General features: G+C 32.8%; 1 protein-coding gene, 1 long non-coding RNA gene and 1 pseudogene across 7 annotated transcripts; 1 reads left to right on the plus strand and 2 right to left on the minus strand.

Moving 5' to 3' along the window:
- Positions 1-5,191: 5,191 nt before the first annotated feature.
- LOC129289985 (PI-PLC X domain-containing protein At5g67130-like) lies at positions 5,192-15,115 on the minus strand (annotated as a pseudogene).
- Positions 15,116-34,759: 19,644 nt separating this feature from the next.
- Positions 34,760-41,512, plus strand: LOC129291048 (aminoaldehyde dehydrogenase 2, peroxisomal-like). Of its 6 annotated transcripts, XM_054928157.1 has the most exons (5): positions 34,823-35,077; positions 35,992-36,052; positions 36,175-36,278; positions 36,422-36,566; positions 40,059-40,357. In XM_054928157.1, the coding sequence occupies exons 1-4, from the start codon at positions 35,070-35,072 to the stop codon at positions 36,549-36,551; spliced, it is 303 nt and encodes a 100-aa protein (XP_054784132.1). In that variant the 5' UTR covers positions 34,823-35,069; the 3' UTR covers positions 36,552-36,566; positions 40,059-40,357. The 6 variants fall into 6 exon arrangements, 2 of the variants coding, with proteins under 2 accessions (XP_054784132.1, XP_054784131.1); XR_008588615.1 differs by having other exon boundaries at positions 34,760-34,854; positions 34,952-35,077; positions 36,175-40,357; XR_008588618.1 differs by lacking the exons at positions 36,422-36,566; positions 40,059-40,357 and adding an exon at positions 41,126-41,512 and having other exon boundaries at positions 36,175-36,306.
- Positions 41,513-42,628: 1,116 nt separating this feature from the next.
- LOC129290624 (uncharacterized) lies at positions 42,629-44,374 on the minus strand. The gene is made up of 3 exons (XR_008588465.1): positions 44,267-44,374; positions 43,307-43,442; positions 42,629-42,851 (listed from the first exon to the last, which is right to left on the minus strand). It is a non-coding gene; the product is annotated as an uncharacterized LOC129290624 (long non-coding RNA).
- Between the last annotated feature and the right edge of the window lie 27,715 nt (positions 44,375-72,089).

The following is a 72,089-nucleotide window of genomic DNA, read 5'->3' on the forward strand; positions in this document are numbered from 1 at the left end:
CGTCCGAATGATGTGATCTAGGTATCTACGAAAAGCTCTTTTCCTGTACTAACTAATGGCATAGGTTTTACTTTCAAAAAAAATCACACTAGGAATTTGAACACCCAAACACATTTTGACCACTTTTTAACACTTTTACACAAAATGTGTGTCCAAAACCCGCAACAAGTGCCAAAAGATTCTCCTAATACCTGGACCATGTTCAATAGAACTAGGACTATCAGTACAACACGACACAAGCCTCAAAATATCATTATAACTAAAATTCACTCCTCAACCCCAATTTACCAAAAATAAAGGGGGAGGCAAATTAGCATTGTATTAAACTCAAATCATTTAAAACATGCTTAAAACTTCTTTTCTACACTTGCACTAGTATTTTGGCCCTATAAACATATATGTAACAACATACGCAAAGGCTAAGAGTCTAAAATACAATTCTAACATTTTCAACAACCAAAATAGTGCAAGTGAGGTAATATACATCCTAGAATTGGCAAGCCATAAACTATTACATAATTAAAGCTAAACTAGAGGCATACAGTAGGAATATGCTAATTCCCCACCTCTTTAGTCTTCTCCCTTTCAACACCAGAGCTAAAGCCTAAAAAGTATTAAGTAAGAGGGGTGAGTCTAGCCACTCAGTAACTAAGGTTAAACCTATCCTATGCAGTTATATATCAATTATAAAGTAAAAACATGCACAAGGAGATCAAATTTATAAAACATATCCCTATATATCACATTTTATCATTTATCACTCTATAACTTCATTACTCACATAGCTAGGTGCATTGTCTCCATATTCTTAAATATGAGACAAGACCCATACTCTTGCGGCTTGCCACCACTTAGCACGTGTGACACGTCATATATTTACTTAGGCAATGATTAACTAACCTTATATCCTCCTTATTTCCTCAGACTGAAACCGTAGGCTATAACACTGATTAGGGCTCCGTCCGTGTGACTGGACTACCCAAGCTCACCAAGCGCGAGGTGTGACCCGGCTAAAGATCACAGGACTCACTCTCAAACCATGGCTTCCCCCATTCTCGAATACCTGGGGCGTCTCATACCCTCGGCTTTTCTCCTCATTGAACCGATGGAGATAACTAGGTTCTAGTCCCTCGACAAACTATAGGACAGTCCCTCGACAAATAGTGGGACAAGGCTATAGCCCCCGTGCACTAGAGGGCAGCCTAGTTACCATATGGATTTTCTCTACTCCCAAATCCCTAGGCAAACTCCCGCCATTGATCATGCCATAATCATTACTCACTTGAGTTTACTTTTTCGATTTCATTTACTCATTATTATCACAACCACGTTGGGCTCACGACCTTGTGCTACCCAAGTGTGTATCCTCATCATTTTCTCAAATTCATTTTATGACTAATACACAAATATCTCTACTCATCATTACATTCATTTTTAAAACATAAGCATTTTCATACTAAAATCCTTTTAACTTTGCATTTTGCATTTCAAGCCAAAATAGCATTATGCTCAATCAAATTTTTATACACTCAATGAAAACAAATGTATAGTGTTACATAAAAATCAATCTCATGCATGTAATATTCACCATTAGCATTCAAACAATTAATTAACATACAACTATCCAAAGTAGAGTTTTCCCCTGGTTACCTCAAACCTTTGAGAGGTCAAAGGTTTACCCCTTAATCAATTAGCTTCCAAGTTTGGATTTCCACTCTAATAGGTGACCAAGAGCCAAAGCTACAATCAACCAATTTGAATTCCATCAACATAACAAACTCAACCATTTGAAACCCTCAATCTTTACTTCTAAATTGTCCAACCTTCACTTTACAAGAGGTGGAGCCTGACCACTGGGTTTAATAATTACCTTTAGCTCCCAATAGCATTAATGAGCTATTAAATCCCCATTAATGGCATTACAAACTTCCAACCACCCATAATAAATGGGATTTTTGGACCTTTATGGTGCCCAACAACCCAAAACACCAAAACTCATCATACCTAAGTTTAAATACTCTAATCTACCCCCATTAACTCCATTTGAGTCAACAAATTTAGACCCATAACCTATATGGATCAAAATCCCACTTCCACTATCAAACCCTAACTATAAACTCATAAATGTGGGAGAAAAGGGGAGATTAATGAGTATAATACTTACCTTGGGTGTTTATAGCCTTCAAAATACTCTCAAAGTAGTCCCTAAGCCAACCCTAGCAGATCTTTGGCGCGCCTCTTCTTTCTCTCCTTTCTTTTCTTTCTTGTTCTGTCTCATTTCGCTTCTGATAAAGTGCAGAAAATGGCCACGCGCTGCGGCACATGGCACAGAGAGGTCTTCCCTCACTTAGAGATGGATATACACCGTGGCAGACGATCTACACACTGCGGCATGTGGCACAACAACTTCAACTCTTCTTTTTCTGCTCCTTTCGATGCCCGAGTGGTCCGCCTCGATACCAGACCCACAACTAAGGCTGAAATGAAAGAAATCAAACATGATTATTAGACTTCTATGGCTACACACTACTTCAATTTACTTAATTACTCTAATTAAATTTAATTAATCAGGGAATTAAAACTCGGGATGTTACAGTTGGCCATAACTTCACTAAGGTGGGAGAGGTTAGGGGCTCGATCTCTGAGAAGGTTTCAAAAGACCTCTTTGGTATGGTGAGGAATAACCCAAGTACCACATTGGGGAAAGCTAGCTTCCACTGTAGTGATATGAGTTGGCTCAATCTAAAAGACCGTCGGTTGAGTAGGGTGAGGGTTGTTACAGAGATAATGTCAAAAAATTTTATTGCCATAATTAAAAAGTTGGATGGGTCATGGATAGAGAGTGCTTACCAAGAAGACATTCTTTCCTTAGCATGACAACACTTCAATGGCATCTTATCTCCTCTAATGGTACTCCAAATGCTCTTTTATATATATAGGGAGCACTCAAGTCATTAATTTCTTTTAAATTGTACGTTGTTTATGTGGATTAGATTTTGAATTCTATTAATATAATATTTTTTATTTTATATTAATTTCTTTCTATAATTTAGTGATTATAGTGTACGTGTCCTAATAAATATTAAAAATAAATAAATTAATAGATACAATTAATAAAAATAACCACATATTCAGTTAAAACAATAATAACCTACTTGACAATTGTTTATACAAGCATCAAATAAAGCCATTTTATTTTACAGTTGTTTTAAAAAAGTGTTAAATAATAAAGTCACTTTATTTGGCAGTTTTTAAAAAACAACTGTCAAATACTACTATTTTATTTGACTTTTTTTTGAAATAAACCATCCAAATAAAGATTGAGACTATAAATGATGCCTAAATATTAAATAAGGTTTACAATAAATGTAAAAGAAGCCTATTTTATAGTATTGGATTATTAGTGTGAATTAGCATTTATTAATTAATGGATCAATTATAATTTGAAGCAATTAGATATTGAGTTGAGAGCAGATTAAGTCCTACTTAATTAGGGCAGTGTTTGGAAGTTCTAAGGTCTCAGGCAGAATTATTATAGAAGCATAGTATCAAATAATGTAACTCATAAATTTTCATATTATTTTTTATGTCTGCGAGTTGCAAAATTATTTATCAATATTTTATAATAAAATCATTCTACTCTTTTATTTTTAATAAGCTTAATTTATTCAATTTATACATTTTAATATAGTGTATCTTACAATATAATTTAGACAATTTTAAATTTGAAAACTTATTTTAAAGACAGCGATTATTATTCTACCATCACTAATATTCAATACATTAAAAAAACTCGAAAAAATGTATTTTCATTAAAATATCTTTCCATAATTATGATTCACTTTCATTAAATTTATACTCTGTATATAGTTTAATAGCTTTTTTGTGAATAAATAAAGTCATTTTTATAATTCATTTTATTTTATGCTTTACCAAATGAACTTTTTTTTATAAATAATCAAATATTATAATCAAAACATAAAAGGAAATTGTAAATAAAACACTTAACCAAATGAAATTCAATACAATAACTTAAGGTAGTGTTTAGATTAGTAAATTTGGATTTGAATTTTGGATTTAAATTCTTAGATTTCAAATATCAAATTTGGAATTCATGTATTTCAAATTCATTGTCACGCCCTAAAAATTTAAATGTGACTGGCATGGGATATATGCATAAACATACATCCCTTAAGCTTTGATCAAGAAAACTCTAATATGATATTTTAATTCATTTTAAATAAGATTGAAATTCATTGTAACATTTTTATATAAATAAAAGATTTTAGACTTTTTATAAAAAATTTTGGTAAAGCCTCCCCTCTCAATAAAGCTTCCCAAAAACAAATCTACAATCATTTTACAAAACAACAGCAAAAGCAAGGAACAGAACTCTATTCCCATCAGCAAATAACCAAAATATAAATAATAAGGACGAGGACTCTAACTATATCTTATGTGGAGCCCTTGATATAAAAATTAACAAAATATAATACATGGGTTTAAGGTTGTGTTTGGATAGGTGGATTTAAGTTGGGAATTTGGATTTAAAATCTCATATTTAAAATCTCACATTTGAAATTCATAGTTTATTCTTTGTTTGATGATATAAAAAATTTTAAATTACAATATTAAAATCCTTTGTTTAAATCTAAAGTAAAATTTTAATTTTTAAATTCTATATTTCAATTTAAAAGAAACTTAAAAAATTAGTCAAACTCAACAATACGAATGGCCAATTTTCAATAGGATCAGACAGTCAAAACTGACTAGGACTATGGTATCGGTGATGACCGAGACGGGACACCTGACTTCCATAAGGACTGGACCATTGTGATGACATGGACTAGATGGCTGACTTCTACCAGGATTGAATCGATGGGGACTGGACTACCGACTTCCACCAAGACCGAACTAACGGCAACGACAGGAATCGGATGACTGACATCCACTAGGATCAAAAGGCCAACTTCTACCAAAACTGAACCGATGACAACCATCGAGGCCAAACCCACTGTGACGATCAGGATAAGACGGCTAACTTCCATCGAGACGAGACCCAGTGGAAGTCGACTATCAGGTCCCCATCATTGCCATTGCTCCAATCCTGTCAAAGTTGATCGTTCAGTCCCTGTTGTCATTGTCAGTCCAGTTTTGTGGAAGTTAGCCTTTCGGTGCCAGTAGTCGCCATCTATCTGATCCCGGTGGAAGTTGGTGGTCCCCTCTTGATAATCACCATTAGTATAGTCCAATCGTCAACATCGATTCGGTCCCTAGCTGTCCTAGTGGAAGTCGGTCGTCCCATCCCTATTGTCACCATCCGTCCAATCCTAATCATCCCCGTCGGTCCGGTCTCAATGGAAGTCGGCCATTTAGTTCTAGTTGTCCCCGTTGGTTCAATCCCAGTGGAAGCCAGTCGTCCAGTCTCGGTCAACGATGGCAATTTGTTTCCGTTAACTTCAGCGAACCGGTCCAATTACTGTTAGCAAGTCAATCAAGCCTTCATGGATTTAGGTCAAATTACAAAAGAGATTAAGTTAAGATTTGAAATAATAGGGGTTTAGAAAGGATTTCAAATTACAAAGAGATTGAGGTAGAACTTGGATTTGAATTTGGGTCAAATCCAAATCCATACATTTTTAATTACCCAAACAATGAATTTGGCTCAAATTCAAATCCAAATCTAAATCCATGTGCATCCAAACATAGCATAAGTTTACATTAAAAGAAGCTTGATGTACAATTCCTCACTTCAACTGAATATTACGGCCTCTCAATGGTTAGCGGAAGGTACAATATCAACTAATGTATCTGAGATCAAAATAATAATTTTTAGTGAATAACATCCCAATAATAAATAACTAAACATGAATAAAAGAAAAGTTTGAAACAATTGTGTAAGTTAAAGAGACAATGATCTTCATGAAAAATTTAATAAACTTCAAAATAAAAGGATTATATGTAATTAAACCATTAAATTATTACATCAAATATTGTTATCGTTTAATTTCAAAGATGCAAATAAACAAAATAAATAATTATAAATATATTACTAATTAAAACAAATGAGATATAAAATCACCAAATAATCAAATTTATATTTATAGGGACTTATAATAACAATTAACAAACGTGGACACACAGTCCATGAGGGTAAATAACCAAACACAGTTTATGCCATGAAGACAAATATGGACACATAGTCCATGAAGGTAACTAGCCAAATGCAACTTATGCCACGAAGACAAATGTGGACATATAATCCACGAAGGTAACTAATATGTGCCTACGAGGGTAACTAACCAAACGCAACTTATGCCACGAAGACAAACATGAATACACAGTTCACGACGGTAACTAATCAGATGTGGTTAAAACCACTAAACAGATATGAAAATATAGTCCACGAGGGTAAATAGATGCGGCCAAAGCCATGAAACAGACGTAGGTACAAGACCCACGAATAACAAACATGAGAATAAAGCTCATGCAGATCAAGCTAGCTAATCATGAATCAAGGGCACCATGGGCTAACGGGACTACCATTAGCAACCAGTATTCTGTATAAAGTCCCCTCAAAATTCATTTTCAAACATGCAAGAAAATCATCACTATTAAAATACAGTTTTTATTCTCAAAATCAAACTCGCATGTATAGTTTTAAGCATCAAAACTTGCCAGAATAAAATTTTATAACTAATGTCCATGCTTGCGTTTATTAAGTAACCAAAATTACCATAAGTGATAAAAATAATTTCATTAATCTTGAAAGTATACTTCATAAGAAAAATACATGCACATACCATAATTTAATTATTCTTCTCAATCACTTCATAATTTCACAAGATAAAGAAATTTAACTAACAAAATATCCCATACTTAACATATTTGTTATTAAAAATAGTCTACATAAAAATGTAATATTTTAGATAAATAATTTTATTAGTAAATAAGTTGAGACGTTATTCACTTATCTGATGGGTACTCAAATAAATAATTTACTCCTAACTTGTCCTCTTGTAACAATGCTTGGTCTTTAAATCCTAGTGCCCAAGTAATTCAATTGTTATTTTCTACTCAACATACCATTTGAAAAAAATCTAACTCCAATCCCAACTTTCATTAAAGACAATATGTGATTGTTTTCTAATAATTATTTAACTAACGGCAATATAATCATCACATTTATTTTGCCACAATATCTATTAAAATTTTTTCCCTCTCACACACATTTTATCAAACACCTCACAAGCATAACTCTCCAAATTAAAATTCTAAGCTATTTTTTTTCTTCAAACCTCATGCAAAACTTCGAATGTCAATATTTAAGTTTATCTACCTCCTCAATTCCGGTCTTAATATAATAATCAATCTAAATATGTATTGAATATCATTTAAACACATCTTTCTTTTTTACAACAATCAAAATGTTTAAGGCATAATTACCTATCTAAACTTCTTGGCCCCTAATGTAAGCTTGCTTAAACATCATCTTCTCCCTTACCCATGCACGGCAGCTGACACAAATGGAGAAGAACAAAATTTTAGCCACCGAATCATACCCATGCTCAAACTGGACGAGGAGGAGAAGAGAAGTGGGAATTCCTTCACCTGAGTAGCAAATGAGAGATGGGATGAGAGGAATGAAGCTTTCCCAAACACATGAAAATTCCACACTAAGTCAGTGGCATCAGAGCAGGAAGAAAAAGGACGCTGCCACATGACAATAGAGAGGGAGGAAGATATCAACGATGAAACAGGGGAGGAGGAAATTTTGTGAATCAAGCTTCCAACAGTGTCAGAAAATCTCTCTTTCACTCGCTGATAAAACCAACTCACACACATCGGCCACCGAAAGGAAGAAGACGGAGGAAGAAGCAAGAACCAAGAAGATGACGCAAAGCAGAGAAGAAGAACAAAAGGAAGAAAATTTGGTGCACCTTCGATCTCCAGAGGCGGCAGCGAGAGGAGTACCCACGGTCACCGGCCAACGGACACACAGGAAAAAGGAACGATAAAACTCTCTCGGAGCTTCTGGAGGAATCAAAAACAATGGTGGAGGAGGAGAATATTATATTCGCGAACTCAATTTTTCTGACTCCTCTTCTCTGTTTCTCTTTACAGGGCAGAAGCGTAGTTTCATATAGGTTAAGCAAAATTAAAATCTCCCTTTATGCACCATAAGGTTTCGAACATGTGACCTAACAAGTAAAGACTAAGAGAAAATCCAGTGGACCCCAACACTTCTTGTTAATGTCCCTCCAACAATTGATAAAATACATAAATTTGCGTAATTATTTATTCTAATTTTATAATTGTATTATGGGCTATTACATTCATACACACACAAGTAAATCTAAATCCATAAATTTTAAAGTGCCCAAATAAAAATAAAAAATTTAACCTAAATCTAAATTTAAATTCAAATTCATATATATCTAAACACAGTATAAAGGTGACTTATAATTCATGTGAGGCCCTATTGCTTTAATGGCTTAAAGGTAGCCAGGCCTTGTTCATATGTATTCCATAAGTTAGATTACATAAAATCCTATTGAATAGAAGCCCTAACCTAAATAATTCTTTGAATCGCCAATTTTTCCACATCAATTAAGCTTAATTATTTCTTGTATCTCATGCAAAGGTAAACTGCCAGCAATAATCCACAAATATTATGGAAAACCACACAAACAGGTACTCTTTGATTAGTTGGGTTTATCTAAGCCCAACGAATTTTTCAAATGGGATTTGCAGAAACTTTCTTCGTCTACATGATGATCCATGCTGCATAAAAAACAGACATGAAAGTATTAGCGCTTGATATATCCTATAGAATATTTAGAATAATATCTCTATTATAAAATTTTAAATAACAAAACACATTTTTCCTATAATAATTGTACGTGAAAAAATAAAATTATATTTAGCATTTATACTCCAAAATAGAGCATAAATAAATAATTCTATGTTATATATTCTAAAATTACCAAACAGGCATGGAGATCATGACATCCACATAAGAGCCTCCCATTCAACATATCCACAGCTTGAAATGATCCTCCTCCTTCACTTCTCTGTTAGTGGTGAAATGAAATTGTGAACATGGATATATACAAATAACATAAATACGGGATATGCCATAATTGTGAATATAAAATTAGGCTTCATAAAATAGGAACATAATTGAACATAAAACCGTCCAATATGGCCTTAACAATCCCAGCCTCCTCTCTGGTAGCAATATGGACAGGTTCTTATGTGTTGTTAAATATTGGACGGTTCCTTTAATTGTCCAATACAGATTTCGTGAATGTGCGACCGCATCATATTGGCCGGTTCTTAATCATCTAATACAGACTTGAATAACCTTGTAATATGGCTTTTTTTTTTCTCCTAATAGTGATGGCACAGTGATATGATTTAAAAAAAAATTAGTTATTACTAAAATTTTTGAAAATAGAGACAGATTAGAGACTGAAAAATTTCTTTTCAAATAGGATTAGCAATACTAAAATTAGCGGTGACTTAATTTTTTTTTTTTTTGGGTTAGAGATGGATTCTGACTCTACTATAAGTACGCCTCTAATTTCACTTTTTTTTTTTTTTTGGTGGTAGAGAAAGTATCAAAATTCTCACGTATGAGTATTTGAATTGTTAAAATGTTGTGTATGGTAAAAACTGTTACCTTGTAAAAGTCAACAGCAACAAAATTGGCCCAGCGATTACCAGCTTCAACATAACAAGAAGGAAGCATGTGGATGAGGTCTTGTAAATTATCTTTACAAGCAGTTAGTTTGATTGGAATGGTTCTGAAGTGATTCACCAAAACCAATGATTTGCTTTTGTCATTCAGTTCTGCTGACTCTTCCCGTTTTGGACATTTCCCTTTAACCATCCCCCTGCGTCCATCTGCAATAATATTCTCAAAATGCCTTATCTTCACATAACAAAACTATCGAGTTTATATAAAAACTGAATTCTATGATTTCTTGTTATTAGATTTGAATTGTTTATTGTTGTTTTCTTTGTTTTATTGCTTAAAACTTAAAAGAGAATGTGTGCTAGTCTTTTTAAAGAGAGTTACAAAACAATTGATTAACTTGCAAACAATAAAGTTAAATTATTTTTTCTAGTTAAATTATACGTAATATTTTGTAAACGTTGGGGCTAAATGTAAATAACATCCTTAACCTTTATAAACTTTATAACGAACTTCTTAAACTTTTAAATTTCTGCATTTTACCCCCCAAATAATTTTCCATTGATTCACTGATGAAATATAATATGACAAAAAATTTATATACGCATGACTAAACAGCTATATGAGAGTTATTATTTGTAGATAATTCACAGTCTAAAGATGTTATTTGCATTAAAAAAACAAACTTTAAGAGGGTATATAAGCAATGACATTATGAGCCTGTTGGTGAAATAACATGATGATAATTAAGGACATGAAATCTATACAAATTAATTTGGAAGTTTATGCATATGTTTTTTTGTCAAGTTTTAAATATCAGAGATGTGATTTCGAGAGAGTTATAATTTGATGCCACTCACACTGATTTTCAACCATGAAGTTCCATTGGTAAGCTATGCCTTCACTTTCTTGCTTGGGTTTCTGAGAAGTGAAGACAATGAGCCTATGGTTTTTAGCAAGCATGTGCTTGACTAAAGGCCAATCTTGGCCATCTTGAGGCATGCTTGCGAGAGGAAACCAGTACTTCATCAAACCTGAAGCCTTGAATACTTTGGTTAACCCACATGGTAACTCCACATGATCTTCCAATATTATTGTCAAAATTTCCGATGGATTCCCTGCAAGAAACACTTCTACTTCCTTTAAAGCATTTATCAAAGGTTCCTGTCAGCAAAATCACACACACACACACACACACACACACACACACACACACACACACACAAATAAACAGAAATATTCATCAATTAACTATGTGCAGTTGATAGATATATCAACAAAATTAAAAAAAATCAATATTAATTCTTGTGAAAATACTTTTAAATCCTATTATAAAATTAATTTTTTACATGATAACATAAAATGGGGGTAAATGGAAAATTAGCTCCTAAACTATAAGTCTAAACGTATGCGGGTGCCCAAACTCATTTTTTGTGCAATATTTTCTTTCAACATATCAAAACATTACAATATGGCATTTAGCATTAATAAATGTTAACTTTGATTGTTAGTTGATAAAAAAATTATAGAAAAGACCTCAAAAAATATAGAAATTGACCAATAAAATTTTCTTAGTCCTTTTCTATAATTTTTGGGTTCTTGTTTATAATTTTTTGTTCCTTTTCTATAATATTTTGGTTCTTTTTTTTATCATTTTTAAGTTAAGTAACGATCAAAATTAACTTTTGTTAACAGTAAAGATAACATTATAACATTTTCAAAAGCTGAAGGTGAACAATGTACCAAAACTAAGTTCAGGGTCATAGACTCTTGGACTTATATATAGTTTATGGGCCAATTGGCTATTTAACTATAAAAATTATTATCTAAAGAGGATTGGGTTGGTCAAGTTCTAAATTTATGACTCAGCCCAACTCAATCCAATTTTTTGATTAAAAGAAAATAATAGGGTCAGTAACATTATCCATTATTGACTTGGTTACTTCTCACAAGGTTACATTTGGTCCTGTCATCTACAAATCAATCTCTCATCCTAAGACAAAATTCTGACTCTAGTCTAACTATTTAACCTATAGTTATACTTGAATATTAGAAAAAGATATATTATATTAAAGGGAAAATTAATCTTTTAGTCCTCTAACTTTTAAGTCACTTATAACTCAGTCCCTCAATTATGACTCGCTGTGATTAAGTCCCTCAACTATAACTCGCGTATGACTCAGTCCCTCAACTTTTGAATCACTTACAAATTAGTCCCTTAACCTTTGTTAATTTTTTTTTCATATTAACTTATATCTCACATTAATAAATAAGAAGAGGGTATTTTAAAATAATATATGAGCAATTTTTTATCCCTCTTATTCAATAAAAAAAATTAAAAAAAATAAAAAATAAAGACCAAGTTATAGGTAAATCAAAAGTTGAGGGACTGAGTTGCAGCGAGTTATAGTTAAGGGGCTGAGTCGCAGCAAGTTATAGTTGAGGGACTGAGTTACAAGTGAGTTAAAAGTTGAAAGACTAAAAGATTAATTTTCCTTATATTAAAAAATAAATATAATGTAGTAACATATATTAAGTTGGTAGTAAGTAATGTGGCACATACAAATGCAGTAAACGGATTACATTTTCCCAAGAAGGAATGGCACAACCAAACGTCTCCTTTGTAGTCATAAGTGTCCAACATAAGAGCTCGAACTCAATTCTTCAAAATTAATTAAATTGATGTGAATTAAGTACAAGATGATAATACGTCATTAAAAAAAAACATCAATATACTCCCTCCGTTGTGTTTAATAAAGTGTTCGTAACTAAATTGCAAGGACAAACGAAGGTAGTTAAAGTTAAATAATAATTAGAAACCGTAACTTTGTTAAAAAAGAGTAGCAGTACAACTTTCCAAAAGTGCCTTCTATCATTTTAATACTAAACCTGAACTCACATTAAATTATGAAGGGTATTTTGGGTAATGATTCATCCATTAATGTATCATTGTTTTTCGAAAAAAGGAAACAACCCAAAAACAATCTTGTAAAACCTATCAGAGTAATGATTAAGCAAGTAAATAGAGTGACGATCTTAATATTGTTTTGCTTACATGTAATTGCTGTGTTATACTATCTTCTTGATTTGAGAAGGTAACTCTTGGAAGCTCTGTAGTGTTTAGGATTTGGTTTGCTTTTGGCCCTTCTTTTTGAATTGCAAATGAGTTGTGTGTTGTCAAATATGCATATCTGTTGAATGGAAGAGAATCATTCTGCCCAAATCAACCTTGTTAATTAGTATAGTATATATTATTCCAACCAAAGAAAATACATCATTACTAAATGATTAAAAAAATTCATTATTAAGATGTTCATTCAGGAATTTATTATAGAATAAATTACAATCCAAACCTCTTCATTATACAAACGTTATCATTTTAAAGAATAATAATAAAATTAATATCTTAGAAAATTACTTCAATATAATATCTCCTAAAAGCTTTTAGAACTTCAAAATTATCTTCCAAATCATATGTTGACCTTCTCTATGCAATACAAGAGGATATATAAAATTTTGAAAGCACAAAGTGAAATAAGAAAAATAATGTTACTACAAGTTGATGATCGAGATGTTAATAATGGCAATAAACAGTAAAAATATATACTTTTCATGTGTATATAGAATATAATAGATAGATTGTTAATAATAGAGCTTTTACCCATGTAAAATTTCTCATCACACAATATTATCCATGTAGTTCCCAAAAAGATGGACAAATTAAAGAAGGTAATGAGCCAATTAATATTGTGATTTCGGATTATATCTCTCTCACTCTGTGTCACGCACTCACAGAGACACAAAGTACAAAAAGTAGAGATCACTCTATGGAGTAGAGAAGGGAAATTAATAGAGATGGAGATATATATACCAAAAGATTAAATGGGTTTGAAGTTGTTGATCTCACACATCTTAATCCCTCAAACTTTATAGGACAAGAACTGCAGAACTGCCCGACTCCAGTGTCTTCTGCTTGAGCATTTTTCAAGAACCTGAAACTACAAAACAACGAATTCACTATCTACCAAATAATTAATGAAACTCCTGCTTCGCCACTTTTGTGCGTCTCATATCTGATATATGATTCACACACACACACACACACACACACACACACTCACACACACATTGATAAACGATGGACAAAAAGAAGAACCTTATAGAGATTCTTATTATGATCAGGAACAGAAGAAGCAGAACATGAAGAGATGAGGAAGATTGAAGCAATGACAAAAGGTAGCAGTAAAGCCATTGAAGAGAGCAGAAAAGGACAATGATCGACAAGGAGGTTTCCGGTGTGTTAATTTGGAATTTGAATATGAAAGGTTGTAGATTCGTTTATTTAAACAAAGGAAACTTCCACTTCTGTGCAGTTATCAATTTTTTTAAAAAATCATTTATATTTGATTTAAGAAAAAACTAGAAATTTTATTATCATTATCAATATTTTTTAAAATTATTAGATCAATCATTGAATTAGTTAAATTATTTCAATATTAAATTACTATAATTGTAATTGAACCGTTGTCCAATTGAACATAATGAACTAACATATTTTTAAAATAAAATTTATCTTTATTGATTTTGGCAAGTTCTTAATTAGTTTTTGATTGATTTTCAATCAAATTTAATGTTTTTAAACGATACTTTCAAAAAATTATAAATTTAATTTTAATTAAAATAAAAGAAAAAATTGGTAAAATCATTTAAATTGGGACTGAACAATTTAGATTTTGTGTGTGTGTGTGTGTTATATATATTTCACATATTTAAAACATGCAATGGATCTAAGCAAGTGCTTAGGTTGTTTTAAATGACAATGAAGTTAAGAATGTAACATCTGATAATGTAAACGGAAATGATACTTATAAAAACCATCTGTCCAGTGTCCCTTGAATTTTTGGAAATTCAAGTCACAATTGGTCTGTAAGGGGAAATATGTTTTATATGAACATGTCAAAGTTTGTTATGTTCATAATAAATTAAAATAAAGATAATTTAGTGCCCATCGTGTCTCAAATAGAATTTGGATCATTTAGATTAAATCTAGATTTTCAAATTAGTAATAAGCATTTATTATTTTTATAAATTTTTTAATAAATATAAAAAATATAAATTACAAGATTTAAATTTGCACCGTTAAAAGCTCATTAGGGGTGATAAGCACCCAAGATGATTCCCGTGCAGCCATGGCCACCCTAAATGGCACATAAGCGAAATAACACAATCATGAAAACACACGCAAATTCAAGAGTAGTGACCCCAAAGCTAAACGTAAGAACAAAGGTAGATAGATCACCATCCTCGGTCATCGTATACTGAAATGAAATCTGGTTGAACTTCTTCAATCCCACCAAAACTCATCTTAGCTAAGATAGTTTTGAAATCCATAAGTTGATGCCCTTGAATGTCCATATTTCTACGTGCTCTTAACACCAAGTTTGACCTTATAGAAGTCTCATTATTCACTCCCTTCAATCCTCCTTCGTAATTTATCTTAGAAACTCTTATTTTCCTAGTGTGAAAGTCAACCCCATATTGGAAGGGAGTTAAATCTCTCTTTGCTTGCCAATAACTATTGTTGGAGTCTCATATATGCTAAAGATGCAGAGATGTAAAAGAAAAAAACCCTATAGGAATGATCAACCCTTGTGGCAAATATTTTTTCTTTTTTTGAAAAAAAAATTGAGTTAGATCCCATGAGCTTAGTAAAGCCAAGATATGCCTACCAACAAAGTCCTTATATCAACAATGAGATTCGATCTTACGACCTTGTAGGTTATGGATTAAATTCTTATCAAATTCCTAGATTAAGAACTTCCTTATTTTTTGTTTTAAGAGCTGTCTTATTTGCTTGCATTGATGCTTTATATATATAAGATAAGGTGAGCTAGGTTCTAGGAGCTTATTAAGAACATTGCATGCTTTCAAATTCAAATAATACTTATAAAGATATTTATAAATTATCCACTAATAAAATCCTCATACAAGTGATTGAATTTGATTCTACAACCTATTATGGATTATGTGTTAAATTTTTATTAATTGGATGAACTTTTATGGTTGTGTAATGTTGGATTTCGAAGAAGGTATTTCATGAAATCAAAGTCCAACGGCCCATTTCGCACCAAAGCCCAAAGTAATAAATGGACAAGTTCAACGTTGCATGGGTCCCACTAATCTAATCCTCCAAATAATCCAATGCTGACATCATGTGTATTTCCCGACATGGAATGATTATACTTCAATTTATGTTTCAAAAGGAAATGTTTGCAAATGTTTGTCATGGGATAGGATGAATGTAAAGTAGATATCCAAAATCAAATCTTGCTTGAGCTCGAATGAACAAATTGTCCTTGGGGGAAAAAAACATTGGGAAAAATATCAATAAAGAACCTCTAAAATAATTTAATATCTGACAATGATTTAAATAGATTGTATATTTATTAAAACTTGAACTTCACTTATTAATTGGTAATGTTTATTTATTAAAAATCATTACCATGTATTAAATCATTTCAAAGGTCTTTCAATAATATGTTCCCAAGGCATATTATTATTTATCCAAGACGACTAGATGAGTCCCTTAAACACCAATCCTAGACATGGACAAGGCAATGACAATTGAAACAAAATAAAAAAGGTTCTATGATACGGAACATCATCCATATTTGACAGCCCCATTATTTAAGGTAACTTGACATCGGTGAACTAGAGGCATGTGAATGGATCAACTTGACCCTGGATGTGTAAAATCTAAAAACTCACCTGAGGTTTTTGACATTTGAGGACCTAAAGGGTGAGCCGGTGAGCTATTAAGGGTTTTGAAGGACCAAGTTTGTTGGGCATGGAAAATGATAATGGTATGGGTGATATAGTGAACCTACGTAGTTTCAAAAATTTTAGTAATTTGGCATTGAATAAGAGCGAACAGTATAGTCAAGTACACAGACTAATTAACTTGACTAGAATAGTATTTCAAAGTGCACGTTGAAAAACTTAATGAATTAGGAATTTAACAAAATAAAAGACACGTCAGTCAATATAATTTATGTTTGTTATCTAGAATATTTTCTAAATATTTTATCATTATTGTATATATATCTCAGTCATTATTAGAAGATATTATTTGATATTATTATATAATTATTAATCATTATTAGGTTGTCTTTTTCTTAATGTATATATTGTACCCTTCAGCTCAATAATAGATAAGATATTTCTCCATATTTCTCTTGCTTCTTTCATGGTACCAGAGCCATTTTTTTTCTGCTCCTTCTTCCAGTACTGCATCTCCATCATCTGCTTGTTTCATCCTTGACACTATCCTTAGCTGCTCTTTTTTTTCATTTTTTTTTCATCTACTCATTCCATCTATTTTGTCTTCTTCCTCATTGAATTTTTGAAACTTCTCTCTCTGATTAAGCTAATCCGTGTGGACTCTTTCTTATTTATTTATTTATTTATTTATTTATTTATTTATTTTACCCCTTTTTCTTCAATGGAAAAATCTGAGGTTGCTCAACCTATTTCTGTTTTGTTGACTGGTTTTAACTATCGCTTATGGATGGAAAGTATGTGTAGTTTTTTGAAAGGCAGGAAACTTTAGTGATATATTACTGGAGATGTCTCATTTCCTGTTAGATCCTCTTTTGAAGATGACCAAAAATTTACTGATCGGTTGGATGATTGGGATAGTAAAAATAATCAAATCATAATATGGTTTCAGAATACTTCTACAGCTAGTATTCATCAACAGTTCGGGCGCTTCAAAACTGCTAAGGAGGTATGGGATCATCTTGCTAGCCGGTATACCTCTTCTGATTTGTCCAATCAATACCAACTACAGAAGGACTTAGCTATTCTCAAAATGGAGAAAGGTCAACCGTTGCTTGAGTTTCTTTCTAAGATGGAGGCTATTTGAGACCAACTAGCCTATTCTGAGCCTTCTTTTAAAAATGATGAGGATGTTAAAGTTTTCTTCAAGTAGCGAGATCAGCTTTGTCTTATACAATTCTTGATGGCTCTACTGATGATTTTGAGCCTGTTCGTGCCTCTTTGCTCCACCAAAGCCTACTTCCGACTCTTGAGGATGCTCTTCCTCGTCTCCGTTCTGAGGAAACTCGTTTGGGTCTTCTCCAACAATCCCCTGACATGGCTTTCACTGCTCTTGGAAGGAATTCTAAGCTTTGTCGTCGCTGCCCTCAATCTACTCACACCTTTGATCAGTGTCCATATATTGAATGCAGAACTTGCCAGAAGAAGGGACATATTGCTGCGAATTGTCCTTCTTTGACTTGTCGTTATTGTAAGAAGCCTGGGCATCTTATTGATCAGTGCCCCACTCGACCACCCAAACCTGATTAAGGGAGGTCATTCAAGTCTAGTTCCTCATCATCCAAGCCTGCTCTATCTGTTACTGATGAGCCACCTATGCTGCTGCTGCTTCTACTTTGGGATCCTCTATTGTTGAACTTGAGTCTTTACTTCGCAAGCTTATCTCCAGCTCTTCTAGTCCACCTGCTACCTTAGCCACACCTTCAGGTACACCTTCTTGGTATTTTGATTGGTCGAATGTTTGAGCTCAATTACTTGCATCTTCCTAAAGTTACTTCTTCTAGATTGTATGCTCCCTCCACTTCTGCTTCCTTTGAATTATGGCATCATCGTCTGGCTCATCCGTCTTTGACTGCTTTGCGTCCTTTACTTTCTACTGGTCTTTTAGGACATGTTGATGTTGAGACTTTACATTGTATCTCTTGTCAAATTGCTAAATAGCCTGCTTTATCATTTAATAAAAATGACTTTATTGCTAATGAGTCTTTTGATTTAGTTCATTCTGATGTTTGGGGCCCAGCACTCACTCCCTCTATGGGAGGCTCACGATATTTTGTGATTTTTTGTTGATGATTTCTCCCATTATACTTGGATTTACATGATGAAAAGTCGATCTGAGTTGCCTGATATCTATATTAAATTTGCTACTATGGTTCGCACTCAATTCTCTAAAGTTATAAAAATTCTTCGCCGTGATAATGTCTTGGAATACCATGATTCTAAATTGCTCAAATTTCTTGATGCTCAGGGTACAATCTCCCAATACTCATGTCCTTACACCTCTTAGCAAAATGGCCGAGCTGAACGAAAACACCGTTATATTCTTGACTTAGTTCGAGCCCTCCTCATTTCTTCTTCCTGTCCTAAACGCTACTAGGGGAAGCTACTTTAACTGCTGTCTATTGCATAAATAGAGTTCCTATCCCAGTTCTTGGTAATATTTCTCCTTTTGAGTGCCTTCATGGTATTCCTCCTGATTATAGTCTTTTGAAAGTGTTTGCCTGTGTCTGTTTTGTTCTCCTCCTTCCATATGAAACTACCAAATTGCAAGCCCGTGCCCGTGTTTGTTGTTTTCTTGGTTATGACCCTGAGCATAAGGGTTATCGTTGCTGGGATCTTATATCTCTTCGCGCGTCATGTTGTTTTTTGGGACCATATGATGTTCTCATCCTTAATTGATTTCTCCTCCGTTTCTCCTCCTTCACCTTTTATTTTCACATATCCTTCGCTTGATCTTTTTCCAAGTGACTTTGATACAAATTCCCCTATAGAGCTCACTACCAATGCTACGCCTGCTCCTGATATGCCTACTGTCAAGCCTCAAGATGGTTCTATGCAAGCCAGGTCTCCTGAGCCCGTATTGTCCGATGATACTCCGCCCCACTGTATAAGTAACCTGTCCTCTTACCTTAGTGATTACCATTATTTTTCCACTGTTCTCCAGTTACAGAAACCCAAATCCTTTAAGCAAGCCTCTTGTGATCCCTTATGGCAGCAAGCTATGAATGAAGAATTGCAGGCTTTAGAGAAAATGCACACTTGGGATCTTGTTGATCTTCCTTCTGGTAAAACTCTTGTTGGTTGTCGATGGGTGTACAAAAACAAGACTCATTCTGATGGCTCTTTAAAGCAACGTAAGCCCACTTGGTGGCCCAAGGGTTTACACAGGAATATGGTGTTGATTATGAGGAGACTTTTGCACCTGTTGCACGCATGACTTCTGTTCATAGTCTTCTGGCCATTGCTACTGTTAAGCACGGGTCTCTTCATCAGATGGATGTTAAAAATGCTTTTTTGAATAGAGATCTAGAGGAAGAAGTGTATATGAAGCCTCTACCCAGGTATCAACATCCAAAAGATAATGTTTGTCATCTTCGTCGAGCTTTATATGGGCTTAAGCAGGCTCCTCATGCATAGTTTGCTAAGTTTAGTAACACTATGAGTTAGCTAGGCTTTACTTGTAGTCCTCACGACTCAGATCTTTTTGTTCGATCTACTACTCGTGGTATTATTTTGTTGTTGTTGTATGTTGATGACATGATTATCACAGGCAGTGATGATATAGGAGTCCACGAGCTCAAGATATACTTGGGGCAGCAATTTGAAATGAAGGATCTTGGTAACTTGAACTATTTTCTTAAGCTTGAGGTCCATCATAAAAGAGATGGTATCTCTCTCTCTCAGGTCAAGTATGCTATTGATTTGATATCTCGAGCTCATCTTTTTGATGAGGAGGTTGAAAATACTCCTATCGAGCCAAACGTTCACTATACTTCTACTGATGGCACCTTGTTGGATAATCCCACCCGTTACCGCCAGTTGGTTGGGGACCTCATCTATCTTACTATGACTCGCCTTGACATTGCTTATGCAGTCCACATTGTTAACCAGTTTATGTCAGAGCCTCGAACTACTCATTATGCAGCAATTCTTCAGATCCTTTGGTACATCAGAGGCACTCTATATCATAAGCTTCACTTCTCTGCTAACTCCTCTCTTACACTGTGAGCTTACTCCGACGTCAATTGGGGTGGTGATCGTGATGATCGACGATCTACGATTGGTTTCTATATCTTCCTCAACCATTCCCTCATCTCTTGGAAAAGTAAGAAGCAGACGTTAGCCTCTCGCTCCAGTGCTGAATCAGAATACCAAGCATTAGCAGATACTACCGCTGAAGTACTTTGGCTTTGTTGGTTACTTGACGAGCTAGGAGCATCTCAAAGCTCCTCCACAAACATCTATTGTGACAGTCAAGCTGTAATCAAGATTGCTCATAATGATGTGTTTCATGAATGAACTAAACATATTGAGATTGACTGCCACTTCACTCGGCAACATGTTGTTAAGGGCACCATCTAACTTATTCCAATTCGAACCAAGCATCAACCGACAAACTTTTTTACAAAGTCTTTTAATCCAGGCTGCTTTTGTTTCTTGGTAGACAAACTCAAGTTACTCTCGATCAAACCATCTTGAGTTTGAGGGGGATGTTATCTATAATATTCTCCAAATATTTTATCATTATTGTATATATATCTCAGTCATTATTAGAAGATATTATTTAATATTATTATGTAATTATTAATCATTATTAGGTTATCTTTTTCTTGATGTATATATTGTACCCTTCAGCTCAATAATAGATAAAATATTTCTCCATATTTCTCTTGCTTCTTTCAATGTTTATTTTTCTTTAAATTTCATTAATTTAACACGATACTTTCAAATTATTATTTTATGTCAATATAAATTTTATATATAAATATTTCCGTACTTAATTATTTAAAGTTCTTTAAATTGTGGGGAGAGAGTAGATAATTACATTATGGACAAATTATTAATTTTAAAAATTTTAATATAATTATAAATAAAAAATTAAGCATTTTGGAATCTTTAATAGAGAACGTTGTTAAAAATTTGGAGTAAAATATACATTTTGAAAATAGATGTGAGCTCTCTATAATTTTAGCAAAATGGAAGGGGGTTACTGTATTTTACTCATAACTATATTATTAAACTTATCCATAATTTTTGTTAAACTTCTATAATAATTTATGAAATGAAGAAAAAAAATAAACCAGAAAATCTTATAATTTTGTTAATTTTAATTACTCTACCATGGTGTGGCAAATTAAATTTTGAATTCTCCCTAGAAAAAGTGCTAGATTTAGCATTTGACCATGGCTTGATTAAGATTATCTTCAATAGACATTTGTTTTTGAAAATAAAAATTGAAGAAAATTGCAAGGACTTCTATTTTTTTAAATGAAAGAAAACATTTTCTAAAAAATAAATTATATTTTGAAACGAAAAGAGAATCTTTCCACAATATTTTCTAAGGCTAAATTTATATTCATTTCAAATACTTCACCATTTTATAAAAAATATCACAGGTATTTTTCATTTAGATTTTCCTTAAGAAAAATAGCAACCAAGAGCCATTGAATAAAATTAATATTAGTCAAAGGTCAATAGACATTAAAATTGTATTGCAATCCATTGATCTTTAACTGATATTAACTTTTTAAGTCAAAAGATCAAATTCACTATTAAAAATTAAAATTAGTGATGAATCTCTAGTTTGTCACTAATTATAGGCATTTGTGATGGACTGAAACCTATCACTAATTACATAAATTAGTAATGGGTTAGTGATAGATATAGAATCTTATTACATTTCGATCAAATTTTATAAATTTAGTAACTGAATTAAATCTATCACTAATTTCTATCACTAAATCTTTATATTAGTAACAAATATTTTTAATATAATTAAAAAATTAGTAAAATGAGTTTAAATATTTATAAAAATAAAAAAAATTATAATATACATAAAGAGGTTCACATGAAAAAAATCTTCAAAATTATCAAATGAAATAATTACACAAATAATTTTTCTCTTATTATAAGTAAGATATATAAATAAAATATATAACATAAAATGATAGAAAAATTATTTTATTATGTTAATTTAAATATAAAATAAATTTTTTTCATATGAAAATATTTTAATTATAACATAGTTAATATAAAAATGATATACACAATTATTTATTTTCGTAAACATATATTAATTGATATTAATAATAATAAATATTGAAATATATTTATATGTGTTAATGTGTGTGTATGATAAATATATTATCAACATATTGAAATAATAATATATTAACTATATAAAAAATACATTTAAGTTAAATATATATGTTCAATTAAGTAATATATATTAAATTTTGCATATTGAGAATAAAAGTCATCACAGTTCAACTGGCAAGAGGCACATACGAAAAGAGAGAGGTCTTGAGGTTGAGATGAGGCAATGTCACATTTAAAGAGAATTAAAATAAAGGAAAAATTACGCATAGGTCCCATGAAAGCAACTTATTTAAACATAAGGCTCGCAAAATTTAGAAATTATAGCTAAATTTTTTGGAACTTGAGTGTAATTTGCAATTGGAATAGAAAGACAAAATTGCTCTTGTTAAAATAATCAAATTGTTTCAGAAAAAAATCAATCTTTCCCTCTCTTGCAATTACTTTGCCCTAGCTGTCGCCCCTTGCTCACTCATTACCAAAGGTGAGTCACGGACCTTGACCAAGAGGAAGACAAATGATGCATGAGCCTTGCGAGTGATAGAGTCGAAGGCGGTGAAGGTGAAGGCGAGCGAGGAATCTTGCAGAACCCAGAGGAATATTGCAATATCTTGAGTTAGTAATATGTTTCCCTCTTTTTTAGATTATTTTGTGTTGAATAATTTTGACCAAGCCAAATGATAAAATAGCATGTTTAAAGGCCTGATGTTAGATGTATTGTGCAGGTCACTTGTTCCCCATTATTATCTTTCAAGCCTACTATTCTATTTGTGTTGATACTTTAGGATTCTATATTTCAATATTTCTTCTATATGAATATGATATTGATTGTGATTCGTTCAATTGTTTAGAGAGAGATTACCACTTTATTGAGTTTAGGTTATAGTCCCATTGAAAGAATATGACTAGATTTTTTAGATTGTTTAGCAAAGAGAATGTTTTGTAAGCCTTATAGGACTTAATTTGTGAATGCCTGGGCTATTTACAAGGACCCATAATTGTACAAGTATGGGAAAGGCCTAAAGAGTTCATTTCAGAGAGATTTAAAAAGAAGGAGATTGATTTCAAAGGATAAGACTTAATTTGAATATATCCCATTTTGTTCAGGAAGAAGGATATGTCCTGTGTGTATCCTTTGTTTAATTTGTTCTTGTGATGTGATGTTGAAAAATGCTGAATAAAATGTGATGCTATTATGAAGTTGAATATGAGGTTTGGGTAAATGAAAGTGGAAATGTCATGTTCTATATATATTGTAATTAGTCTTTCGAACAAATGAATGTCGTATCAAGCACGTGGAGATGTTAATTGGATGGCACTTTTATTTGTTTTTATTTTTGGCCTCTTGGAAGGTAAATTCCATGCGCATAAGTTGTTTTTTAGCCCTTGAACTATTGCTTCTGATGGAGATGCTGGATGCATCATCTCTAGCGCTACTGTTCATCCATTCTCTAAAGATTTTCCTTACTCTTTCCTTTTCAAGATCTCCAAGATCAAAAGAGTTTTCCCAACTAGAATTGTTTAACTCGTCTTGCTTATCATGAGATCCATTTTGACCTTGTGATTGTGGCCAAGTCTCATTCTTGCCCAAGACGAGAATATGCCTCTATTCAGTAATGAAACTATCAGTGCTTGGTTGAGCTTGATGACTCACCACATGCTCATCCTTAATCTCTTGCCATATCTGCAAAAGTGAAGATGACCTCCCTCCATCTGCACGCCTACTCGATAATTAAGAATGGGAGTCCCTAAGGAAAGAAGAATCAAGCACTAACACATTTTGCACACCAACAATAGCCATAATTTATTTTTCCTAACAACAAAACAAATCTTTACAACCCATCTGCTCGATGCACTAAAATTCGCATTAGGTAATAGGGGGTGGAAAATCAAAGCACTCCTTTCACAAACAGGTCATTTTATTTGGCTTTATAACTATTAGCCCTATCAGGAAAAGAAATTTCTAACTCAGTAGAGTAATACTATAACTATACCTTAGCCTACAAAAGAAAAGAAACAATCAGTCACATCAATTTTGTATCTAATCCCTTCCTTTCAAGCCACATATATAAACTTGAAAATTGATAAAGTTACTGACTTGGGTTTCAATTCTGTATCTAATCCCAACACATTGAATCTCATGATTCCAGTGTGAACCTCAAATTGACCAAGCTCAGGGAAACTGAAATAACATGATTCCAATTTTGTATCTGTCATTGCAATGCAGGCTCAAGCGTAAGACATGATATTGCAATGTGAATCTCATGATTCCACTGTTATTTTTGGCCTTTTAGGAGGTAAATTCCATGCATATAGTGTCATAAATAGTGAATAATTGGGATTCCTTTTAATTTTGAACATATAAAAAGAAGAGAGTTAGAGAGGGGCCACTATATATATGCAATTATATATTGTGTCAGCTATCATCACAAAAACAAACTTAGATTGCATAAAAATGACCTCCTGTGCTTAAATTTTGACATAGTTTTGCTTGAATATATGATTTGTATAGGTCAAATCATGGATAAAGGAAAAGGAAAAGTGGTCGGATCTAAGAAACCTAATTATACCAGTTACCATCTATTTAGACAAAGATTTTTTAACCATCCGAAAGCGAAAAAAGAAGGCAAAAGATTGGCTAACAAGGAAGTGGTAGCTACTTGGAAAACTTTGTCCATGGAAGAAAGAAAACATTATAACGACCTAGCTGCTAAAGAAAGAGCAAGAAAAAGCACCAATGTGCCCAAAAAAAGTGTGGTATGTATAGGATCAAAGACATGTTTTTTTTAGTTTTTTTTTATTTTGGAGTATAGGTGAGTGACATATTTATGTAATTAAAAGTATCCATTTGAAACTTGTTATTCTCCTAACTAATTTGCTAAGGTTAGGGAGTTTGTAAAGAAGCATCAATGGATGAAGAATAAGGTTGAAAGGATGGGGTTCTCATAGTTATTAAACATACAATGCGCCAAGATACATCGAGAATTGTGCTTCAAACTAATGATGGCATATGACCAACTTGTGTTTGTGTTTCACAATTGTTCACCATTCGCTTACAACTGGAACTTCCTATTTTACAAGTAAAACTTCTTAATTCATGAATCATATTTCTTATTCTATAACTAATACACTAAAGAACTTGTGTTTATGCTTCACAATTGTTTGTCATTCGCTTATAATTGGAACTTCCAATTTTACATGTAAAACTTCTTAATTCACGAATCATATTTCTTGTTCTATAACTAATATATTAAAACACTTGTGTTTATGCTTCACAATTGTTCACCATTCGCTTGCAACTGGAACTTCCTATTTTAAAAGTAAAACTTCTTAATTCACGAATCATATTTCTTGTTTTATAACTAATATACTAAAGCACGTGTGTTTATGCTTCACAATTGTTCACCATTCGCTTACAACTAGAACTTCATATTTTACATGTAAAACTTCTTAATTCACGAATCAAATTTCTTGTTTTATGAACTCAAGAACTTCACAATTAAAATATAGAAATTGATAAAAACATAAATCTAAGTTAATCTTTCACCAACACCATCATATAAGACTGTCATAAATTCAAAGAAAAGACATTTTAAAAATGAAAATGAACTAGTTAAGTTCTAGCTTGTTAGGTCATGTAGGGTTAGGATTTCGACATGTCCTATGCATGTGGCCACTCTATCCACATCTTGTACAATGATAAATCTTCTTGCCTTGTGATTGAGACTCTCTTCTCATTGATTAGGGTCGACTAGGAGGACAAGAGTTAGTAGGGGGCCTTAGGAAGGTTTATGTCATCATTTCAGTAATTGTTAATATATTCACTGGTGGCATGTCATTTGTCTCAATGGGAATTATTGTGTCCTTATATATTTTCTCCTGAGATCTCAAATGATAACACTCTTCCACATATGAGTACACATTACCATGGACCTTTTTTATAGCTACACATGCATGGGCATAAGGGATCCCAGACATCTGCTAAGCTTGACATGTACATTCTTTAAGAGATAGGTCAACCCACAAATGAATGTCTCCTATCTTCACACTCAGTAAGTTACCTAAATGATGGTTAGCTAACATTACTTCCGTCCGTGCAATATTAGCCTTCAACTTTCCCTCAATGTTTGGCCTAACACCATTCGGCCACTTGCTCATAGCAACTTTGCTTGCATACATCTTACTCGCAAGCTTTTCTTGATGTTCAAGAAGTAGTGTGATCGTACTATGTTTCCTTTCTTTAACTAGCCAAACATTGAAAGATTCGAATAAATTATTAGTTATGTTGTCCCACCTATGAAAAGGGAATTTTGATAAGGCCCATCTATCAATGTCACCATTAGTTTCCAACCATTGAGCCAACTCTAGATAGAAAGCTTTCAAGTTTCCCATTGCACTATTAAATTCAAGATCAATTCTAGCATATGCTATAGCATCCAACAACTTCAATGCATCCTCCTTGCTTGTTATGGTAGCCCTACTTCCATGTCTTCCAATCTTTACAAACTTTAAACTAAAATTTTCTTTGATATGCCAATAGCAAAATGCATGCCTATCCCCTCTAAAAATAGCTCCCACAACACCAATAATTGCATTGTGTCTATCAGATACAATAGTCACTTTCAAAGACCCCATAATATCTTTCAAGTTATGTATGAACCAAGTCTATTCTTGTAACTTCTCCCTACTAACGATTGCATAAGCAACCAAAAATAAATCATTATCTGTATCATGAGCAGAAGCTGATAATAATGTTCCTTTATACAGCCCGCTCAAGTAATATCCATCAACATACAAAATAGGTCTACAATCATTTAAAAAGCCATCTATGCAACAACCGTAAGTAATAAACAACCTTTCCAACCTATTATCTCTGCAAGCCGTCTATTTTGCTGTTGTCTTTAGATCTTTCTTAGTCAATCTTTGACAAATCCATGGAATCAACTTGTATGAATCTTCAGGAGCACCATGAAACTCCTCCATTTCTCTCTCTTTTCCCCTATATGCCTAGCTATAAGTAAAGGTAAGCCCAAAATTCTTGGCACAAGTCCTGTCTAATCTCATTAGGAGTTTTGTCAACATTTGACTTTAGTTTATCAATTATTATGGATGAAGTTAGATTTACGTTAGCCTTCTGCTAAACAACTAATGTATATTGTGCTGAGTGTGCATGCTCATTATATAATAATGTTACTCTCAATACAGGACTTGTTTAAGAAATGGCATATGCACTTACTCTCTATTTGCACTCATCTACCTTACACTTTGTAATAACTTTTGTGTTATTTTTCACAAAACTATAACTAAACTTATTTCCAAAGCTAAACTTATAAAGTACTTGTCTGAATTCTACAGAATTGTGGAATATTTGCCCAGCTTCATAGAGCAAATCTTTCCATTTCAAAGCATTAAACTCGAGCAATGATGCTGGTGCAGTACTTATTGAAAGGGGTATCGATTCAGGGTTCATGGTTGAGTTCATTCAAGCTAATTGAATACCCACTAATTTGTGACAATTTGCAATAACAAACAAATATCCACTAATTAAACCAGAATAATTCTCAAATGATGTTAAGTAAATATTACAACTTACCTCTTATGTGACTCGATTACCATATCTATATTACTAACATCATTGCCAACAATATAAACATGGGCAGTATCATCATTAAACTCTATCAAATTAGCAACTCCTTCATTATCTTCAAGGTCAACTAATGTGTTTATTTCAGGTTTTATGGTATACTTCATCTCCAATATATTTGTTTCCAACCTAATACATGATCTCATAATTCTTTTCAACTCTTCAAGTGTTGTGCCTTCATTAATTGCTCTTTCTTTTGCCCTCCCACCTTCATAACATATACTCCCATCCTGATTCTTCACCATTTGCCCTCCAATATGAAAATAACAATATACTCATTTGGATGAGGAACTTGCCATTATACACGTATACTTGTTGAATATTAACATCACCATTATCTTCTTAAATCAGCAAAGTTTAAAATTAATTATTTACAACTACCTTATTGATAATTTACAACTAAAACATCAACTTCTTACAACTCTAACTTTACATATCTAATGGTTACATTGATCATACCTTACTAACAAGTTTAACACTAGTTGGTTTACAACTACTTTATTAGTAATTTACAACTAGTATTTCAACTTTTCACAACCTTAACTTTACATGTTCAATAGTTCAACCAATCATGTGTTTTCAATAATTATGGGATCACTCACAGAAATTTTGTTCTCTATAACTTTTTTCACTATAATTGAACTCTATTTATCTATTTTTTAAAAAACAAATTGATCCAACAGAGCAAATGTTCAAATCTTTTTATATCTAGCAAATTTGATGAAAAGTTTGAATATTGAACAATGAAAACTAAAACTTAAAGTAATGAAAACTTAAATTAAATAATGAAATCTTACCAACTAATTCAGGTAAAGCCTTTAGTGTGCAAAGCAATTATAGTACCAAGGAGACAGAATGAAGATTACAATTGACTGTGATGATGAATGATGATGGATTCTGCCTTAGCAATTCCTAAAGAAGAGAGCGAGTGATGGACAGAGTAGAACATGAATGAAGTAGAACAGACAAAATGAATGAAGCAGAATAGACGGACTGATAAAGGAGAAGAACAATAGCGTCAGTGTAAGCAATCATAGACGTGAGAGACTGAATATAATGGTTAATTTAGGTACAGGGATATTTTTGTCATTGTAACCTATTAAGTAGGGATAGTATTGTATTTACACACATATTATAAATTACACTCCAGTCCTAGAAAACTTAGCTGTAATTTCTCAATTTTGTGGAACTTATTTTTAAATAAGTTGCTTCCATAGGACCTATTCATAATTTTCCTTAAAATAAATTATTGACATGGTGGTGATGTGGCAGTGAGGTCCAAGTGGCTACGACGTGGTAGGTGGTGGTTGATATGTACTTGTGAGGTGACATGGGAGGTAACATGGTAGTTGTAACATCCCAATATTTAATCCCCTGATTAACTAAATCTAATTAGGGTAATTAAGTAAGTTGAGGTTATGTATGGCCAGGGAGTCTAATAATCATATTTGATTGTATTTCAACCTAAATTGTGATCCAGTATCAAGGCAGGCCACTTGGGTATCAAAGGGGAATGAAAAGGAAGAGTTAATATTGTTGTGCCACACGTCGTGACATGGAGATCACCCGCTGCAATGCACAGATGCTTCTGATGCAAGTGAGGACCCTTTGTGCCATGTGCCATGGCGCATGGTCATTTTTTACAAATATCAGTCATGAAAATGAGATAGAAAAAGAGAAAAGAGAAAAGAAAAGAAAGAACGAAGAGACGCACCAAGCTCTACTAGGGTTTACTTGTGGATGACTTTGGGAGTATTTTGGAGGCTACAAACACCCAAGAACACTCATTAATCTCCCCATTTCTTCTACATTTATGAATTTATAGTTAGGGTTTGATTGTGGAAGATGATTTTTAGTCCATATAAGTTATGGGTTCAAATTTATTGACTCAAATGGAGTTAATAGGAGTAGATTAGAGTATCTAAACCTAGATATAATAAATTTTGGTGTCTTGGGTTATTGGGCACCATTAATATCCAAAATTTTATTTAATATGGGTGGTTGGAAGAATATGATGCCATTAATGGGAGTTCAATAGCTCATTAATGTTATTAGGGATTAAAGATAGATAATAAATCTAATAAATAGGCTCAAACTCTTGTAGAGTAGATATTGGGCAACTTAGAAGTAGAAAAATGAGGGTTTAATGCTTGAGTTGGTAAGGTTGATGAAATTCAATTAATTGATTGTATTTTTCGCTCTTGATTACTTATTTGGCTTGGAATTCAAGCTTGAAAGCTTTTACATTGAGGGATAAACCTTTGGCTTCTCAAAGGTTTGAGGTAATCAGGGGAACCCTACCTTAGTTAGTTATATGTTAATTAATTTTTATTGATTGTTAATTGTGAATTGTGAATGTTGCATGCATGGATTGATTTTTGATGTGAAAGCATGCATTAGTTTCAATAAGTGCATGAAAATTGAATGTGCATAATGTTATTTTTGGTTTGAAATGCAAATGCAAAATGAAGATGTTTTTGAACTATGAACATGCATAAGTTTTTAGAAAAATGAATGTGATGTTATGTTGAGATAAATGTGTTTGATGAGAAATGGATTTTTGAGATAAGTGAGAATAATGTTGAGAAAATGATGAGAATATATACTTAGGTAGCACACGATTGTGAGCCCAACATGATTATTGTAATAATGAGTAAATGAAAATGAAAATGTGAAAGTGATTGAGTATCATATATGGCATTATCAGTGGGTAAGAGTTCACCTACAAATTGAGAGTAGAGAAAAAATTCATATGGTATTTAGACTGCCCTCCGGTGTACGAGGATATAGCCTTGCCCTATAGTTTGTTGAGAGACTGTCCCATATTTTGTCGAAGGACTAAAACTTAGCTATCTCCGTCAGTTTAATGAGGAGAATAACCTAGGGTATGAGACACCTTAGAGATTTGAGAATGGGAGAAGTTGTAGTCCAAGAGTGAGTCATGTGATCTTTGATTGGGTTACACCTCACGATTAGTAAGCCTGGATAGTCCAATCACACGAACGGAACCTTAATCAATGTTATAGCCCATGGTTTTAGTATGAGAAAATAAGGAGGGTATAAGGTTGGTTGATCATTGCCTATATAAGTATATGACGTGTCACACGTGTTGAGTTGTGGCAAGTTGTGTGAATAAAGAGTCATGATTACATATCTGGGAATATGGTGACAATGTGCCAAGTATATGTGAGACAAAAATGTTATTAATGAAAAAGGATGAGTTATGATATGTGTGTGAACATGTTTTAAGTATTTGGTTTCATATACATGTGCTTAGTTTATAATTGATATATAATTGCATAGGGTAGGTTTTACCTTGGTTACTGAGTGGCTAGACTCACCCGTTCCATTTAATACTTTTCAGACTCTAGCTCTGGTGCAAAGAAGGAGAAGACTCAAGAGGCTAGAAATTAACACATTCCTATAATATGTCTCTAGTTTAGATTTATTTTGTGTAATAGCTTATGTTTGCCAATTTTATGTTGCATATTATCACACTTGCACTATTTTTGTTGCTGCAAATGTTTGATTTGTATTTTAGGCTTGAGTAATTGTGTATGATGAGATACATATGTTTATAGGGTTAAAATATTAGTGCAAGTGTAGAAATGATGTTTCGAACATGTTTTATTCGATTTGGATACAATGCAATGACAAATTGCTTTTCCCTTTGTTTTTGGTAAAAAGGGGTTCAGTTGTGACCAATCAAGCGCGGCAGAAGCCATGAAACAAGCGTGAGTACATGCTCATGAATATCTATCCTCTCGTTCCATATGTGTTGGCCTGTGCATGGGGCTAGCACCTTCTATAAAACACCATGCTAATTAGGTGTACCATCGTGCATCAAGGGCTAACGGAACTGTCATTAGTAACTAGCGTTCTAATTCGGTCCCATGCCTTAAATCAAGCATACATGAGTCATAATAATAAATGATTCCTCAAATCGTAAAATCAAACATTCTCAATATATTAAATAATAGAAGACACCCAATCTTAAAATAATTCTGACTTTTTATAAAACTTTATACAGTAGAAACATTTTTATTTATGATAATTGATAATGAAATTTAAAATATAACAATATAAATAGTCATGAATATACTTAAACATTATTGTGAAGAGAATAAATTTATTAACAAGCATTTGGGATGGTATTCACTTACCTAAAATATTTTTTAATTCATAGTTCACTTATTATCACTTCACTCGAATTTCTCCTCTTCCGAACACCTTATAAAATATAAAAAGTTTTGATAAATTTTTAATCAGGTCAACAGTTCCCTTTCAACATTAATATAAAGGATTGAAACTTTTAGAACTAGGACTTTTCACATAAAAGTCCCTCACTAGCGATTGTTGATTTCTCCATTTAAATACTATCTTGTCTTAATCTTCTTGTCAAAACACCTGCTATACTTGATTTCAATTCCACTTATAAAAGCTTTTAGCATTCAAATCTTTTATCACATAGTTCCTTTACAGCCATCTATTTTCAATAATTCAAATAATCACATATTATTAAATTTATAATCAAATCTGCTTTGCAAATTTCAAGTTATGTTCATAGATCAATAATAACAATCATACTAAACATATTTCTCATAACAGTCAATAAAATTTTAAAAAAATATCATAATTAAACAAAACTCTTTATCAAACACTTTAAGGACATCAATCCTTAAACAATTACCAACCTCTTCCTCTTTAATTTCACTTTTAAAAATTTCATAATATCAATATTGTAACCAATAATCACATCAAATTCAATTAAAACTCAACCCACACCGTCATCATCTTCTTTCCATTACTGTAAGTTTCAGCTTAATTAATTCAAGGTTCCCTTTCATATACACACACAGCCACGAACAGCAGTAACAGAGAAGAGAAAAATTTTCCAGCTTCAATTGTTAACTCACATACACGCCCGGGAACATCAAGAAGGAAGGTTCACAGCCTCTCACCACTACAGCAACAATTTCTTCAACCCATACACACGCACAGAACCGAGGAGGGAGGAAGAGATTTCAAGATCCTTACCTCTAATCAACAATGGTGAAAGCTAAGAGGAGATGCTGCTACTTAAACAAGGAAGAAAAGGTGAACACAGACCAGCGATGTGCGAAGCAGAGGTAAAGGGAGGAGACTATGGCTGCAACCCGCACAGCAGCGCGCCACATGGGAGAAACAGGGAAGAAGAATGACGGAGGAAAGGATTCTGACCACCACAGTCTATAATGACAGCAGCGAGAAGGAGAAGAGAAGTTCAGAGGGTAAGGTTCAAGTGCTCTCTGAACAAAGAAAAAATCTTTTCCCTCTATCGATTCATCTGACCAATACCCAACTCCTCCCCCGTTCTTGAATGCTTCAACCGCAGAGAAGTGAAGGAAGAGACGAAGATGATCCTACTCAGTACTCACCACATACGACACCGAATGACAAAGAAGGAAGAAAAGAGGTGGGGTCCAGCACAGTGAATGAGAGAAGATGAACGTGAATTGAGGAAAGAGGAAGGAGAAATTTCTAGATCCAACGAGGACGATGGCCGTCGGTGACTTCTTCCCATTTTCTGATCTTTTATCGACAAATAAGGAGGGAAAGAGACTATATTTTATTTTATTTTTTGCCAAAATTACAAATAAGACCCAACAAGAGAAAAAAGAGATATGTCGGTGAATTCATAAATGTTAGGAATAATAAAAATATATATCTAAATGTCAAGCTAAATTTTAAACCTAAATTCATAAAAGATGTAATATGATTTTTTTTTAATTTTCACATTTCTACAATTTAAATCTATTTCTTTTAACATTTACTCAAATAAAATTTTATTTTATTATAATACTTAAATTGTAATGACCCATCATTCTTTTGTTGCCAATTTAACATTTTAAATACAGATATAAAATATGAAAATTTAATTATATTTTTTTCCACTATACACAATATTGTTTTTCTTTTAAATCTCCTCATATTCTTATTATATGTATATATATATATATATATTATTGGTCAATTAACTTTCTCTATTTTTTTTATTTTTTTAATTATCCTGAAATTCTTAGGTCATTATTTATGGAATCAAAGCACAATATCGAAGTGTTTTTAAGTAAGAACGTTCTCAAATAATGAGGCAGAGGATATTAGAAGTTTTTGGATTCAAACACTCCGATACGTGAACCATATAGGAGCATTTTAAAAATAAAAACATTCTCATAAATGCTTAAAAAATTAAATTAAAAAAAACTTATGAAAGCTTTTTTAATTAAAAAAATTTCAGGAGATAACATAATAAAAAAATTTAATTTATACTTACAGGAGCTTTTCTCATCAGAAAAGCTCCCACAGGTATAAATTAAAAAAAAATTAAAAAGTAGCTGCAAAACTTTTCTAATAAAGAAATAATACTTTCAATTTTTTTTTTTAATTTATACCTATTAGAAAAGCTACCATAGGATCTTAGATAGGACATAAAACGCTCTAGTATGATATTTATTTTTTTTTAATTTTTAATTTACTCCTTTTAATTCTTTCTTTCTAGATCGTCATTCCCATTGCTCACCCTCTTCTCCCGAACAAGGTCTGTTGTCTGAGTCCCCAATCTACTGTAGATCGTGAGTTTCTTCGGTCATCTTCTATTCGAGCTTGTAACCCTCGTCCTCAATCACGTGTTCCAGATTTGGTATTATCGTCATCTTCTTTCGTCCATATCTACCGTGGCATCCTTGCATTCAGATCTTTTGAAGGTCAGACGTCATCATCGTGTTCCAGTTCATTGAAGCTACCGATGACGTAATGTCAAGGTTTGTTGAAGCTCTCAGACGTTCGTGTGTTAAGCCTACTGTGATTTGCTCTCTTTTTTTTAGCCAGATTCTCGCATTTTCCAGATCATCTTTGCTCTTCTTTTAGCCTTCATTCTTGCGTCCTTTGGTCCCTGCTTCTATTCAGCTTCTAGGTTTTTTAATAAATTATATAGCTATTTATTTGTTTACGAATATGACAAATTACTGATCTTAGTTAATCCTCACATTTATTTGTTTAAGAAAATTATTTGTTTAAGAATATTCTACCTCTCAGATTTATTCTTCTCGGTAGATCATGTTACTTTGCAACACCTTAAATTAATGGGAAAGAGCTTATTTCATCCTATCTTGAATTAAACCTTGCTGATATTGAGCCCTGCATCTCGGGACTAAAGAGGTAAGTTATGTGTCCGTTTGCAATTTTCCTTTCATGGGTTCTATGTTATTGATGTTCCAGGTTGGTGTTACGTCTTCAGCAGCAAGTAGGCCCACATAAAACAAGTTTCTATTTGTTTGTTTTTCTCACATTAATTCATGGCCTGCTATATATCAAATCATAGGAATAGCTTCCGTTTGCTTCATTTGTTCTAAAATAGAAGGGAATAAGCTTTTAGCATGCTTCAGAGTTTGAAGCACTATTTGGTTGATCTGATTTCTGCTATATTATTTTCATTGTGGATTCATTTTACACAGCAACAACTACAATCTTTGCTTGAAACTCTGAATGCTACTGAGCCACATTACATTCATTGCATCAAGCCAAATAATCTTCTCAAGCCAAGGATATTTGAGAACACTAATGTGTTACAGCAACTTCAATTTCAAAAATTCAAAAAGCTATTAAACTAAATGATACCCAGTGAGTTTATTTGCAAATCAACATCAAAGTTAACATATATTTTGATTTTTCATAGATATGGCTTAGCTGCTACTGTGATATCGAATGATCTGAAAAGATGTGAACATTTAACTAAGGTGAGACTGATTTAAGATTGTGATAAAAACAACAAAATGATTTGGTTGCTTTTGGACATTTTTTTTTTTTTTGGGGATTAGGTTGCTTTTGGATTAAAATAGTCTATTTTGCTTCTCTTTAGGTTTGTCAGGCGGGAATTGTATGGATCAATTGCTCTCAACCGTGCTTCACTCAAGTCCTATGGGGAGGCATTAAACGTAGTGGTCTTGGTCATGAACTAGGAGGGTATGCTCTTATTTCCTAAATAATAAATGTAAGTCACTGTGAATGCCTTTTATAATTTCTGCAAGTGATTGTGACAACGCTATCTTGTTATGATGAAGAAAATCCTCATTACTCTGCACATGTTTTGTTAATGCTTTTAACAGACATACTACAAAACTGACAAGACAAACAAGTGAAAAATATATACTTGGATGCAAACAGAAAGCAAGCATACTTATTTTCTCAAATCTGTTACTTGTTGAGGACGAATCTGAGTCTTCAAATGCAAGTTAGGAAAGCATATTATAAGTAAGGAGAACTGGTTTGTGGTCAACTTGGTGCTTTGTTGTGCTTTTTAAGTTGGTCATGACATCTTATTTTATCTGCTCTTCCTTGTGTGATCTCATTAGAGCATATATGAGTTTAAGGAGATTAGTGTCACTAATTTGAGACAAATGACAATAAACTAGCACAATATCTATCAATTTACAGGTCAGGCATATTCCCTCTTGTGCTTCATATGCCAAGTTGCTCCTTTTTTTCTCCCTTGCAAACATTAGATTCTAGAGAAAGCACCTGGTTATTGTACTGTAGAATTCTAACTACATAGGAGTAGTTGTGCATGTTGTTGGAAAAGCACCGACTAATTTAGGAAAATCTAGAATTAGAATAAATCAAGAAAAATCTAGAAATTTTCTCAGCTGAAGCAATATCACAAAGGCGGTGAAAGGATGATTCTAGAATTAATTATTTTAATCCTATAAAGGCGGTGAAAGAGGAAAATTGAGAATGCTGTGGAGAAGCTCTCACGGACATGGTTAATGTATAAATATGCGAGTGTGTGTAGCAGAGAGAATGGAGAAAGAAGAAAGAAGAGTGTGTGAGAGTGAGGAAAGAAAGAGAAAATAAGAAGTACGTGTGGGTATAGCCTTGTAGAATATGAATAGGTGGTGAGAAAAGTGAGAAAGAGTGTCAGCAAGAAAGAGAAAAAGAAAAAGAGTGAGGGAAAATTACGAAAAAGATATAAGTATGCGTAAATTATAGTTGAGTGAGTAATAAAAATTTATTTTTAGTTTAGTCCCTATCTTCCTCCATCATCAAATCCCAACATTTGATATTAAAATTAGAGCTATTGAGACGTAGTTGGGCTGCTCAATAGTAGTTGGTAGAGTTTGAATATTTAGGCGGAAGACTTTGGGAGTCTAGATTCGCTCGAGGATCTGCTAGTACACAGTCTGGGACTATAGAGTAGATTGGTTAGGGACCAGATCTGCTTGGTGTAAGTACAAGGCACTACTGAGGTCATCATGGCAAACATAACGTCGAATTCTTGTTTAATGGAGAAGCTAAACCATGAGAGTTATCAAGTATGGAGTACAATCGTTGAGCTCTACCTCGCAGGTCAGAATCTTTGGGATCTCATTGATGGAGATGACGCTACATGCCCAACAAATCCAAGTGAATTGAAGAAGTGGCAGGTAAGGGCTAAGAAAGCTCTTTACATAGTGGTTGTTACTGTTGAGCTATAATTCATTAGATATGTCAAATATGATGCGAAGTTGCAGTGGTTGGAGAATGAGCTTGCCTCAATTCGACAAAATGATATGCGTATAAGTGAGTATTTTTCAAAAGTTAAAATTATTTGTAATGAGATTTCAAAGTTAGATCCAAGGAACCCTATCACTGACACAAGGATGAGGAGAATTATTATTATGGGGTTAAACCTAAAATATCATGGTCTAGTTACGGCAACAAGAGGTTGGTTGAAGGAACCAACTTTAGCTGAGTTGAAAAGTATCCTAGCTAATCAAGAAGCATTGGAAACTGAAATGTCCAAAGTTTTTTTGAAAGATGATGAAAAAGCTCTCTTTTGTAAAAAGAGACATCAATGAGAGGATTCCAACTCAAAGAAGGAGGGAGATGATAAAAGGTGACAAAATGACTGGCACAGAGGATGTCGCAATAGAAGCTCACATCAAGGGGATCTTGTGAAGATTGAAACAAGCCCGAAGAGAGGAAAAACTATCAAAAAAGAGGTCAATGCTATAATTGAGGGAATGTCGGCCACTTTGCTCGAGATTGTTGGTGTAGAATGGCCAAAGGAAATGTTGTCACCTCCAACAATAAGACAGCGAGGAAGAATGGGATTTTCAAGCTTCAAGTACCGTTGAAGAAGAGACAGCAATAGAAGATTTTAGTGAAGAAGAAATAGAAATGTCCTGCATTGTGGACCAAGCAAATGAAGACAAGGAAGAGAGCATTAAGGTAAACAAGAATGAAGATGCAAATAAGGACGCAGAAGATATAGAGAAACTCCATTTGGAGAAAGTAATTGAATCATGTTTTGGTGTTCAGAGATCAATCAAGAAAAAATATGAAGACAAAATGAAGAACATAGATAGGAAGACCAATCACCACCATTTATGGAGATACAGAAGTCAAGTATCAAGAATGTTTCAAGGCACAAAATGAAGACCAGTTCTTACGAGTCTCCTCAACAAGACAGAGTAGACTGCAACAAGTTCAAGAAACCGTTTAGGAGACTGAGAAAAACAAGAAGCAATTTGGCTTGGCAAAGATGTGCCAAAATTAGTCGGCGAGGGGGAGTGTTGGAAAATCACTGACTAATTTAGAAAAAATTTGGAGTTAGAATAGATCAAGAAAAATCTAGAAATTTTCTCAGCTGAAGCAATATCACAAAGGCGGTGGAAAGATGATTCTAAAAATAATTATTTGAATCCTCTAAAGGTGGTGAAAGAGGAAAATCGAGAATGCTATGCAGAAGCTCTCACGGACATGATTAACGTATAAGTATGTGAGAGTGTGTGTCATTGTGTATAGCAGGGAGAAAGAAGAAAGAAGAGAGAAGAAAGAAGAGTGAGAGTGAGAAAAGAAAGAGAAAATAAGAAGTGCGTGTGGGTGTAGCCTTGTAAAATATGAATAGGTGGTGAGAAAAGTGAGATAGAGTGTCAGCAAGAAAGAGAAAAAGAACCAAAGGGTTCCTGGCTCAGTGGTGATTGGGGCTGAGCTTGGTAGGGCGGACTACGGTTCGATCCCCCGCGGGGCCAATTGGGAGGGGGCTGGAACCTAACCACCCAAAACTGTTCCCCCGAATCTGGATTAGTCGGCCCGAAGGGTCGGATACCGGGTGAGTAATTCAAAAAAAAAAAAGAAAGAGAAAAAGAGAAAGAGTGAGGGAAAATTATGAGAGAAGATATCAGTATTTGTATAAATTATAACTTGAGTGAGTAATAAAAAATTATTTTCAATTGAGTCCCTCTCTTCCTCCATCATCAAATCCCAACACGTCACAGGTAATTCAGACGATAAGTAGTGTTTGCCCCTTGTGACATACACAAGATTTAGTTAATGCAAAATTTTAATTGTCTGGTAAACACTAGTTATAGTTTGAATTCCCACCTAGATTATATATTTGTGACTCTGAAAATTGGCTAAAGTTTATTCAAATACTACTGAATTATTAATTATTTATTTTTTTGTGCCCTTTGATGAAGAATTATAATTAGTGGGGTTTGAAAGTTGGAAGTACTAAATGTATATAAACAATGTATTGTGTGTAATAAATGTTGAATTATGGAAACATGAATCAACAAGATCAATGTGCGTACATACAAATAAGCTTTCATTTGATATTGATTTTGTTAAAGTCCAGAAACACATGCACTGATTCGATCTTGGATGGTATTTATATCTCCTTTTTCCTACATTATTGTTCCTCTGCTTCAATTTCTGTAGATATATGCAACCTTCAATTGTAAATTAAATCTTGAAGATTATCAGGTACCTATTGGTCTCAGCTGATATTTGCATTTAAGCCCAGTAATAGTTTTGCTGAGCATGGGATGGTAGGAATTATCAATATTTTTCTTTTTCTTATTCAACCATTTTGACTTATTTTTAAGAATATGATTTGAGTTATATTTTTATGTAAATTTTACTTGAGTAGTTATCCTCTGACAAAGGGAAATCGTTAAGCTTCACGGCTCGTTATTGATGGAGTTTAGTGTTATTATATTTGTAATTTTTTATATTCTTATATGTAGCATTTTTTTTCATCCAAATGCATTTTTGATGGGTTCCTTTGCTTGAGAGAAAGTGATCCTACTTAGAAATTTCATTCATTTTCTAATAGATTTGTTTGTTAGTTTTTTTAGTTGTTCTAGTTTGCCGTTTGGTATCTGAAGTCGTCACTAACTTACATCAATTGTACAAATAAAATTTCTTGTACAAGTTGATAGTATATTATTATATCTTGTTATTATGATTTATTTGTTAAAAGATGTGTATTTAAATTTCTAGTTAAATGATTATAACATTTAAAAATGAATATGAAGCAGGCCAGCATTAAAAAATAAATGTGTTTTTTTTTTAAATAAACCTATGGGGATGGTTTTTGTAAAAAAAAGTTCCTATAGAGGTACCATATGGGAGCTTTTTGGAGGAATAACACTTTTGATAGGCCTACAGGAGCTCTTCTTCCATAAAATGCTCCAGTGGGCTTATCATGTAAGTGCCTTTTTACATATAAAAGCTCTTGTGAGGTAGGCCTATAGAAGAATTTATGGCAAAAAATGCTCCTATATGCTTACCTATAAGAGCGTTTCAAAAACGCTTTTGTACGTACGGGAACTCATGTTTTTGGAGCATTTTGAAAATGCTTTGAAAAGGTGAAAATAAATGTTCTGAAAGGTTTTTGTTGTAGTGTTTAACAACTCACCAATTACATGCTTGTTGCCTTTTATACAGAGAGAGGCAACAATGCTTTCCTTCAAATTTGAATTTCACTACCAGAAGGAACAATATAACCATTTGCTCTGATTTGAGTATTGTTGGTGCGCTTTGTTTAGGGTGAGTGGCAAGGTGATTGCTGAGTTTCTTGAATAGCGGGGAAAGTGGCCTCAAGACTTGGATGCCACTCTCTCAAAATGCAGCGTTTCCATTAAAATGCTGCCAGGGCCTCGTCTTATTGGGTTCTTGTGTGGTTTCCTCTGTACTGGGCCTTAGTTGATTTTTGATTTCAAGCCTAATGCACCAATTTAATTAGCCCAAACACACTTTATTAATTAGTTAGCATAGTTATTAATGGTATGGGGTTTTGAGAAAAAAAAAATTAAAAGGTTAGGAAGGTTAATTTGAATTAAACATTTGAAAGGGAGAGGGTTTTTTTTTTTGGTCAAAAAAAGTGAGTGTTATAACCAACTATATTAAAATTTAAGAGAATTTTGTATATTTTAACTTTCATAATACCATTCATTGAATTTTTACTCCGTGGTTTTTTCTTTCCCTTAAATAGATTTGTGTTGATATGCAATAATCAATAACTGCTTAAAGTATTAATTCTTAATAAACTACCTCAGAATAATAGAGTAATTTTTAAATTTCAAAGCATTAACTAAGTTTAGTCATATTCCTTAATCTTTTTTTGATGGGTTATTATAATAAGGATCAAAGGGATAATATTCAAATGAAATAATTTTGCAAGTAATACAGAAAACATCTGTCTCAACATTTGAAGAAAAGCTTCACGAGAGGATTCTCACACTTCACTTCACTTCACTAATTAGTTCTTGGGTGAACAGTCATATGGAGTTCGAAGTTCACGAACATACGTGCAGGGTACTGTTGTCATTTACTGCAGAACACTGATAATTGATATAATAAATTTAAGTATGCACCTGCATTATGCCAAAAAAAAAAAAAATTCGATCGTTAGGTCAAAAGAACTAGATGAAAGAAAAGCTATACAACTATGCTTACATGTTTTTCCTAATTTTTGATTATTTATTTGATACCAGTTATAAAATGTAACAAAAGCTACTTAAGTAAACAGTTTAATAGGAAAAATTAAATAATATAGAACATAGAATTAAATGAAAGGTAAATTGTATAATATGGGGCGCTTATGGAGTTAATTATGCTTATTTAAGGTTATATTTGGTTTAATTGGGATGTAAAATTCGTATTTCACTAATTATTGCCTTAAGTAAGTATTCTATGGAGACTTTATATTATATCAAGCATTTAATAAAAAATTTGACTTGTGAATTATAAAGTTTTACTTGTAAATTATGAAATTGTAATTATAAGTGAAAGCTAAAAACAAACAATCTTAAATTACAATTAAATTTCAAAAGATTTCATTGCAGTTTTTGAATTTCAAAAGACGTGTTTGTAAATAAATATATTGTATGAAATTTATTCATAATTTTTTTAAGAATTAACCGATCTCATTTGGGAAGAAGATATTCCTCCCCCCCCCCTCCCTTAATTTTGCGTGGCTAGCCAAAACTGGTTGCTAGTCACGATCATTGTCCCCACCTCGATAGATGAGGTTTATAGCGTCCAAGGAATCTGAATGTAGCCATCAAAATATGGAGCAGATTCAAACAAAATTCCATTCCCCATCCAATGGCCTTGATCTCAGCATTAGGTATTGGTACGCCGCCCAATTCGTAGATAAAACCTTTCAGCCACATGTTGCACTATTATACTGAGGATGCATCCCATCAATGCGCACGAGCCCTATGGTGGGGTCCATCAACTTCTGATTTTTGAGTAGTATTCCGTCTGCACCTGTTTGGCCAGATAAGCTATCAGATGTTCCCAAACCCTTCGGTATTGGAATTGACGGCCCCAATTTTGTGTGATGTACGTATTATATGAGAAAAAAAGTGGTTATGGTAAATAATAAATAATAATAAACTGAAATAATAATATCATTTCCTGTTTTTTTTTTTTTGCTCTCAAGCAATCTCTCAATATATGAGGAAAAAAAATGATTACCGATTTACGGGATACTGATATGAGATTTTTTTTTCCTTTTTTTTTTGGTTTTGCACAAAAAAGGAGCCCATTTTATTAATATAAAAAAATTATTACACAAACTGATCACAAAAAGCAAAAGGAAACGAACACCTAGGATACAACTTATCAGAAAAGTAAATTCCTAAAATACAACCTACAAAGTAAAAACAAACCAAAAAAGCAACAGCACCTGCAAAAAAAAGAAAGAAACAGTCAACCAATACCTTCACGTGGCCGAGCCTCAAACACCCCACCGCTTGAACAATGCAACCTTTAAGAATCAGCAAAAAGAATTGGCACAGGGCGGAGATGGTGCTTCAAGAAGCCATCCAGCAGGATACATCTCCCTCAAACCTTTAGCTGCAAGAAGATATTACTACAAAATAAATTTACAGGAACACCTTTTTTCTTACCTTAAGGAGCGCTTTTGAAGCGCTCCCGTATCGAGCGCTCCGAAATGTACAAGAGCGCTTAAAAAAAGCGCTCTTGTATGTACGCTATACAGGAGTGCTTTTAGAAAAGCGTTCCTGTATGTACGCTATATAGGAGCACTTTTCGAAAAGTGCTCTCGTAAGAGAACTCCGGTTTATAAGGGCGCACGTCATGTACAAGAGCGCTCTTGTATACTTTTATGCTGACACCTTACCGGAGCACTCTTTAAAGCGCTCTTTTAAAGAGCGCTCCAGTATGTGCCATATAGGAGCGCTCTGGATATCACTCTTTATCAGAGCGCTCTTGTAAGTTATACAGGAGCGCTCTTCAAATGAGCGCTCTCGTATATTACTTTTATTTTTTTAAATCAAATTTTTCAAATTTCTCCTTTTACATATCTTTAACAATGGAAAATCATAATATCAAAAACTAATTTAAAAATAATATCAACATAACAATTTATATATAAGAAAAGAATTTGAAACTGATACAACAATTTCAATTTTCTAACTAACGTAGTTTAATTTCTAACAAGCCTAACAAATGAAACTATTGTTATTTTTTTAACATTGAAATCTAACTTCCTATCACAAATAGCCAATAATATATTCTGACCACTCTTCAACTAAATCTTCTATTTGCTCCATAGTAAAATGCGAATATCTTGCTCTAACAAAATACTACACAAGATATGAAAGCAATATATAAGTAATTAACATTATATTAACTTAATTTAAAAGCTTTTGACTTACATTTTCAGGAATGATCAACTCTTGTTGTGTGATTACTTCTCTCATAAACTTCATAACATAATATCCACACTTCCAACCTTGTAATTGTGTAGGTACCTATAAAACAATAAAAGATGTCATTATCAAAATATGGTAGAAATAAATTCTAACTTAATTTAAAATACTTCAGTGATGAAGTTATATATATGATACAAGTATTTGCTGTCGAAAATCTGGCAGAGTCTCCCCTATAACTTGGAAGTTCCAGAATTTTCCAAGAATTCTACATCAATCCAGAACAACATATTCAGAATAACAAACATAAAATATCAATCAAACAATCATTTAGATATGTACCACCTTGTTTTATTAAGAAAATAATACAAACCTTTATTCTTTTCTATGAATAAAACTCAACAGGATCAGGTCTTTCGATGTTTGGAGGGAGACCTTCACCTGCTTGATAACATGCTACAGCCCTATTATATAATGATTAAGCATACCAAATAAAAATTAATTGTTATAATAAACATATATAAAGAATATAGAACTAAAAACTTACTGATTAAATAATATCCTCATAGATTTGTAGTTCTTAAAGTCACTATCTCTTAATGAATCAAGATAATAAATCACAGGGACGAATGGATTGATACAAACAAGCATCTAATGTTGCTTGAAAAAATAAAATATTTCATTAACTAAAATATCAACTAAAGTTAAAAATAAACAATAATAACAATTTAGCCTGGATTGTGAGGAGCTAAAAATAACATGTTTCTTTTGCCTTTGGCTTTGAATGCATCAATAATCTTTTGAGAATGGTACTCAACACTATAGGTACTAGTGTTGTGCGGGCTAATAAATAAAAATTTTGTTATCAATGAGCCCGACACCACAAAAGTATAATATAAGTACCTAAAATGAAAACAAATAGAATCATTCACAACTAAAATTAAATAAATACCACAATAAGTAATAAAATTGAGAAAGTACCTGATGTATAAACTAATTTGTGTGGTTTGTAGCCAATCCTTGGTCAGAATCTCGTTAATATTTTCAGCTGCTAATTTTTTGCTAATTATTTCACCATAAATCTCCTTTTCAAATTCTACTTTATGAATCTCATTTTTAAATGTTGTCCGCATAGTCACTTCAAGTGCATTTTGATGAGGATATTTCAACTGAGTAGATTTTGTGCTGGTCTTCCTTGCCTTAGTCACAGAAGTAGATCCTTTCGACGGCTTTCCTTTCGATTTGATTGGCTTCTTTACAACTTCTTTAAATTTTGAGGACTACAAGATGTAAAATGGATTGGTAAGGCCGTAAGAGCTTTGAAGGCCAAGCCACATAAGTTCCAACCGCATCAAAAATCATGAATATATCCTCATCTTCTATTTGCACTGGCAACTCAATATCATTTTCTATTGGAATAGTTATAGTCACCTTTAAGTGATCAGCAGGCAACGGTCTGGAGTGTATAGTAATACTATTGTCATTATACACAGATCCGAGTGCCACAACACGACAATGTGGTGATTCTAACCATAATTGACATTGAGACTCGCCCTAAAAATTAAAAATTAATATTTTAAAAAAAATGTGAAACATAATTTGTGAATAAAGAGAAGATAATAGAAAGAAAAATTATAACCTTAGGAAAGTCTTCTTTAGTATGGAAATAATAACTATCTTTATCACTGGGGCTACCTTGTGGCACATTTACAACTCCAATCATTTGCTCAAATCTCTTTTCCATTTGAACTTGAATTTTTTTTTCCATTCTCGCCTCCATTTTTGCCATCCTTGCATTAAAATCATCTTCAGTAAAAATTTTGGACCGATATCCAAAGTAAGTGCCCTGAGAAATGCCAAATTCGACTCCTCTAACATGACCAGAGACCTCTGGAGCTCCTAATGCCCTACCAAGGACATCCACATGCTCCCCCACATCATCTTGTGATATTGATTGTGATAATGCTTCCTGTTGAACAAATTGTAAACTAATTATTAAGTAAATAATGTAAATAAAGTAATACACTAAAATATTATTACTCACACAATCCTCCCAAACTTTTCGAGTGCGTTCATCAGGTAATTTACCTTCTTTATCTTCTCGAGCAATCTTCCAAATAAGAGCTCGAGAAATTGGAGCATTAGGTCCAACTTCTTCCCTCTATTTAAAGAAGATATTAGAATAATTAAAAAACATTTCCTTATATATATATATATAAGTAATATCAACAGATGATATTAATTGAAACTTACCAAACCAAGTTCAATATCTGGATGCCATGTGGGTTCATTCCGTCAGTAGTTAGTGCAAGGCGTAAGTTTCTATTTTCAACCCCAAACTCAGGGTATATAAGATCAAACTTTTTCCATTGAGGAGAATTTGCAGGGTGTCATAGCTTGCCATCCTTAATTCTCTCATCAGCATGCCATGTTAAGTGTTTAGCATCTTCTGCAATGCTGTATAAGCGTTTAAATTTTGGTATGATTGGAAAATACCATAATGCCTTCGCTGGGCTACATCCATTTCTTTTGTATCGTGATGCATCACATTTTGGACACTTATCTAAGGTTGAATACTCTTTCTGAAAGAGGACACAATCATTTGGACATGCATGTATCTTCTCATAGCTCATCCTAATAGAACAGAGCACTTTTTTAGTTTCGTAAGTATTAGGTGGAAGCTCGTTATACTCAGGTAACATTTCATATAAGAGTTCAAGCAAATCTATGAAACTCTTATCACTCCATCCATTCGCTGCTTTTAGGTTGTATAGTTTCAAAATAACTGATAGTTTTGTGAATTTTTTACAATCAAGGTATAATGGTTTATCAGCATCACTCTTCAATCTCTCAAACATCTTAGGTCAGTCCTTAAGATCCTCTTCAATCACATCAATCATTTCATCAAAACGGTCAACATCATATATCCCACTATCACGATCAAATGTTAAGTAGCTCGCACTATCCCTCCAATCACTTGCATTATTCCTTATCTCCCCATGCATGGTCCAACAAGTATAAGTTGGATCAATCCCATTACATATTAAATGATCTTTCAATTCTATTGGCTTTACTCTTTTTCTATAGCAACATTTCAAACAAGGACATATGACTCCACAAGGGTCTTGATCACGAAAAAATACAAATTCAATGAATTCATCCATACCATCCCAATATTTTCTAGATAGTCGATTAGCCGACATCCACTTACGATCCATATCACTAATATGATTACCAAAATTCAATAAACAAAAGACTTAGATTTCTATAAAAAAAAAAATCAATAGCATCTTCCTTAAAAGAAGAACCTTCCAAATGATCAAACAATCGAATTCCACAACACAATACATTTAAACTAAAAAAATCAATTCATCCAAATAAAAATTTAGTAGCATAATGCATCTAAATTCTATCAATCAATTGTAATTTAATTAATAACAATAATCTCCCTTAAAAGTATATTTCATAAATAAAATAAAAATGTTCAAGTAGTTTCCTCAACTTTAATCTAAATTATCAACTATCAATACTCCATAATTTTAATATAAATAACTTCAATTCATATATTATCTATAATATTGATTATTAAAAAAATATTTGAAATTTATTCTCAAATATATAAATTAATTATTAAAAAAAATACCTTCAAAGTGTAGTCTTCACGGCAGAAAATGGCAGTATTCACGGCAGCAACGACGTTGCTTCCTCCGCTATACAGCAGTGACGCACGGTGGCAACAGAGGTCTTCATGGTGTCGCTTCCTCCGGTGTACAGTAGTGGCATAGATCTGCAACAACAATACAGATCTGGAACAGAGATGCAGATCTAGAACAGCAAACAGTAGATAGCGAACAATGCTCAGCAGACATATGTCGGCGACGGCGACGGCCGCGGCAACGCAGGAGATGGACGGTGATGTGGCACAGAAACAGAGACAGATACACGACACAGAGATGGACGAGCAGTGAACAGCGAACAGTGCTCTTGAAAGAAACAGCAAACAGTAAACTGGAACAGCAAACAGCGGTGATGATAGACTGATACAACAAAGATCTAGAACTTGTTGGGAACGCACGGCCTCAGCAAAAGAGAGAGAGGTTTGAAAGAAATTGAATGGAGAAAAGAAAACTGACGAAAAATAAATAAAGGCTGGAATCACTCTTTCGAAGCGCTCATTAAAGAGCGCTTTGGAAGACCTCCTCTTCCGGAGCGGTCTTTGACAAGCGCTCCGGAAGAGCTCATCTTCCGAAGTACTCATCCACGAGCACTCTAGAAGATATGATATTTCAGAGCTCTTTCGAAGCGCTTAAGTATGAGTGCTTCCGAAGGTATTTTTAAATTTTTTACAATATTTTATTTATATTAATTAGGAGCGTTATCTCATTGAGAAGCCTGACATACAGGAGCGTTTATTTAGAAAAGCACTCCAGTAAATTCCGCATTCATATTTTAGAGCGCTTATTTAAAAAGCACTCCTAAATACCCGCTCCTAAAGATATATTCTGCAGTAATGAGATCGTTTTGGAAGTGTTAATATGGTAACAATTATTTAAGCAGAAAATTCATGGATAGCTCGGAACATATAATAGCGGTGAAGGACATAATTAAGAAGAAGATTAGAGTCATTGTACATCAAATATTTATGTTGTAGAGATTGTATGAGGAAAGGCATTGTAATGTAATTTGTCTCATGCTAATTGGATGTGTGCAAATTGAGGCAGAGCAATGATTGGATAATATTGTAGAATTCCATAGAGTTCCATCATTTTAGTCGTGGGTCAAGAATTATAATATTCCTTTGATAGGCTTTTCAATAAGCTTTGGGTACTATCACAAACTAATGATTGATATGGAAGAACAATTCAAATTTTAGACATTATACTAAGATATTGTATTTTGATTGTTGGTGGAAGTTGAAACAACTATGGATTTTAGGGAGTTGTACTATAACAATGAATATTTCCATTTGAATGGTGTGATGTTAAAATAAAATTTTTTGGAGACTGAATTTGGTGCAAAATGTCATTGTGAATGTGAAGGTAAGTAGAGAAAGACTACTAACAATTGAAAGCGGTCATGAATCTTGTGTGAACATCTGATGCCAAGAGTCAGAGTTTATAATTGTCACATCTCAAAAATCAGGTGTGACCAGCATGGGATATGGGCACAAAACTCACATCTCTTAAGTCTTGATTAGAGAAACTTCTAGGTTAATACTCTAAACACATTAATAGGATGATTAAAATTTTTTGCAATATTAAATCATATATTCAATTTTAAAAAAAATATGAGGGTCCTACTTGTAGTCTACGTGGAGCACCTAAGATCAAAGTCCAACATAAGTACAAAATTTAAAATTTCATCAAATTAGGATTTGTCTGAAATAATCCTCTCGCTTCAGTTCAGCAATAAAACTCCTCAATGGACACCTCGAGACACAAGTTCAGTTATATCATTTGAGTCAAAAATATTTTTTTTAGTGAATAACATCCCAAATTAAAATTAAAGGAAATTAAAAGAAAGAATTATAAATGAAAGAAACATGAATTTAATTAAAATAGTCATGTAGAAAAGTAGGAGTACATAACTCAAATTGAATAATTTTATTTAAGAATTTAATCCAAAACCAACCTCATATGATGATAACACAATAATCAAATTCCACTTCATAACTCCCAAGCTTGTATCAAAACAGTTAGGAAAAATGCACATCTCTTTATAAAGAAATCAATTCATGAAAATCAACTTGTTTAGTAAGATTCATTTAAAATCAGAGATTTCAAATTATTCCTTAGGAGGACTTTATCAGAACGGATAACAAACGTGGACACACAATCCACGAGGGTAAATAACAAACTAGCATGGACACACAGTTCATGAGAGTAAGTAACCAGTCAAGTGTAGTTGAAAATCATAAAACATGCGTGGCATAAGCCATGAAACAAGCGTGAGTACAATGTTCATGAATATCCATCCCTTTGTTCCATGTGCATTGGCCTGTACATGAGGCTAGCACTTCCTATAAAGACCCTACTAGCTAGGTGTACCATGGTGCACTAAGAGCTAATGGAATTGCCGTTAACAACCAGCGTTCTGATTCAATCCCACACTTTAAATCAAGCATCCATGAGTCATAATAATAAATCATTTCTTAAACCGTAAAATCAAACATTGCCAATATATTAAATAATGGTAGATACCCAATCGTAAAATAATTCTAATTCTTCTTATAAAACTATATACGATAGAAATATTTTTATTCATGATAGTTGACAACAAAATTTAAAATATACCAATATAAACAGTTATGAATGTTCTTAAACATTATTGTAAAGAAAATAAATTTACTAAGAAGTCATTTGAGATATTATTCACTTACCTGTAATGTTTCCAAGTGCAAATTCACTCTTTAGAGTTAAATCTTTCTTCTTCTAAGCACCCTATTCAATGTAAAAGATAATTTAGTGATCTTTTACTCAAGTTTAATAAACTCTTTTACAATATGAACACTGCCATGATCACTTAAGTTTTCAACTAAATATAATTTATCCTTTGATTCCTCTAATCTCTACTAAACTTAATATATATGCATATATATCCCTCTATTTAACACTTTGCTTCTATTGAACCCTTCTCAAGTATATATATTCATAAATATATATATATATATATATATACCACCCTTAATCATGTTAAAATTTCAAAGTTCTTCTATCACGCGTTTTATTGAACACCTTAGGTGTGTTCCTTAAATGAAGTCTTAAAACAATATTATTATTTATAATCAGCCATGCAATTTTCCAAAAGCCAATTTGTCTCACAATAGCTTTAGAAAAAAAAAAATCTTCACAAAACTCAAGTTAAATCCATGGAATATTAACACTTCCTTATAAAAGTTAATGAAATATCCAAAAGCAGTAAGCATGATTCACACTGCTATTAAGGTCATACTAACGTAAGAAGAAAGAATCAATACCTTATCTCAACCAAAGCACAGTAATAGATGCAACACCATACTTCACGGACCACGCAAAGAAGAGGAGAAGAGCTTCAGCTTGGCTGCCCCAAGAGAAGGAAACAAAGCTGAAATTACAGACCAAAAAGAGGAAGGACTTAAGCTTACTAAGCACACACACATGGACGTTCAACCGCTAAGAAGGAAAGGAAGAAGAAAGATTGAACAGGCACACACCCACACACCTTTGGCAGCCACGCAACAGAGCATAAACGAAGAAGAACTTCAACTACTTTACTGGACAGAGATGGAAGAACAGCCAAGGAAAGTGACGGACACTTGGTGGCGATGAAGAGTCAAGTATACCAACGGCAAGATGAAGCCTACGTGACGGGAAAGAAGGAGAGAAACAGAGACAGACGGGAACGCTTTTTCACTCTGTTCTCCAGCTTCTAACTGACAAGGAGGGAGAGAATGATAATAAACTCCTTGGGACATTTACAAAATAAGACCCAAAGTTTGTTGGGGAAATCTCAAAATAGCGCCCCACCTGATTATTATTATTATTTTATTTTTTTTACACAAAAGGGGCAATATAGTAATCTCCCTAAGGGCTGAAAAAATAAAAAACCTCTCAAGCATCAGCAAAATTTGAACCAATGACTCAATATATGAATTACTAATACGATTTCCATTACACCTAACGTTCCCTCTTGTCTTATTTGTTTCAAAAATTAATCAAATACAATCAAATAACTTATTATTAATTTTAATCGTACTTAAATTCCTAGGTTATTACAATTTACTCCAAAACTTTAAATAAGATACATTCAAAATTTCTTATTATAAATTTTAATTCTACTAAAATTTTGGGGTTAGAAAAATTTAAGTCAAAATATACCAAGAGAAAAATTAATTAATTAATTAATTTATCTTAAATTTTTTTGAATTTACACCAACTCCTTTTTGATGCTTAAATAAAATTTATTGCATTGTTTGAAATTCTTGAATTTTCTGGTCATTACAAAATATTTTATCATTTATTTCAATTTTACCCAATTTCTGGAGTGTTACATTACCACTAAGCTACCAATCTATATTATGTCTACTCCAAAAAATTAATAAGATGCACTTAAATCATATAATTATAGATGTTAATTTAAGTTAAATTTTGGGGTCATTACAATAATTAAGGGAAAAGTGCTTCTCAAGGTGTCTCCTATAAAGAGTGTGATGAAATTTAGGAAGAAAGAAAAATGGACCTCAAGGTATATCAGCCCATTTGAGATCCAAGAGAGAGTGGTGTTACGTGCTGGTTGGCATTATTGCTTGAATTATCGGCTATTCATATAGTGTTTCATGTATTGATGCAGCGAAATAATTTATGACCTTTCACATATGCCCTTCTCGTAGACCAAAAATTTAACATGGGAGGAAGTTCCTGTGACCATTAAAAATAGACAAATACAGAAGTTATGATTAAAAGAAATCGCCTCCGTGAAGGTGTTGGGGTGTAACCTTTTTGGAGAGGAAGCTATATGAAAAGTTGAAAGTTATTTGCACTTATTCAAAGACTGAGATCAAATAATATTTAAATTTTGAGGACCAAATTTTTTTTGAGGTGAGAATTTCATAACCTAGGAATTCAAGTTAATTAAAATTTATAGTAAGATAATTTACGTGTATATTTATTAAGTTTTTGGAAAAAGATTAACAAGTGATTGGTAGTTTAGTGGTAACTACATCTAATGTGCATCCAAAGGTCCAGTGTTTGAATTCTTTAAATTCTCTGAGCATCTTTATTTTCATTTTGTCTTAGCCTTTATAAAGTTGCCATTATGTCATTTATAAAAAAAATTCAAAAGATCAAAACCCAAAAACGCATTAGATCTTTTTTCCTTCTCCTTCCCATTCTTGGATGGTCCGAGAACTAAGCCAGAGAGAGTGAGCTTGGTCCTTCCTCTATTTTGCCTTCCCTCCATCTATCCTATTGTTACTGGTGACTTGGCATGCTCATTCGCCGTTGTTGGAGGGTAATCGTGAATTCTTTTTCCCTGGCCACCATCGATCATTTTTCCCTCTCCCTTGGTTGTGTCATTGCCCTGATTTTGCATGGCTTTGAGTTGTGGTTCTCTTCCTCCTCTATAGTGGTTATGGTGTGAAAGATCTCCTTACTTAATAAAAAAACAAACTACAAAGTCCTAGGCAATCAATAGGCTAAACCAATTAGATTACCAAGTTTTATAGTTTGTAGAAATGGGATCCCTAGTTTTTATAAATCAAATTCACTAAAATATAATTTACTAAACCTTAAATCAGAGTAAAATAATGTTTTGAAAGCATGGGATATCTCATGAGAGTGAACAGGTTCAAAATTCTTTTAAATATATCAAGAAATGTAAAATAGGGTAACGCGCCGCGGCATGTGCACATGTATTGCAACTGTCCCTCTCTGTGCCATGTGGTGTGGCACAGGCGCCATGTACCGTGGCATGTTGAACATAGCAAACAACAATTCTATTGTCATTTGACAATAGCCTAAGGCAACTTCTGACATGCCCCATTTCTCCGTTCGATGTCTAAATAAGGAAATATAGGTGTCTACAGAAAGTTCTTTTTATAAACTATCTAATGGCATGGATTTTACTTTTAAATTAGATAACATAAGAAAGATGGACACTCAAATGCATTTTCACAACTTTTCACACTTTTTACAATTCAAGGGTATTTAAAACCCCACACACGTACCAAAAGTTATTCCTAACACCTAGAACTAAGGGTATTCAAAATCAATCCAAACTAAAAGGATTGACCCAAACCAACCCAAACAGAAAGAATCGACTAAAACTGAATAACGATCAAGTTTGCTTCGGTTTTTATGATATGGGAACTGATTTGTTTGGTTCAAGTTTCAGTTTTGAGTACTAGAAACTGAACGAAACCTAATTAAAAAATACTATTTATTTATTTATAAAATATATAACTATTTATCTACAAGAAGCATTTTGTTTTGAATTTTTTATAATAATAGATAAACATTTTTAAATGACTTGAATGGAAATGCATAATATTAAATAATTATAATAATCATGCTATGATCATTATTTAATTATTTACAACTTGAAAGCCTCACATATTCAATTTATCTACAAGAAGCATTTTGTTTTGAATTTTGTATAATAAGTTTTTTATTATTTACTAAAATATAGATACATAGATAAATATTTTTAAAGCACTTGAATAGAAATGCATAATATTAAATAATTTTAATCTTAAAAACTTATATCAATTTTTATGATTAATTATTGTTAGCACATTGAAATTTTATTATATTTTTATACCTCTATTTATGAAAAAAAGAGCCAAAAAAGAATTGGATTTAATTTTAATACACAACACCATTATGAAGATGGAAAAAAAGTCAAATAAGTGCATTAAAGCTTGATCCAAACATTAACTAAATCGAACCAAACCAAGCTCCATAGAAACAGATTAGGTCTCAATTATGAGTAAACTGAATAGTTTGGTTTGGTTTTTATCCAAAACCAAACTGAACCAAGCCTATGAACACTCTTACATAGAGCACATCAAAGGTCTTATCACTACCCTTACAACACACTACATGCACATAACTTGACAATATCAATTTGTCACTCTGCAAACCCTTTTGTAAAAGTCCCTGGGTTTGGACTATAAAGTCATCACACAATTAACAATATAAAATTAGAGTAATAGCCCTTTATTTGTTTTCAAAATCACAAGATCCTAACTTCTCAAAACATATATTCAAATAAGAGAGCTAGTAGAAGTGCAAACAATCAAACGACTCAAAACATCACAAATCTTCAACCTTGAAAATAGGACATGCGCTGTGGCATGCAGCACATGCGCTGTGACATGTGGCACAGAACCATGTGCTCTATTTCTGATTGTGTCATGTGCCACGGCAGGCACATCATGCGCCGTGGCGTGCTTATCCAAAATTATGCTATTATTTTGATAGCAAAAATGATGAACTTCTAGCTGTGCCATTTTCAAATCTGACGTTTGATGGGAGTGATTCAAGTATTCACATGAAGCTTATGACATGTACTAGCTAATAGAATAAGTTTAGAGTCAATCTGATAGTTTGATCTTATCATGACCCAAAATCTGGGTCATGACTGGCACATAGGCTAAGCTAATTTATTCTCACTTAGCCTAGCAAGCCTTAACTAGCTATACCTCCCACACAAAAGTGTCCAATAATATAAATTCTTTTTATCCAAGTTTAAACCATTCCTACTAGATTGGAGTGTCAAAAAATGATAAATCAAATTGAAAAAAAAGCTTCATATGAAAGCCTGACAATTTATCTAAAATTACACCTTAACTCAAAACACTACCATAATAGTCACAACATCACAGAATCCCATAACTATCCAACTGTTTGCAGTTTACACCATCCGGCTAGGAATGATATCTGCAACATCCTAAAAATTTTAAGAATCAAATTTATTTTTAAAAATAAAATAAAATATTTATAATTAAATTAAAATTTAGAATAATTTGATAGAGGTCTAGAGTTTAAATTTTTCTCATCAAAAGTTTGGTTTTGTTTGATTTTTAACTATGGAAAAATTACCAAAGTTGACCCGGGCTTTTGTGTTATAAAAAAAATGTTGGGCCCTTTATTGTAATTTTTCCCAAAGTCTAATATCAGTAATTTAAGAGGGAAAACAGACGCAGAAATGCAGAAAAGGAAAAGGAAAAGGAAAGAAAGGAAACCCGTGAGAGAGAGAGAGGAAGAAGAAAGGAGAAAGAGAGGGAGTTAGGTTTGGATCTAGAAGTCTTTGCGACCGTTGCAAGCTCGGCTATACGGTGGGTAAACTCCCTACTTCAATTCTCTTCTCTTTCTCTTGATTTTCTTCAATTTTTAGAAGAGAAAATTTCTAAATTTTGATCCCAAAGGCTTTATTTTTGTAAGCTTTTATTTCTTTGGATCCTAGGGAAGATGTTTTGAGTTTCTATATAGTGATCTAATATTTTGAGTGGATAGTTGGATAAAAAGAGGTGTTTTGGGCACAAATCAAACCCCAAGAGGTTGGGTTTTTCTCCTCAATGGTTTAAGCCTATTGATTTAGTTATAATTTTGCTATTTGAGCCCAATAAGATTTAAATTAAGGTTTGGTTTTCATTATAAGGGGTAATGGTGAAAGTTGGTGACACTAAGTGAAGGTTTTTAATTAATTAAAAATTATATAAATTGGAAATTAGCCTAGTGATGGCTAATAAATTGTTTTGGTGGTTAAGTGATATTATGTGAATGGTTGGTTTAATATATGGACCATTGGGATGGATTATGGCTCATAGACCCAAGTTGTGTGGTATGAGTTATAGTATTCATTAATGCTATTTGACATGATAAGTGATGTGGATCACTTATATGTTGTAGGAATTGTTGGTGGAATTTGTTTGGAAGTTAAGGAACAAGCCGAGCCCTATTTTATATAAGAGAAACCTTTTGGTACTAAAGGGTTGAGGTAACAGGGAAATTTATATTTCTTATTACCTTGTTTTAGCTATTTTTGAATAAATATTACTAGCTATCATGCATTACATGTTTTAAAAGATTAAATATGCTTTATAAGGGGTTATGGGGTACTACTTTGATTATAGTGCAAATATGTTTTCTAATTGTTTAACAACAATGTTTTTATGGAAACGAGATTTGTTTGCATGTATTTTAATCATAAGGAATAGAAGTTGCACTTAAGGAAGTGTAACTAAGTAAGGTACCTTAGATAGGCTAAGGAACCGTTTAAGGGAGATTTATAAATGTTATACTACCTTAGAGTGTTGAAGTGGTCAATACTCGGGAAAGGTAGACACGAATAAAAAGCATGATCTCGATGGGAGTTCACCAATGAGAAGGTGTGGACTTTTGATATTTCATAGCACACTGCCAGTACTCAGTGTTGCCTTACGTATTATGGGCTCAGTACACTAAAGTGGTTAGTGTATTGAGTGTTTGACACCTCTCAGTGGGGGAGGGAATCCGACATATGAAGTGTGAGGTTGAGTGCCTAGGCCATGGTAGCCCTCACATGGAGAGTAAGTTGAGCTGGCTCTGGGAGGGAGTTAGTTTTGACTGCTCAGGATTCACGTCGAAGGGGCATAGGCGGTTCGGTGGATTAGATCATGCCTTAGATTATGTTTTGTGCCTGTGGAGGTACAAGTAGGTATAAGATTTACCTACGAGTTAAAGAGTGCCAGGGGGCATTTTGTTGGTCATGAAAGGCCATACCGGCCTAAGTCATGCATTTTAAATGGCTAAATTATATACTATGTTGAATTTATTATTCGCTTATTTGATTATGGCTTGCTTTGTAATAATCAATGTAGATTTCTCTGTTACTGAGACTGTGGTTGTCTCACCCCTTTCTTTTCAATGTTCTAGGTCCAGGCGAAGGAACCAGTGGAGGATAGGGAAAGGAGCAGGGCTAGGGGTTGTTTGTGAATTGTAAAGAACTGCAACCCCTTTCTTTTGAGAAAATATATTGTAATGTATTTAGAATTAGGGTGCCAGTAAGTATGATTATGTATATGTGCATGAGTATATGTGGATATTATGGCTTGTGTATGAATTTTTGTTTGCTTGTAGACTTGTGGCTAGGAAACTTAGCTATGGTGTGTGGTTTTGATGGATTTATTTAGTAGACCAAGTTTCCACTACAAGCAAATATTTATTTTGGTATATATGTAATTCCACAAGCAAATGCAAAGTGGTTGCATTGCAAATGGTGTGCTGTGGGCAAACATATACCTTGGATACAGAGAGTGGGTGCGTGGGCCCCACAGAGATCTCTGAGCCAAGTGAAAATGTTTAACGTGTGTATTCATATGTATATATGATATTTGGAATAGTTTTTGGCCACTCTTGTGTGATTTATGTATTTTGGGGGTTTAGGGTCCATTTTGGGAAATGGCACCCGAGTGGTCAAATTTTGGTATAAAGGGTTTTTTTATCATTTAAATGTTCTATCAAGTGTTTTTAGTCTTATTTGACGTGTCCAAAGTGTTCCCACAAGTTTGTGACCATTAGGATGAGATTTGGACAATTTTGAAAATGGTTTTTACCAAAAACCTGCACTTTTGCATCTGGGTGTTCAAATCTTAATCCGACCGTTAGATTTCTCTAAAATTTGGGTCACAAGTAAAAACGTTTATAAGCTTTGTGTGAGCTTTAGAATCACTTCAATCGGATATCGGACGGAGAAACCGCGCACTCCGGAATTTGGTCCGGAGGAGCTGTCATGACAGCAATATATGCTGATGTTGCAACATGCACGAAATGTAATCCGTCCGTTGGATCTTTTTAAAATTTGGTATGCTAATAGTACTATTTAAAATTGACATGTGGGATTTGGAATCGCTCCAATCAAGGGTCGGATGATGAAATGGTACACCCCAAAAGTTAGTCCGGAGGTGCTGTCATGACAGCGCAAAAATAGTCAATCTTTTAACATATATAATTTTTAATCCAACCGTTGGATCTTTTTGAAATTTGGTACACTTATAGTACCCTTTGAATGTGATGTGTGAACTTTAAAATCACTTTGATCGGAGATCGAATGACAGAACGGTGCCTCCTGAAAGTTGGCCCAGGAGGGCTGTCATGACAGCAATAAATTGATATCATGACAGCATATTTTTATTCTATTTTTGTCCAGCTTGCTTCCGCGCGCTATAGGTAGAACCTATAATTTTTTTAAGGTTTTAAATGATTTATTTCTTAAGTTGGTTAGAGGATCAACTCCTTAATCATACTTAGTTTATTTAAATTATGTGATTTTTGGATAACATTCGGGGCAGTGTTACAATATCTCATCATAAAAAGCTTTAACAGGAGCCTTATCTGGAAAAAAATATTAAGAGAGGAGTGAGTCTACCACTAACTCATTAAGTGCAAAGGCACACCAGAGTTTTTCACAAATGATTTTTTTTATTGAATAACAAAATAAAATAATGTTACTACGGTCAATTATTCATATTTCAAATTTTGAGAAGGATAAGAAAATTTTCAAATTTTCATCAATTAACCAAATTGACAATCATGCAATGGTAATCAAATATACAATCAAAGCATTCCTTCAATTAACACACCAATTTTGGTGGAGAATAACTATCCTACCTACTATATAATATATCATATATTACTCATTAATTCATGGGGAGGAATAACCGTCTCACCCACCAATACAATATATCATGTATTACTCTTTATAAATCCATAGGGATGAATAACCGTCCCACCTACAATATAATAAATTTACAGGTGAGGAATAACTGTATGTATAGTATATTACATGCCAAATAAATATATGTTGAGGAATAACCGTCCCACCTAAAAATTGATATATAAATATAAGATAAAATGATGATTGAGAAATTAAAAGAATGCAAAATTAATTAAAATAAAAAATAAGAAAAATTGAAATAAAAATATTGTTCTACTAGGGAAAATAAACAAATTTATTGTATTAAAAAAACTAATTTAATTTTTTTTAGACACCAAGTCAAAATTAAAATTAATTACAAACACAAGGAAAAATGAAGAATATAATAATATTTTAGAAGTAGTAGTACCAACATAAATAGTCACCATCATCCTTTCAATCACACACTCACCACATCAATTTTAGATAAAGAAATACGTCTCATAAATTGTCCAAATAAAAAAAATAAACTAGAATGATAATAAAAACTAAATTTTGACTCAAAAACTTATATGATATAAGAATCACAATAAAGAGAATAAACAAGTTTTGGATTTGCTTCCAATACAAATAGACAAGAACAAGATCAAAATTTGATGAGACTAGAAAGGACAAACACATGTGAAAACAAAAACCGCCACCTTGCTATTTATACACTCACCTATTGGGATCAATAGTAGAGATCCCTTATTATCTTTCTATGACTTAGCACCAACTAAGGAGACTTACTTGCGTCGCCTTACAGAAGAGATCATGATTATATTTAAAACTTGAAGATGTAGTTCACAATAAAATATCGAAGTCAACCATCCTTCAAAATCTATTGGGAGGTAAAAGAACAACACTAAGAATGAGGGAATGATGCTACGGGGTGTGAATGTACTTTTACATGATACAATTGAGTGAAAAATGCTAGAGAGCTAGAGACGTATGATGGAGAAGGTGAAAAAGAAAAAGAACAGAAGGAAAAAAATGAATAAAAAAATAGAAGAAGATGTGGGTTTGGCAGCTTTTGAGAGAATAAGGAAATAAGAGATACTAGGTTTAGGTCTATATATAAATATAAAGCTTATAAAATTTAAACTTAAAATTCAGTATTATTATTTTGAATATTTATATAAGATCTATATCTAGAGACATATTAGGGTAGATTTTTGTGTTATTTAAAATTTGATAAGATTGCTGGGTTTTGCTATTATTTTAAATACTTAATTTATCTTCTATTAAAATATATATTTTGGTTAAACTAACTGTTAGTTGTTATTTACTACTTAATCTTCTCTCTCTCTCTCGATACATACATACATATATATATATATATATATATTAATTTCTTTCTTCTTTTATTAATTTTTTTAGTTATGTTACAAGTCTAAAATTGAACACCCGGGTGCAATTTAAAAAAAAAAAACTTACACCTTAAATGTTCAATTCTCATTTCTTATTCTATTAGATCGCTCTGAGCCTTGAACCAAATCCAAAAGGATCACATACATTTGATTGACATCACAACACCCAAATACCACATCAATAGCCCATTTTAGCCTCTCAAAGCCACATTATGCACTTGTGGTCTTATGTGAGTAAATCACATATATAGCACATATTCATACATACAACTAGACTTGTTTCACTTTTAACCCTTTGACTCTCGCATATGAGGCTCTGCCTTATCACATGATTGGGAATTACAAATGTACTTGACTCTTCTAAATGGGGTTCCACCTCACCATTTGTGTTAAGTTCTTACTATTTGTGTTAAGTTCTCATTTCACCACATAAAACACATTCCATTCACAATCAATCATAATCAACACATGTATATACACTAGTGGAACAAGCCACAATATAACATATACTTGCTTGTTGCATTTCGGCCTACCTATGTACCCTCCTCAGGGGCACCCTCGACGCAATGAAACATAATACACATATACACAAGCAAGCTTCATAACACAACTCACTTTGTCATGTTCACATACATATATGCATCCTAGTTGGCAACTTAACTCTATCAACACATTTATACATTCATGTCTACTCATAGATAGTCATACCATTACCAATCAAGACTACTCTTTGCTTGCTTCCTTTCCCAGCCTACTCAAGCTCTCTTTACCTATGTTCAAAAGTAATGAAGTAAGACATACATCCCAATAACTCGGAGGTAACCTCAATTATCAATTAGTAAGAAAAATCATATACAGGCGATAAAGTAGCATGTATAGTCATAAAACAGTAACATATGCATATACAAGAATTCATTCTCATCAATCTCATTATGCTCATGCAATGTAGTCCTAGTTTCCCCCCGATAGAGTAAACTCTACACCCAGACTAGGCCTTCTAGTCAGAAGGAATAGGGCCCACCATACCATTACTTAGACCAGGTCATTTTCATATGGGTGGTCTTTTAGGTCCATCATGGCGGAGTCAAGCTCTATGCTTTAGATCATCAGGACTTTCTAATCTTATATAGAGTAGGACTACGGCCCCTTACCCTAGTCTAGGGTAATCTCGTGGATCATTCAATATCCTAAGTTTGTTGTGGCAGAGTCAAGCTCTACACTCTAGATCATCAGGACTTCCTGGACCTCCTCACAACAGGGCCGCATTTTCCCTTACCATAATCTAGGGTATATCTTGTGAATGTGATGCATGTCAGTGCATGTGTCACTTCTCAAATTCATTTCAATCAGTACTCATACACCCACATGCATATACTTTCACAATATTGCTACTCTATCAGTTCACAATACAATGCATGTAGTTATATCAAAATACTTGTAAATAATTTCATAAACAAACAAGTAAAAGGGTTACTCTAGTTACCTTTAACCCTTACTAATAAGGGTTACCAACTTCACAGGTGCTCAATTTATATAATACAGTGCCCCTCAGTAAATTTCCAACACATTCATAGGCATTGATTTAGCTAAACTAAATCCCTTAATGCATAAAATAGTTTGATTGAACCCTTTTCAATTCACTTATCCATTATTTATGGTCACTAGCCCTTTAGGCTGATTAAACAACCATAACAATTTCCTAACGCATTCATTCACCCCAATTCACCCTATTGACCTAACTTTTAGGTCATTTTGAGCCTAAATGCTCAAAACTCAACCATTCAACTCCATACTAGTCACAAAACTATAAATATCCCATTTTAACCCTTTTTTTTAGATTACAACACCTCAAAATCTCATGGTTTGATTTCTCAACCAATGAAATTCAATGAAAAAGAGGGAAAATTCTCACTTGTGCTTGCACTTTCTGTCCCGAATTGCCTTCCTATCCTTCAATCCTATCATTATAACACCAATCAACACAAAAGTTCAACTCAACATCCAAACCACAATCAATCCCCTAATTATTAATTTACCCCTGATTAGCAACTAGTCCCTGAGATTAAAATTCAGGATGTTACACCTTTGATAACAAAATATAAGCGGGAGATTTTAGCATTGCATTTCTTAGTCAATTCTCAAAATCAAGATTAAATCAACCTTCATACACTTGCACTACTATTTCAACTCTATTAACACTTTAACAACTTACATACACCATTTCATGGCCTAAAATACATCTCAAATTCATTAACAACAATATTGTGCAAGGGTAAACAAAATGCATCTTAATTGGAAATATTCAATGTATTACACAAAATAAATAAGATAATGAGGTTTTACACACGAATTCCTAATCCTCTAGAGTCTTTCCCTTTTTTGTACTAGAGTTAGATCCTGTGAAGTATTGAAAGAGAGGGGTGAGTCTAGCCACTCAGTAACTAAGGTACATCTATCCTATGTAGTTACATATCTATTGATTTAAAGCACATAAAAGAGAGTTTAATACAAAAAAATATGAGATTACACATAACACAAGAAGGTACTTCCACAAATAGACTCATTTTGATAACTTCATACATAACACATGTGTATTACAAATTCACTATCATCTTACTTTCAAATCTTTCACACATTCATATCACGAGACACGTTCCCACAATACAGACAACTATGTGACAACAGTCTAATCAATAACAATAATGTACATTGCCACACAATAGACAACCATGTGATAATGTCACAATCATCTTATCATGACTTACCACAAACTTGACAACTATGTGACACGTTAGATACACATATGCATGATCAATTCCTCTTTATACACTCCTTATTTCTTTGACAAAAAATGTGGGCTATAATATCAATCAGGGCTCCATCTATATCACTGGACTATCCAAGCTCACTAATTGTGAGGTGCGACCAAGCCAAAGATCATAGAACTCACTCTAAGACCACAGTTTTCCCCATTCTCAAATCTTGGGAGTATTGTATACCCTAAGCTAATCTCCTTGAAAAATAGATAGAGATAGCTAGGTTTTAATCCATCGACAAACAAAGGGACAAGGCTAGCCTTTGTGCACCTGAAGGCAGCCATAAATACTGTATGAATTTTTATCTACTTCCCTTCCTAGGCGAACTCCTGCCAAATGATCATGCAATGTAATATGTTTACTCATTTTGCAATGTCATTTATTAGATATCAACACATTCGACTCACGTTATGACGTTACTTAACTGAGCATTAGGATTATTTTCTTGAACCTTCCCCACTTTAACTCTCAATTAGCCACATACGTAATATTCAATTGCTAATACAACCACACTATTTCATCAACTTGACAATTATCATGCTTCAACACTTAATGATAAACTATGCACATTTTCAAATTCAACATCAAATTTTAGCTTAGATCACAGTGAATACCCTATCATATAGCTTATAGCATGCTTTCATAATCACAATTTCAATTATACATGCAAATAAAACCCATTTCACATTACAAGTCAATTAACAAACAACTACTCAAGATAGGGATCCTCGATTACCTCAAATCTCTAAGAGGTTAAAGGTTTACCTCTTATATATGCTTCTAGGCTTGTTTTCCAAGCTAAATATGGTTTCTAGATGATTAATATATAATTAATCAAGTCTAAACTCAATTAACCTTACCAAAAACACATTTCCATCTCTCATATTTTCATTTCAAAAATACCCCATACCTTTACTTCTCACATTTAGGCTTACCAATGGGTTAATAGCTTCTATCACTCCCAACTAATGATTATCAAACTCATATAGGGTTATTAATGTCACAACAACTGTCATAACTCCATATTTATTACCCATTTTCGAACATTAATGGCTCCCAACCACCATTAATGTCTCAAAAACCATAATTTCTAGGTTTAAATTGTCACACCCTGATACTAAAGGTATGATCAGCATGAAATATGAGGTGAACTCATATCTCATAAACCTTGATTAACCAAAAATTAAGCTAAAATATTAATATATGTAAGTCATATATATAAAAATAAATATTTTTTGAAAATTTCGGCAGAGTTTTCCCTATAATTTGGACCTCCCAAAATTTTCACAACAACAAAACCTGTCAACCAAACTAGCAAGAAGACTAACTTCATTCTAGCAATTTACATGATACAACATAAAACCAAGGTCAGTTAGAGGCGCAAGGTCAGCTTCAATATTTGAGACCAAAGAAATTATTGGTGAGTGGTGTTCCAATTAAATATATGTATATAAATATATGAAGACATTAATAAATAAATTTAATTTAAAAAATTTTGAAATAATGAAACATGAGCTTAAACTAATAATAATAAACAATAAGTTTTCTCAATGATACAATTATGAATTTGAACAATGTTAAGAGGATAAAATGATTTATCAAAATTTATAATGTTCATAAAATATAAAAATTTCAAACAATGGTATGACTAGGTAGAATGCTTTTAAAGAAATAAAATAAAAATAATGAATTTTAAGTTTAGATCTAGGAGGGCTTCATTAGAACGAATAGCAAGCGTGAACACACAGTCCACGAGGGTAACTAACCAAGCATGGACACACAATCTACGAAGGTAAGTAATCAATCAAGCATAGCTAAAAGCCACGAAACAAGTGCGGTTGGAGTCATGAGCCAAGAACAGACATGAGACCCATGAAAACAAGCGTGAGTACGATGCTCATGAATAATCATCCCTCCATTCCACGTGCGTTGGCCTGCGCACAGGGCTAGCACCTCCCATAAGCACCATGCCAACTAGGTATATTATGGTGCGCTAAGGGCTAACGGAATTACCATAGCATCCAACATTCTTAACTCAGTCCCTCTTATTAAAATCAAGTGTGTATGGAGAAAGAAAAATAGTTTCAAAATTCTCCCTTTCAAATATTATTCAACTTTCATTTCCATTGTCCATAATTATCATCATTTCCTCCATATAGAAATCATTACAACAAAAATTTTATATTAACGTTGAATTAAATAATTAAACTGCTTATGAGAAAAAAACGCCTATTATCATATATCCATTTCAATCATTGCTTATCAATAATATAATTCATTAGTTAAATTCATGATGTTGTTATTAATAAGACCATTAATACGAAAAATGGGATTAACAAGAATATGTATATATTTATAAAGCGATAATGATAATATTTAAATAAAGAATTTGTTTTATAAATACTTTATTGAAAATATGTTCGGAATGCCACCCACTCACTTGAGAGTTTTCAAGAATTCTAAAACTTGACCCCCTTAAGTTCTTACTTACTTTAGTGATCCTCTAAATAATCTAACACATAATCTAACAATCCTCTTGTCATTACATATTTCCCTACTTATAATAAACAAGCAAAATTGACATTTAAAATTTTTAATATTCCTAAAATTTCTCATTATTCCTTAAATTTTCACTAAATCCTTTAACAATTTCTATCAAATAATCAACAACACTAGGCAACATTAAACTACCACCATTGACACAACTCTTATTCCAAACTCAACAAAATCTTAATTATCATTTAGTCTAATAATTTCCTTTTAGGTGTTGTACAATTTCAATGAATATTTCTTCTTTACAACTTGCATACAAAAAAACATATTCTCCATCAAATAATATTTATAATTCCTCTAGACTCTACTATAAAATTTAAACAATTAATTTCCCACCAACTTCTTTCAAGCATTCTTACAAATATGCTAAGGGCATTTATTCTTAACAAATTATAGGATGAGAATCTAAGCAATTTCAACAATTTTCAAAATTTCAATTTTACCACCCAATTTCAATTCAGCATCGTGGCAAAATAACATTCAACATTAACCAAAACTAAACCTCAATTCTTTCTAAAATCTCTAGGCAGAGGCAATGAGAAATAGGGTAGTATTAATCAGCTAGAAGAAAGAAAAAGGATTCTTCTGCTGCAATGGAAATCGAAGAGGAAGGAGAAATAGAGAATCAACTCAACGAAACATCATGGCAACAAACATGAATCAGCAAGTGGCCAACATGGAAAAAGGAGAAGAGGAGAGCCTCAATCTGTAACAGCCACGAGAAGAAAGGAAACCAGAAATTTCAGCCAACAAACAAAAGATTCAGCTACCATACATACGCACACGGGACCTCAATAGCTGAGAAGGAAGAAAAAAAAGATAACCGAACACGCTTACACAAACCTCCGCCAGCCACGACATAGAGCAGAAACAAGAGTAAGAGATTCATCTTTACCTCTGGACAACAATGGCTGAACAACACAGGGAAAGGAGTGATGAATTGCTGGCGGTGAGGGAAAAGCACACCAAGGTGAGATTGAAGCCTACGCGACGGGGAAGGGGAAGAGAAACAGAGATATATGCGAACGCACACGCTTCCTCTGTTCTGCTGCTTATAACCGGCATGAAGAATGGAGATAATGAAATGATTACCTTATTGGGAAAATTATGAAACAAGACCCAAAGCTTGTTGGGGAACTTTTCAAAAGGAGACCCCACCAGTTTTTTTTTTTTTTTTTGCTATTATAATATTTTTTTAATAAAAACAAGTGCACTTTAGTAATTTCCCATGTAAGAAAATAAAATTAACTCTAGCTTAAGTAAGATTCAAACTTTAGACCTCCATATAAATAACTAGTAAAATTTTACTAGACCACTACTCTTCATATATTATAACTAAATTAATTAAATCAAATCTTAATAGGGAAGGAAATTATTTAATTAATTAATTTAATTTTAATTTTTTTTGGGTCATTACATAAATACTCAAAACAACTCTCATTAACTCTATTTGAGTCAATGGGTTTGGACCCATTACCTATATGGATAGAAAATCAACTCCCATGATTAAACTCTAATTAGAAGCTTTTGAAAATGGGTTGGGAAGGAAGAAGAATAAGCTAGGAGACTTATCTTTAGGGTTTAGTGGCTTCAAAATTCTTCAATCTTCCTCTAAAAATAAACCCTAGTAGAGCTCCTTGCTTCTTCTTGTGCTCCCTTTTCTCTCTCTTCTGATTTTTCCTATGCTTTATGACTTATTTCTATAGAAAGTATAACCTGAATTGCAACACCTATCCCCACGCATTGTGGCATATGGTATAGAGAAGGCTATTTTATGTCTTCTAGCCCTATGTGCTGCGACACACCACGCACACACTATGACATATGGCACAAAGGCTTTTCTACATGTTTTTCTCTACTTTTAAAGTCCGGATTGCTTGACTTCACTCCAAATTCAATCTTAGGGCTAAAATCACAACTCAAAGTATTTGTTAGTTCTCTGTAACTACACACCACATAAATCCTACTTAATTTTCCTTAATTAGGTTGATTATTAGAAGGTTAATTTTTAGGATGTTACATGATGTAGGGTGCATCGGACATCCTTCTTCCTCCTCCATGTCCAATCTGCAATTTCTTCCCTTATTCTATTTGATGCTACTGCAAGCTAGAGTTAGTAGCTTTAATCCTTTATTGTTCTTCATTTTGATGTCAGTATGCGCATGTGAAGGAACATGGTTCGTCGTTGCTATTAGTTGCCACTTGGTATGTGAGTTCTTCCTTCTCTATTTTGTTTACTGCTATTGTTTGGTGTGAGGGTGATAAAGCTGCATTTTTCCTCCTCCCTTTGCGGATGCTGATTGTGTAAGCTTAAGTTTCTCTTCGTCTTTGCTATACTTGTGTGCATATGATTTTAGGGGTCCTTGATCCTTCATTTCATTTCATTGTTTTCCTTTCTTTGTCTCTTATGGTCTTGTTAGATATATATATATATATATATATTAGTCCTCCTTGTTTTCTTGTTTAGTTGTAAATATGTTGTTTGGAATTGAATTTTTCTGAGATTAAATAGATTTTTTATGGGGAAATTGGATTGGAAAAAATGATGAATTTAATTATAGATGCATGGAATTTGTTGGTTAAGAGATTGAAGATAAAACAAATTTATTGAATGGTTTAAGAGTTGTGCACACAAGGTGTTTGTTTAAATGTATAGAAGAGTTGGAATGGAGAAATGAAATATAATAATTGTATTACGGATTAGAATTTGAATTTAGTTTGTTGAATCTTTATATTAAAACTTAAAATGACATAGATATTGTTTATGTATGTTTGTGTACTATGTGATGGAAATCAATGGGAAAAAAAAGGTTTGAAGAGAAAGGAGCTTGGTGGTATAATTTAAATATTGAAGCATGTAAGGTATTTAGTAAAATGCTTGAAAGGAGAAAATTTTGTTGTTTCATTGAATAAACAAACTATATGGTAGGTAATTATTTTCTACAAGGAAAGTTGGAATTGGAATTAAAGATTTTTGGAATGTATTATAAATGTTTGGAAATTTGTTAGACAAGAGATTGAAGATTAAAAATCTTACTTGAATAGTTTGGAAAATGATACACCTAAGGTCTTAGACATAAGGAAAAAGAGAAAGTCATATCCTAATGGATAAGTAACTATGGCTAAAATTTTTAGAGAAATTTTGGGATATAAATGAAGGAGCATTAGGGAACTTTGAATTATTTAAGTTAATTTTGATTATATTAATGTTGGAAAGGAATTCATTTAATTATAGATAGTCAATTAAAATTTTTATTATATAACATTTTATGATGTTCGGAGGAAGATGAACTTCATAGGCATGAAAAGGAGTGAGTTTTAGTACCTGGGAGTGTTGTAGGTGAGTGAATAGCATCTCAATGACTTAATTATTAGTAAATTTATTTATTTTTTGAAAATTTGATTGAACATATTCATATATAATATACCTAAGTAATATTATGATTGATTTCTGTTATCAATTGCTATATTTTGGGAATTCTTGCATTACATTAAATTCACAAAAGGAATTGGGATTAGTTTTTGAATGAATGTTCACAATTCATGATGTTAATATTGATTGATCTTACGGTCTAAAGAGCAAACATTTTATTATGGTTCATGTGTGGGAGAGCATTGAAGATGTTGTTTTGTAGTGATTATATTGAAAGGAGTTCAATTTATTCTTCTAATGAATATATGAAATATTTTGCAATATTTGATAATGTTTGTTTTATCATAATTCATGCATGGAATAATTACATATGAATTCATTTACATTGAGTGTGATAAGAAATAATGTTTAAGAGATAACGAGTTGATTTTATAAACTTAGATATGCTTTATTTAAATTGTAGGATTGCATTAGAACACTAATTGCTAATGGTAGTTTTGTTAGCTCTTGAAGAGCCATAGTACACATAGCTTGCAGGGTGCTTAGAAGGTGCTAGCTCTATGTGATGGCCAATGCATGTGAAATGGAGGAATTGTTATTCGTGAGCATATTACTTATGCTTATTTTCATGGGCCTTGTGTCTACGCTTGATTTTATGGGCTTTATGCTTATACTTGTTTTCTTGGTTTCAAGCTATGCTTGTTGGTTACTTAGCCTTATAAACTATGTGTCCATGTTTGTTGGTTACTTATCCTCGTGGACTATATGTCCACGCTTGTTAATGTTCTAATTAAATCTTGCTAAAGAAAGATTTTTGTTTCTTATTTTCCTGAAGTTGATTTTGAAAAGTAACATTGTATGTTCGGGTTGGAAGCTTGTTACCTTTCGGTAACATTTCATGAATAAGTGAAAGAAATTCTGTGAAGATTGTATCAGTCAAACCGCCTCTTGCTTCAATCTCAGCATAGCAGTCAATTTTGAGAATTCTGTGCAATTGGTGTATAAAGGTGTCCCTGCATCATTTCTCAACCTCTCTAGTATTTCTGGACAATCCTGGAGTTCCTCTTTAACAGCATTAGTCATCTCTTGAAACACGATCATCCTCATCTATACTTGTTTCGAAATCATGTGACATGTACGTATTGCTATACTCATAGCTTCTATCAGTCGTATCCTTCAACTCACTATGCTTATGCCAACATGTATAAGTATGATCAATTTGAAATACACTAAATGATCTTCCAACTCGCTCGCACTAACCCGCTTCAAGAGGCCACATTTTACACAAGGCATACAATGCTATTAGGTCTGCCTCATGCTCTAGGGCGAATCTAATGAACTCCTTCACCCCATCGACATACTCTTTATGACTCTATTCGCAGACATCCATTTCTTTTCTATAATCTCTCTCAATCTAACAAGAATTATTGAGAGAAATGATATTAGTGACTCAATCATATTGAAAGAGTAGTTTAATGAATATCTTAATTACTAACTCAATCAATCATGAGCCACATGTTCACACACACACACCGCACATCATCCCCTCTAAGATAATTAAATTTAAGATAATACTTACAATTATATTAATTAATTATAAGTATTTTATCTTATGTGAAAACTTGCCAACAAGTGAATTCTTTTATTTATAATTTATAAAAAAATTAAGAATTATTTATGTTGGTTATAATCAGCAAAAAATCATTTTTTACTTATAATAATAAGTAAAATAGATATATATATATATATTTCAATAGTAACATTAATATATAGGCTCAACTATTATAAAAATTATACTCATTAATTTATAAAAACTGATTTCATTGAAATTTGCTACCCCTATTCAAAACAAATAAAAAAAATTTCTTGTATAAAAAAATTGCCTTTTAATTTTTTAAAAAAGTTAAACAAAAGGCCTTTAAAATGCCAAACTATTAATTTCAAACAAAAATTGATAGGATAACGGCATAAAAATAAAATTTTCCTAAGTATTTTTTCCTCATTCCAATCACATTATCATCATCATCAAAAACAACAATGTCACATGTTATTTAAAACTACAAATTATACATAAGTAACAATTTTGAGTAAGCTAAAAGTACTCCTATACAATTCCAATCACTATGAAACTTTATATACTACTCAATCATCAATCAAAGAATCAAACGAAAAAAAATTTTCACTCAAACTAGTTAAATATTGTTCAAAAAAAATACATAAAAAATAGACAATAAATTTAAATGAAAATAAAAACTAAATATAACTCTCTTCTCATCATATATTATTAGTTTAACATGCATTTTCAATTGACCCATAACTTAAATTTTATGGGGTTCTTGCCAAAAGTCATTTTTTTCTATGAAGCATTTTACCAAACAGCTTGCGTGCGACACTAATAACACCAAAATCAATAATCTAATCTAACAAAACAAAAGCCTAATCAAGAATCAGTAATCCATACAACAATGAAATATAAAACTTAAGTTAAATCATTTCAGAGAGCAAGAGATTCAGAAGAAATGAAA

Source organism: Prosopis cineraria, unplaced genomic scaffold (assembly GCF_029017545.1).
Source record: "Prosopis cineraria cultivar Desert tree isolate PC_DT_omini unplaced genomic scaffold, ASM2901754v1 PC13, whole genome shotgun sequence".
Classification (NCBI taxonomy): Eukaryota; Viridiplantae; Streptophyta; class Magnoliopsida; order Fabales; family Fabaceae; genus Prosopis; species Prosopis cineraria.

What these genes read in the sequence shown, in the direction of transcription:
- LOC129291048 (XM_054928156.1), top strand. An exon ending in GATGTGAACATTTAACTAAG is followed by an intron (nt 36,053 to 36,174) that starts GTGAGACTGATT and finishes GCTTCTCTTTAG; the next exon opens with GTTTGTCAGGCGGGAATTGT. An exon ending in CTTGGTCATGAACTAGGAGG is followed by an intron (nt 36,279 to 36,421) that starts GTATGCTCTTAT and finishes TGCTTTTAACAG; the next exon opens with ACATACTACAAAACTGACAA.